Source organism: Tiliqua scincoides, chromosome 5 (genome assembly GCF_035046505.1).
Source record: "Tiliqua scincoides isolate rTilSci1 chromosome 5, rTilSci1.hap2, whole genome shotgun sequence".
NCBI lineage: Eukaryota > Metazoa > Chordata > Lepidosauria > Squamata > Scincidae > Tiliqua > Tiliqua scincoides.
Window position 1 is genome coordinate 97,856,362 of NC_089825.1, and position 69,834 is coordinate 97,926,195.

General features: G+C 46.8%; 1 protein-coding gene and 1 pseudogene across 1 annotated transcript; one reads left to right on the top strand and one right to left on the bottom strand.

Moving 5' to 3' along the window:
* Window positions 1-21,310: 21,310 nt before the first annotated feature.
* LOC136652499 (vomeronasal type-2 receptor 26-like) lies at window positions 21,311-32,885 on the top strand (annotated as a pseudogene).
* A 7,224-nt stretch (window positions 32,886-40,109) lies between these two features.
* Window positions 40,110-42,003, bottom strand: LOC136652500 (vomeronasal type-2 receptor 26-like). Its single transcript, XM_066629441.1, has 3 exons — window positions 41,938-42,003; window positions 41,381-41,507; window positions 40,110-41,014 (listed from the first exon to the last, which is right to left on the bottom strand). Exons 1-3 carry the CDS (start codon window positions 42,001-42,003, stop codon window positions 40,110-40,112), a joined length of 1,098 nt encoding a protein of 365 aa, XP_066485538.1.
* Between the last annotated feature and the right edge of the window lie 27,831 nt (window positions 42,004-69,834).

Sequence of the window (69,834 nt, forward strand, 5' to 3'; positions counted from 1 at the left end):
CTGCATTGAATATTTTACAACAAATTCTTTGCAGTTAAATTATGAAAAGTCTAAAATTGTGGTATTTGGGAATTATTGGAAACCACAATCTTGGCTTTTCGGTGGAAAATTAAAACAGCAGGTCAAAGAATTCCAGTATCTTGGTCTTCAATTTCATTACAAGCATTCCTGGTCCTCTCATCGATCAATTGCAATTAATTCATCTAAACCAGTGGTTCAAGCCATAACTCGCTTTTCTTCTCCTGGGGCAACCGGTTTGTACCAGCTGCTTTATACCACAAATTTTATATGGCATCCCAGTATGGATGCCAGCATTAAATAACACAATTGAAAGGGTCCAATCCAAATTTCTTTACAAAATTCTAGGCTTACCGCATTGCGTTCCCTATGCGGCACTCTGCCTGGAATCAGGTCAACACAGGCTGGAGTTACATGCATGGTCCAGTTTTTTAAAATACTGGGCCAAAGTCTTTTTTAGGGCTGATCACGACTTGCTGCTAAAGGGGCTGTTGACTGATTCAACGTTATCCCCTTGCCTAGTACTTTTCTATAAAAAAAACTCAACAGATGGGCCTTGAGGTCGATCTACAAGGAGCTCCTTCACCTGAGGTTATCATCAGACTTGTGAAAACCAGACTATTTGATATAGAAAGGCAAGAGATTCTAGGCGCAGCACAGAAAAAATGTTCCCCTCTGAATTTTCAACTTAAAATCACAAGTGGTCAACAACCAAATTATCTGTCCCTCCTAATACACCCCCTGGAGAGAAGGGCTTTTACCTTGGCACACTGTAATGTGACCCCCTCTAATGACCTGCATGGCAGATTTAGAAACGCATCCAGGGAAGAGCGTTTATGTTGCTGCAATTTAGGCGAAGTAGAATCATCCACCCACATTATGTTGCACTGTCCCAGATATCAAGTACTAAGGCAGCAATTTCTCTCTCCCTCGCTCCATTCCAAAACAGGGCATTCTGAGAAAGATATAATTCAATTCCTTCTAGCAGGTGATGTAGAACATACAACCCTCTCAGTCGCACAGTTCGTAAAATTTGAGTATCCTGAGTCGAGCCAAGCTTTCTGTACCAAGTAATCACTGAATAGGTTACATTCTGGCAAGATCCGCAGAGTAACTGATTGTTTCTGTCTTTTAAATAATTCATGTTTGCTTGTAAAATGTAATGTACGTTGTATCTGTCTGTACACATAGGTGTGCACTGACACATATATTTGTGTACAATTTAGGTTTATACTCTCTACGATTTCTGTACAGAGTTCTCACCTATCAAATGTTTATGCCAAATAAAGGTTTTGTTGACTGTTTGTTGACTGACAAACCCTGGATAATACTGATCTGTGATTCTAAGGCCGCAGTCTTATTCAGTGTTTCTCAAACTGTTGGTCAGGACCCATTCGGTGAGTCGCAAACCAATTTTGGATGGATCCCTATTCATTTCAATGTGCATTTTATTTTTAATATATGAGACTTTATGCTACCATGGTATGTATGTTGTGGAAATGTTTCAGATCTGTACTTTTAACAGGCTACTATGTATATGCTTTTAACAGTGATAGTCAATGGGTCTTACTCGAGGTAAGTGTGGATAGATTTACAGCTTCTTGGATGTTTGGGGAAAATAGAACAGTTAAAATTCATTTGGATATTAACTTTAGGTATATGTACTAATGGTTTGTTTCAGCATTCCTACAAGACTTGTACAATACCAACTGTGACTGTAAGGCTGCAATCCTATATACACTTTCCTGGCAACAAGTCCAATTCAACATAGTGAGACTTATTTCTGAGTAGTCAGGTATATGATTGTGCTGCAGGGGTAAAATCCTTTGGTCACCCTGCACTGCTACGACTCACATTCCAGCATTGCAGGACACTCTCTGGCTGCCACAAATGGAGACTCAAGTAAGTTGTTGGCAGGGTTGGGTATTGGGCAGAGAGGAGGAGTAATAGGGCACTTCAGGGGAGGAACAGGGGTCGGTCAGGGAGGGGAGGGGTTGATCTGGTGGGAGTCATGCATGTCAAATCCTATCCCCTAGTTTACAAGCTTCCCCACCCTCTGGCTCTCCTTGGGCTTATACCAGTTATAGAACTGGCATAGGTACAAGGAGACCCCTAGGCTGTCAGGGGGCCTATACTGAGGTCAGGGGAAAGTATGCTCCTTTACATCTCAAAGGCCTCTCAATCCTGCCCCCACCACAGCATGCAGTGCATGCCTCCAGGAGTGCTCTAATGTTCAGGAATGTTCCCAAGCAAATGAAGAGGTCACCATGCTGAAGGATTTTAGCCCTACCTGCTGAAATCTGCTATTCCACACAATGGCCTCATCATGGATGGTAAGCTCTTGACTTGGAGGCATCTTTCCAGCTTGGATCTTAAGGAAGGATTGATTGGGGAAAGTGACCCAGCTGATGACATCAAGTCCAGAAGACAGTTCCTGATTGGCAAACCAGACTTCATGGCCAGCACCATTGTTAAAGTGGACATTCTTCAAAAAAGAGTGCATCTAGATTGGACAAAAATAGAAAACAGCTGATAGCTTCAATGTATATTGTGCACTGTATTAACAATCCCCTGGTCAGAAAAGGCACCTGTAATACTGAGATGTACAAGTTAAAATAACTTTTTCATTTATTAAAAACTATTAGAATACGCTTGGCAGATCTTCCTCATCTTCCTCTCCTCTCAGCTCACCATCTTATCCAACATTTCCACATCTATGGGCTCAATCCAAACTTTGCAGCACTGATGCATCTATGCCAATGGGGCCTGCTCTGCATCCTGCAGTGTGAGGGTAGTCACAGAGGCCTTGTCAAGGTAAGGGAACAATTGTTCCTTTACTTGGGGCTATGGTGCAGCTCATTGGTGCTGGAAACTTGCCTGCTTACACCTGAGGAGCCTTTCCTTGCATCTGCTTTCTCGGGTGTAAAGAGAGCCTCCTCAGGTGTAAGCAGGCGGGACAGCTGTGGCACTTTTCCAAGGGCTACAAAGGGGCGGTTATGTCTCACCTTGACAGCATAAGTTCCTATTATATTCCGCTTTTCTTACATTTTGGAACTTAAGGCTTCAACCCTATTCGGTTTCCTAGGAGTCAACCCCATTGAACCCAATGGACTTACATCTGAGTAGACATGCATAGGATTGGGCTATAAAGCAATGTGCATGGGATATCCAAGAGGTCTGTCATCAAAGTCCTGCAAGCTTCAGATCTGCTTAACTTTAGCAATATGCCCCCCCCCATGTGCCTGGGAACATGATTTCACCCACACCACCCACTCAATCCACAGCAAGTTTACATAGAAGTGATTTCCACTGTGCTCCAATTATCTTCCTAGTAAGTGTGCTTGGGATTGCATCATACATAACCTTTTCAATACAGCGAGGAATATACCTGCCAGGGTTCAATGTTCAAAGGTTTGCCTGTATTCAGCATTGTTTTTGGCCTGGACGTATATATGGCATTTAAAGCATGTGCTACAGCATAGAGACCATTGTAAATACGGTAGCTCACATCACTCATCTCCATCTCAAATACAGTCTGAGGCAGACTCTCCAGTTTCTCCTCTCCGGTACAGTGTTTCTGGCCACACCAGAATGCAGATTTGTAGAAAAGGCAGAGAAAACGTGTGAGTGACTTATCAGGCTTTAGAGTCTGAAGGAAGTCCTGGAATCCTGGCACGGCCTTCATGGAGGTTGTGAAAGACAAAGTCCCATGGAATGTTTTTGCACAGAAGCCATAAGTGCCAGCAGTGCTGACGAAATCCCACTGAGGTGACGTGATCCAAACCTTCCCTATAAGACATCTTTTTATACATTCAGCTACGTATAAAATAACTGCCAATGGTTCCAGAGTCTTAGAGTCCCCGTCAACAATAACAACGTTGGCTGTCGTGGTTAAAAGTATGGAGAATATCCTGAATATATTTTGCTTGAATGTATTATGAGTGGGATCTGAATTAAGATCCTTGATGTCAGTTTTTTCTAAGAAGGCAACACAAATGCTGTTCCGGGCCAGCAATGGTGTCAGCCTCTGCAGAAAGCCTTCTCCACTATCATTCTCTGAAACAATGAGGCCAATCCATGTCCATTGGAAATGCAGCAGTAGCTGGACTATGCCAGTGTGCAGAGTACCTTCCCTTATTGCCATCCAGTATAGAGAAGGGAAATTATTGTTTGTGACTGGTTTCTCATACGTACCATAAGTAATCTAATGGGGGAAAACATGGCTCAGAACAGCTTAGAAAATTAACCACCGTTTTCCAAACCAAAGTATTTATTACAATCCAGAATTTTGCTTATCAATGAAATGCTAAGTATACTGGACAATGTATCTTTGTATACATTCCCATCAATAAATTATAGTAAGTCTACAATTGTATGCACACTTTCCTGGGAGGAAGCCCCGTAGACAGTGGCTTAGCTAAGGGGGTACAGGGGGTAGCAGTTGCACTGGGCATCAAGTTTTAGCAGGACAACAAGCTGAGCTTGACACTAGTGACCACAATTGTGAAAATATTGGTATGTATGAATAATATCATCATGTTATATATCATTGGAAAGGTAATTTAATGCTGAGTGCAATGAAAAAAATGGCATTGGAATATCTGTATTCTATCAAAAGTTGTGGCCAATTAACCAGAAAATAAAAACAACTTTGACCCCAGGTAGCAAACAGATGCCTTAGCTATGCCACTGAGGCAGCAGAGCAAGTGGGTGGTGAGCTGCTGGAGGAGGAGGTGTGTTCTTCCCAGTTTTCACTTTTTTTAAAGCCCGGGTGTGACGTCACTTCCGGTTCTCACATCACTTCCGGGGCAACATTTTGAGCTTAGCAGCGGGCTACACATTCATTACCTATGCCACTGCCCATAGAACACAATGAGACTTACTTCTGAGTAGTCATGCATAGGGTTGTGCTCCAAATGAGTTACAACACATTTCCTTTCACCTTGTCCACAAGCCATCACTTAATGTCCTGAAATAGGTAACTTATTTGATTCAGACTAAACTATTGTTTTGCCAAGCTTCAAGTTTCTATTTTTTAAAAGATTAAAATCACCTCTATGGTTTGTATCCCCGGAATATGAGACATGACTAAGCAGTATTGAAATCAGTGCGATAGGATTGGCGTGCTTAAGCTTAAGAAAAGTATATATAACTGGCTGCATTTATGACACATTTTCTTGGGATACAAACCTGGGTGCTATACACTGAAAAGCATGTTTGGGGCAGGAGGTGTGGCTCAGTGGTAGAGCTGCTGCCTTGTATGCCTGAAGATCTGGGAACACCAGTTTGAAACAACCAGAAGTATCTGGGAGCTGTCGTCATGCTGATAAGAGTGGATGATCAGTGGCAGGGAGGAGTTGCTGTCAAGTCGCATGGGAGGCGAAGCAGCCAGAGGGAGGCCAGACTGGGAAGGAATTCAGCTGTAAGGAGGCTTTGTATGAAAGATCAGAACTATTCTATTATAAAGGTTCCTGCAGGGTTTGGAAAACCTTGCTATGCAAACCACCTTGAATTAAAGTCTGAGGAGAAATCTGATGCCCAAGAAAGGCGGTATATAAATACCAACATTAGTATTGTCTGGTGACCAAATAGTATTGTCAGGCTTCGCGTGGGTGCGAGGTGGTTGTCGTCCTTGGAGCTCGGTTCCCTGCCTCCCAGGCCTTCCCAGCAAGGGAGAGGAGGCCTAACGAAGGGCTCCTCCTCCTCCCGAGGCTTTTGCTGCCAGTGTAGGGTCCCTCTCCTGGCCTCTCCAGGTAAGTCATGGTGGGAGGGGGGCAGCGACCCCGACTATTACTATTATTATTATTATTATTATTATTATTATTATTATTATTATTATTATTATTATTATTATTATTATGAGCTGGAGGTCTCTCTGCCCACATCTGGGTTGCTGATCAGTCATGTTATGTCCTCCTATACAACTGAGATTTCAAGAACCTCCTCAAATGGTTATTTCTTCTGAATAAACAATTTAATTATTACACTGCATTGCCCCTTTGCAATACTTTTCAAGCTACAAAAAGGCATTCACTGATAAAGTCCCAAATAATATAAGAAGTGAAGAGCGGTTTTATGCCACCCATTCATGCATCTGAATGTACCTACCTGTGGAAACTTGTAGTGGCTAAGAATGTTGGCCATTTGGATGACATACTCTACCGTGAATCCCCCAATGACAGACAAGACATTACCTTTCTTACCACACATGTAATTGGGTACATTCCTTTGTTGTTTGAAGAGTAGATCCAGGATGGACTTATATGTGGCCATTCCTTCAAAAAAGTTGTCATAGATTTTAAAGCCCAAGGTCACATTGGGCAAAAGGTTGGGATTCCTGTTGATCTCATGAATGGCAAAAAGGAAGGCCAGGACATGCTGATAATGTTTGCACCCTATTCTGAAATGAGATTGACATTGAGGCAGAGATAAGGTCTAGCACATTGTCATGTGCACCACATATACATTTACAGTAGTACCACCCACAATGGCATTTCCTTGAGCACTGTTTTGCTACAGTGTTCTTCATCCTGGGCATAACTGACAGCTATTGTAAATCAGAGCAGTGTATTCTGGCCAGTCATTCTCAGGTTCTTGTTCCATCAAGAACAATGTCTTTTTTAGTGCTGGTTTGCACAGCACTCAATTTTAGGGGACAATGACACCCACACTATTGGATATACGCTTGTACAGTGAAAAACTCATCCCAAGTACAATGAGAAAAGGAAACAAAACTAAAGAGGTGTAAGGAAGAGGGGTGCAGGAATGGAATTATTCATCTGAGCAGAACAAAAATAATTGTGTAAGGGAACATTTCTTCCTTTGTCCTGAAGTAAGTCTTAGCTGCTGCAATGGATCTACTGTGCCTGTGATTTTGCTGGTGCAAGTCCAAGTGAATATGTGTAGGTAGTTTGTGGCCAGAAAGGGAGATAGGATATAAACGGAGGTGCTTTCAAAGATATCTGCTCTCTTCCTGACCATGGCATTGCCCCAACCCCACCCTGTTCTTCCCAACAAGCTACACCTGTTGAAATTCCACCCCAGTGCAGTTGTTTGACCTCTAGTCTTCATATTTCAAATAGCATGATGGGTACCAAACAAAAAATAACTTACGAGAAATTGCCTTTCTTCATTGCTGGTAGTGTCTGAAAATTAATTGCAGTGTGTACAGGATGTAAAAGAGAGAGAACCCCACCAATGACAGCATCTCCTAGCCCACATAACTTCCTTCAAATTCATCCCCATAGCTTCCTTCAAATTCACTTTTACTGGGCACATTCTCCCAACAGACAAGAGAATGGAGAAGCAGCAGCAAGAAGTGCAAAAACAACCACTGGGCTGCAAATGCATGTCTAAGCCAGCTGCAGCAGAACTTCTGCATCTTGAACTACAGTTCCAGCTACAATGATATCACTGTGGCTGGCATCCTGATGGAACCTCACAGGAACCTCACTCAGGAAGTGGGGTGCAGGAATGGAGTTGTTCATCTGACCAGAACAAAAATGATTACATAAGGGAACATTTCTTCCTCTGTCCTGAAGTAAGTCTTAGCTGCTGCAATGGTTCTACTCAGACCTGTGCCAATGATTTTGCTGGTGCAGGTCCAAGTGGATATATGCACTTAGTGTGTGGCCAGGAAAGGGGCTAGGATATAAATAGAGCTGCTTTCAATGCTCTCTGCTCCCTTCTTGGCCATGGCACAGCCCCATCCCCAAACTGTTCTTCCCAACAAGCTGCACCTGTTGAAATGCCACCCTAGTGTAGTCTTTTGTTCCCTAGTCTTCATGTTTTAAATAGAGTGATGGCTAACAAACACATAATAACTTACGAGAAATTGCCGACCTCCATTGCTGGTAGTCTCTGAAAATTGATTGCAGTGTGTATAGTACAAATAAGAGAGAGGACCCCACCAATGACAGCATCTCCTAGCCTAGTATCCCCATAGCTTCCTTCAATTTCACATTTACTGGGCACATCCTCCCAACAGACAAGAGAAGGGAGAAGCAGCAGCATCAAGAGCAAAAACAACCACAGGGCTGCAAAAGCAGGTCTAACCCAATTGCATCTGAACTTCTGCATCCTGAACTACAGTTCCAGCTACAATGATATCTCTATGGCAGCTGCCTTGATAGAACCTCACTCAGGAGTCACATGGAAGCAGCATGTGTGGTCACAGAGTTTCCTCCTGAAATGTTTGGCTGGTGTGGTGAGCTAAAGAAGAGATGCCTGATCAATCTTTGTTCCACCATTGAGTATTTACACAGTTCAGAATAAATCCATCTCCTTTAGAAATATGGATGTATTTCTTACCGACTACCCAAGGAAGGAAATTACAGTACTCGATAATTACAGAGTACCTAAACACCTCCCTGATTGTCCTTGTGAAATGAATAACATACATGTTTACGAAGATCAAACAGTATGTAATTTTGGGAAGGGCAGTCTGAACTGGGATCATGGTGAGATGTGAGATGTGTGTTGCCTTTGCTGCGATTCCAGTTCTGATTTCACCCCTCATTACAGAACAGCTACGCTATGGTAAATAAAACTGATAAGGGAATGCTACGCAGGTGAGCCCAATCATATTATACTACAAATAAAACATGGCCTGTTGGTATTTTTTTCCAATTGCAGTGGGAACAACATTTAATAAACAGAACAATGGTGGATGGGGGGGGGGGCTTTGGGACTTTAGGGCTTATAGTTACACTTCCAATCATACCCATGTGTGAACATTTAAAAGGAAAGAAAGCTCCCAATAGCTGTCAATGCAAACACTCTTCAGTTTAAAATAGTGCAGCAGTTCCCAAACTGTGATTCTGAAACCCACCAGTGGGGCATGACCCAATTTTTGATTGGTTGCAAAACTGACAGGGCAGATTGTGCATCTAGGGTTAAACAAGCTGCTAATTGGGAGGGGGGCACTGCTGCCCAACCACCATGATCGACACACAGCTTAGTGTTTATGAATCAGACAGCAGCCTCTAGGACCTGTAAAAAGTTTGCAAACCACTGGAATATTGTGTAGTGGTGAGATCAGGAGTAGAACCACAGCAAAGTCCTAAAGAACTGCGGCCACATCCCCAAAGATCTGCTCCATTTGCCAGGCCCTCCAACTTCTCTTTCACATAGAACAGTGCTTCCCAACCTTCAAGAGACCACAGACCACTGAGGCCAAAGTTGGAATTGTCAGGGTCCACATGCAACCCCTCCACCCCAGGACACTAAAAATTCATTTAAATTTCTAATACAGGCGGCCTGTATTATCCACAGGGATTCAGTTCTTGGAACCCCCACAGGTAATGAAATGGCGTTTCCCCCCCAAACTCCCAGAGGCTCTTCTGAAGCCTGCAGAGGACGTGTACATCTGCCCTCAGCCTCTGCAGGCTTCCATATGAAACCTGAACTCGTTTAAAGGGGTCTTCTGGTTTTCAACAAAAACCAAAAATCACTTTAAATGATTCTGGGCTTCATTTTGAAGCTCGCAGAGGCCATGGGCAGATGCATATATCCTCTATGAGCTTCGGAAGAGCCTCCAGAGGCAAGAGGAACACAGCTTCCTTCACTTCCGGAGGCTCCAGGTTCACCGGCACCAGAGGTTTGGAATAAGAAAAGATTTGTAATTAGAAATGCCCTTGGCACCAATTTGGCGCCAGCAGCTGATTAACCCCCTGCCCGCCTCGTGCTTCCAGGCGGAGGCTTCTGCCACGATTGGTTATCGCGGCTGGGGGAGGCGGGGCCAGAGTGCCTGCCTAGAGCCCAAGCTCCGGCTGGGCTCAGTGCGCTCCAGGCCGGCAACGAGGGCAGGCGAGTCCTCGGTGGGAGCGAACTGGGCTGGCTCACGGCCCCACCAAGCAGCTAGGCGTGCCTCTTGGCGAGGCGAGGGAGAGCAGGAGAAGGCAGGCATGAGGCTGCAGAGCTTTCAGCCCCAGCTGACAGGCTGCAGCGGCGCGTTCCAGGTGGCCTGAGCGGCGATGCTGAGGTGGTCCCGCTGCGCAGGGCATCGTCGTGTGAGGCGTGCGAGCATGGAGGAAGCCTTGTTGGTCCTCCACCCACCTGAGGGTCCAGAAGATCGAAGCAGGCTGCGTGGGAGTGTCTGGGAGCGGGGCTTGTGCCTCCTCCCCTGCTTTCTGTGCTTTCGGGCACTTGTATCCTCCAGTGAATTCTAGCACACGGGGTGGGGGTACATTCCTCTTTCAGGCTCACTATGGGTAAGAGAAGCCAGAAGAGGGGCGGGAAAGCCCCCAAGAGACCTGCACCCCCTCCTTCCCCTCCAGTTTCTTCTTCGGAAGGGGAGGAGGATTACAACGAGCTGATGGCATTGTTGGTGCGCTTTGAGGCTAGAGAGAAGGAGAAAGCCCTTCGTGGTGCAGGGAAAGGTGATGGGGTGGGGTATCTGGTACGGTCACCCCAATACGTAGGTCTACTAGGAAAGGGCGCGGTACCCGTCTCAGTGAGCTTTTGTCTTCTAGGAAGCATGTGAGGGGCCAAGGGGTTGTTCCAGAACCCTCCGCCGAAAGGGACCACACACCCGAAGTAGAGCACAGGTGCCACGCAGGTAGCACAGAAGGGCGCACAGCTGGCACTGAGCACTTCAGGAGAGACGGCACTAGATGCAGGTGGCAGTTTAGGAGCGGTATGTGATGAGCGGGAGGGTTTTGCAGTTCCCTCCACCGCCCTTGGGGCACAGTGGTGGCCCTGGTCTCAGTGGGGGGGGGCGCCCAACCCATATTTCCCAGGGGGTTAGTACCAGCAGGGAGCCTAGGGTGGGCTGGCACAGGCTGCAGTGGTGCCGGTTGGTGTGGCCACTCCCCCACGCCCTGTCTGGGCCCCTGGGGTGCCAGGCTTGGCAGCTTTCCCCCCCTTGAGGAACTTGATGGCCCCTTTGGCCACCCCTGGGGTGCCATTGGGAGGTTGTGTGGAGCAGGTTGCGCGTCCCCAGGTCTCCTATGGGGACGTGGCTCTCCCCTTGGGTGGTCACTTGGCTCTAGCAGTTAAAGAAAAGATCTGGAGGGGTGAATATGTGGACATGTTCAGCCTTCTGCAGATCGAGCCAGAACCCATCCCGAAGTTGGGTGAGCCAGTTCAGGACCAAGAGATGGTGAGGAAGTGGAAGATTGACAAGAACTGGGCTAATTGGTTGAACGGTTTTGTCATCCGTGCTGCTGTATCCCAACCGTGCAGAAGTATCCCAACCGAGGCCCTGCTCTGTTCAAGTATTTGGACATTGTGCACAGGGCGTTCAGGGACTATATGGGCACGGCCTGGATGGCTTATGTCCACCATTTTAGGTTGCGCTCCACGCATGATCCGGCGTGTTCCACAATGGGAATTGTGGACACATTTGGTCATCCCTTCCAGGTTGGCGTGGGGTGACAGCTCTAACAGCAACCATCTTATTGCCAGGAAGAAATCTGAACCCAGCAAGGCACCCAACAGTGCCGTGTGGGTTCAAAACCGGCGAATGTGTTTTGAATTCAATGCCTCAGGAAAGTGCGGAAGGAACAACTGTACTTTCCTGAATGCATGCGGTTTGTGCGGGGCTGAGCACCTGGTGTCCTCCTGCCCTAAGCTGGGTGGCCCCAGGCAGGGCGCTGGACAGCAGGCAGGGAATAGCTGCAGGGTTGGCATGCCCTCTTTCCCTCCCCCCAATAGCAAGGGGGCCAGCACCGATTAAGTTGCCCCAGGTATGTTTATGGTTGGGCTCTTACCCCGACAAAGTTGCTGCGGCGTGTTTGGTGGAGGGTTTTTCTTGGGGTTTTTAAATTCCAGCGGCAAGGCCCGTTGAGCCCGTGCTGGAGAAGAATTTGCATTCAGTTAAAGAGTTGGAGCATGTTGTTAGGAAAAAGATTGCTAAAGAGGTAGAAGAAGGCAGGGTGGTTGGACCTATTCTGACCCCGCCTATTCGTAACCTGTGGGTTTCTCCTTTGGGGGTAGTTCCTAAGAAATCCCCAGGGGAATTCCTGCTAATTCATCATCTCTCCTTCCCGGAGGGCAGCTCTGTTAACAATGGGATCCCCAGTGATCTGTCTTCTGTTAGGTGCACTATTGTGGCTGTAGTCATGCGGAATGGGTGCGCTAATGGCAAAGGCAGACATAGAGTCCGCATTCCACCTGCTTCCTGTCCATCCGGATGATTTCTGCCACCCGGGCTTTCGTTTCGAAGGCGCCTATTATGTTGACAGAGTGTTGCTATGGGATGTGCTATTTCGTGTGCCCATTTCGAGTGTTTCAGTACCTTCTTGGAATGGGCTGTTCAGTTTCAGACAGAGCAGGTCATTTCCGCTCACTATCTCGATGGTTTTCTTTTCATGGGACCAGCTGGTACTGGAAAATGCGAAATGCTGTTCTCGACTTGTATTGCTCTGTGTGAGCATCTGGGATTCCCCCTGGCACACGACAAGACCGAGAGTCCTGCCACTCAGTTGACGTTCCTTGGCATCAACATGGACACTTTTAACCAGTGTAGTAGGCTCCCAGAAGCCAAGCTGCAGCAACTGGCTGGTTTGCTTAAGGAGGCCCTGGCTGCCAAGAAAATGACACCAAGGGAGCTTCAGGTGCTAGTTGGGCACCTCAACTTTGCCTGCTGGGTCATGGTACCAGGGTGGGCCTTTTTGAGGTGCATGTGTGACTTGATGGCAGGACTGCGCAGGCCTTCTCACTGCATACGGGTCACTGCGGGGCGACGTTGCCATGTGGCTCCGGTTTCTCAAACAATTTAATGGGGTTTCGTTTTGGAGAACATGGAGGTTGGTGGAGGCCGAGCTGTAGGTGCAATTTGAGCAGCAGGGGGTCATGGGTTCGGAGTCTATTTTAGGGGTAGCTGGTGTGCTGCCTGCTGGCGAGGTGACTGGGTGCAGGAGGGCATCACAAGGGATTTGACCTTTCTCAAGTTTTTTCCCATCCTGGTGGCAGTGCACTTATGGGCCCCCGAGTTTGCCAATTCTTCCGTTCGCTTCTGGTGTGACAACCAGGCGGTGGTTAGAAAGGCAGCTAGCTTGCCTGTATGGCACGCTAGCAATGATTGCCAGGCTTGAACCCCTATCAGCCGGCAGCAGGGCTTTGCTGCCAGCTGATTGGCTGGCTGGCCTGAGGGGGCGGGACAACTGAGCTTGATCTAGCGCGCAGGCACTAGACCTGGCTCAGTTCCGTTCCTGGAAGCGATCAGGTAGGACGCTTCTTCAGGAGCGGAGGAAGAGGCTGCTCCGCAACGGGGCTTGGTGCGCGGTTGCCGCACTGGCTAACTCCCGTCAACACAGCAGTGGGCAGCCTCTCCTGCGGGGGGTGGCTTTCGCTACGCACTCTGTGGCTGCGATCCGGGGGCGACGGTCTTGTGCGCTTTGCGGGCATCGGCGAGGGTTGCTCCCCCTGTTGGGTGCTCTGCCCGCTGGGCATCGGGGGCGACAGGCTCATGCACCCGCGCGCGGCGGTGGGGGTTGCCCCTTCGGCTCTTTGGGGTATGGCATATTCGCGCGCCCCATGAGTGACAGCCGTTGGGTCCCCCCGGGGGTCTGCTTGGTATGGCTGATGCCCGTGTTGGGCAGCTTGCCCGCGGCCCTGCCCAGGGGAACCGGATGGGGCTGCATTACGGCGCTCAGTGGGGGGGTGCCTCGTGGCTGCGCACCATTTTGGGGCTCTTGCCTCATGGTCTTTCCAATTCAATGCCACAGGGAAATGCAGTAGGCAGGGATGCTTGTATGCCCATGGCTGCAGCATGAGTGAGGCATTTCCCACCCAGTCACGAAATGCCCACGTCTCAGTGGTCCGAGGCAGGGTTTTTGCCCCTTACAGGGCAAAAGGTCTGGCGGCGGCCCCGCAACTGGTGTTAGCGAGGGGTCCATCCCCAATTAAGATTTCCTCCTTGGTTTACTGGCTGCAATTTTATACTGATCATTCTGCAGCCAGACTGTTGCTGGAGGGTTTCCAGTTTGGGATTTAGGATTCGGGTCCTGCCACCGTGTTAGTCCCACATTCTCTGGTCAGTTGCTGATGACAGAGTGGAGGTTGTGAGTGGTAAAATAGCTTAGGTGGTTGAGGCTGGTAGAATAGTTGGACCGTTTGCTGTTCCTCCGTTGAGGAATCTGCTGGTGTCCCCTCTGGGTTTGGGGCCTAAAAAGCCCCGGGCCAGTTCAGGCTGATTCACCACCTGTCCTTTCCAGAGGGTTCCTCTGTAAATGACGGGATACTGCCCCAACTCAGTACGACACACTTCTTTAGACGGGGCTGTTGCCCGCCTCAGGAGGTGTGGCCCTGGGGCTTTGATGGCGAAGGCAGATATTTAACCTGCCTTTAGACTACTTCCAGTGCACCCCTAGGATTGCAATCCATTGCCCACTACCTTCATCTCCTTTTGTGGGGCCATCTGGGTATGATGATGGAAGGGATCACTAGGGACCTAACAATTTTGGAGCTCTTCCCGATTGCCGGGGTGACTATCGGGCCATGATCCACATAATAAACATGCAGACCTCCGCCCGGGTTATGAATTTGGTTAGAGTCTTTGCCAAGCAGTGCCTTGCTATCAACACTGTTTTCTCAGCCCGACATCTACCTGGGATTGAAAATAGCATAATGATGCCCTCTGTCGAGTTCAGAAGGAGTGCGTTCGGTAGCTAGCCCCCTAGGCCAGTTAGGATCCCAAGCCCGAGGACCTAGAAGCCATCTGGGCATCGCTGGCTTCATCTACCCATGGCCAGCTACTTGAGTAAGATCTGACCATTTGCGCCCCACACTCTTATGCAGTCCATTTTGGACTGCATAACGGGGACATCTGGTGGATCTGTGTTCATCTATCTGGCTGCCATTTCTTTTCAGTCACAGGCCCGGGGATTTCAGGATCTCACCAAGGAGTTTAGGGTGTGGAAAATGGTGGCTGGTTTTGGAGGGTGATGACCTGCAGGCCCAGGCAGGTGCCTACCTATTACACCCACCATTTTGCGCGGGCTGAGCATGGAGTTTAGTGCCATATGTTTCTCAGCCTTTGAGTTCCTGCTGTTTCGGGCAGTGACGCTGACAAAGTTCTATGGGGCTTTTTGCCCGGGGTTTGGTCACAGTTTGACCCCACTGACAGAGTCCTTCAGTGGGGTGACTGTGTTTTAAGGCCCAGAATGTCCATGAATTTTTGGGCTTCATGCCGCTCTAGTGCCTTTCACTATTATGATCGGCTGTGAGGGCTCCATGTGCAGCGCCATGTTGGCGGGTTGTGTAGGTGCCATGAAGGCTCCATGTGCAGTGCCAGGTGGGCGTGTGCAGCGCCATGTTGGTGTGATGTGTAGGCACTGGTAGGGCCGGACCAGGTCACTAACCGTGACTGGCCATTTGGGGCATTAGCACAAGGTTAGAGGAGTCATTCCTCTTTACTATTGTATTATTTTGGGCCTGTTGGTGAGCTTACCTCATGATGTGCTTCTTTTTCCAACAGGTCCGTGAGGGAGGTGCCCAGCCAGGGTCTTGACCTGCGGACACTCCATAGTTTGAGTGGGGTATGTGTTGGGGTAAATTTTTCCTGGCCTTTTTGGAATTCATTGGTCTCAATCCCCTGCCGCAGGTAATTGTGGTCTGCTTGGGCGAGAATGACTTGGGTCAGAGGACGTCCATGTCCTTGAGGCTCCAGGCCCGCAGGGACTTTACTTTGTTGGATAGTCAGTTCCCCAGGATCGCTATGGTGTCCAATCTAAGTCAGCAAGGACAGGGGTGAACCAGAACCGCTCTCAAGATGCTTGACCGGCTCAGGGTGGCAGGCTGGCTAGCCCCTGGTCTGAACTTGGGGGGCCTTGCAGTGGTGACCTGAAGGCATAGCAGTTAGGCTGGCTTACCCTCTTCAGGCGACGGTGAAAGGCGGGCTTAATAACAATTGAGCTACGCCTGGAGTTGGGTGGACACCCTATGAGATTGGGGGGCATAGACGGCTAGGGCCGTTTCCCCCACTTAGAACCCCACACTTGGGATGGGTATTGTTTACCCTATTTTGCCTTGTTGCTCTTGTTGTAATTCAATAAAGTGGCCCATTTTAATTCCATACCTGTTGTCGGCTGTATTTATTGGGGAATGCATGGTAATCATCAACAAGCAAACGTCTAAATCGCCCAGGGTTATGCGCTTGGTGAGAGCTTTCGTTCTCCAGTGCCGATCAGTTAATTTCCTCTTTTCTGCACGGCACATGGCCGGGGTTCAGAACAGCATTGCTGATGCTCTCTCTCATTTTCAGGAGCAGCGTTTCAGGCAGCCGGCTCCGGACGCTCGTCGTGACCCAGAACCCATGCCCCTATGGCTATGGGAACTTGCGTCAGCACCGACCAAAACATGAACTGGGTTTCCCTAGCAGTCACTACCAGGGACAGTTATAGGAAGAAGGTTTTGGTTTTTCGCAGGCAGCAGTGTCTGGTGGATGCATGGCCTCTGCTTTATTTGCAATTAGGAAGGCAAAAATAAGGAAGGCCAAGTGGCAAAAATTTGCAACTCAAAGCAGCCAGGCACTAAGGAGCAGTACCTAAGCTCCACCCAAGGCAAAGGGAAGGGTCAGAGAGAGAAACAAAAGAGAAACAAAAGATAAGTTTCAGAGTCTACGTGAAAGTATGAATCTGCTGGACTTGGGCATCTGGAGTTGAGAAGGGGTGTTGGAGTTGGTACAACTCCGTCTGCTTCCACAGGTGGCAGGATACTGTCCATTGAAAGGGTTAAGCCATAGCCCAGTGACCCTACCTGTCCCCTTTGGATGACCTATGTGGGGGCATGGCCCAGACACAATAAGTATCCCTTCTTCTCCGAGCACACCCTCTCTTCCTCACGACCACTGACCAGACAAGATTGCTGCTCCCAGCAAGGCTCTGCTGGTGATGCCATCTTGACCACATGGCACGCAGGACAAGACAGCTTCAGGGCCTTGTTATCTCTTAAGTTAGTGTACCTCTGATCTCAATCAGATGCTGTAACCTTACTTCCAATGAATCGTGAGTAAATGAATCTCTAAGCTGCTACTCTTGTAGCTATTCCTTCATCTTTCATGTCCTGTTGTTCTGTTTGTTTCCCATGTAAATACTTGCTCTGTTATTTAATGGTCTTCCTGGTCACCTGGTGGTGGCAACAGCTCCCTACAGTTGCCATTTTTATTTCCCATTTTGCCTGAGATGCCATCTAATGTACATGACTTGAAAGCCTGGGATGTGCATCAGGCAATGCATCTCACTCGAGGGCGTCTCTTCTTCAGGAGTGCTGCGTCCACTGAGTGTCCTAAAGAGCACTTCCCTTAAAGCCTACAGGAGCGACCCTAGAAAGGGACACTTCCAGATCTCTGTCTAATGAAGGGGAGAAATCCAAAATTCAGTCTAACCTCATGAAACTACTTCTTGTGCATGTAAGGCAAATTCATCTCCTTCTCTGTCTCCGGAGCTCAAAGCAGAGGGGAAGTACTCACTGAGTAAAATGGGAAGCTGACCTTCTGCAAGAGGATGTACCCTGCCCCCCAATATTCCTAGACCTTAAATGAAAAATTTTAGAATGGATAACGAGGAATGGTTTTAATTTGAGTGCAGATTAGAGTGGGGCAGATAATTTTTAAAGTTGGCAAAAATGATCCAGATCTAATTTTTTTTACTGGTAGCAGTTCAGAGATGAGCCTTTTCCAATCTCCTGTTTTTAGAAGTGTATTACCCTGGCATCAAACAGAAAAGGGGGCAGAAGTTAAGAGTTTTAGTGGACGTAGAGCCCAATGCTGAACTCTGCACACCAGTTGACCTCTGGCACGCATTGTCATCAATGTGCTGTAAGGCACATTTGCAGAGCTTAGTGCTGGCCCAGCACTGGAGTTAGCCCAGCATGAGCCGGCGCTGGGCTAGTGCAGGTGAAAACCCAGTGCTCAGACGCTCGGCGCTTGCCCAAACCACCAGGCAGCGGAGAGGTAGGTGGGGGTGTGGAGGAGGCAGAGTGGAGCTGTTCAAGGGTGGGGGGAGACAGGGGTGTGCAATAGGTGGGGAGGAGGTATGCTGGGGGGAAGGAGCAGGGTGGGAGGAGAGCAGGACCAGTAGAGTTCAGCTCCACCAGATCCAGCTCCATGTTGGGCTGCGCAGCCAGAGCTGCTGCAGAATTGAGTAGCCTCATTCTGGGGCTACTGTCCTTACCTGGGGGAATGTCCCCTTCCCCCGAGGAGCTGCTAGAAGCTGTCCAGTTGCGCTCTGGATGCTGCAGCAGCCATTTTTGACACATGGCAGCCCCGTGCTCTGGGCAACTCAGAATTGGGCTGAAAGTCACTGTAATTTGGCCCATTCATAAATCCCCCCCAAATGAAGTAAGAATGAGAACTTTGGCATTTTTTAAGCCCAAGGACTTGCCTTCATGAGTCAATGCAATTGAAACCTTTCAGTGGAATATTAACCCCAGTAATTACCTGTTGATGTTCATGGTGTCAAAATGCACCTGTAGGCCATTCCCATTGTCAGCAAGGTCCATCTGCTTCACACATTAGCACAGTGATTTTCATCCTTTTACATCTCGAGGCACACTGGCAAGGCACTAAAATGGTCAAGGCACACCATCGGTTTTTTGAAAATTGACAAGGCAAACTGTGCTGTCAATGGGGGCTCACATCCCCCAATGGTCCTATTGATAAATGACCCTCTCCCACACCTGGGGACCGTTCACGGCACACCGGTGTGCCACGGCACAGTGGTTGAAAATGGCTGCATTAGCATTTTGCACCCTAACTTTTGCAGATCTAGTTTAATTACTCTAGCCCAGTGATATCAAACTCATTTAATTCAGCTGACCCAATGGCATTCAGGGCGCCTGCTGAGGACCAGAAGCAATGCCATTAAGCAGGAAGTTATATTAAGCATGTGATAACCAAAAATAAGCAGTTTTTTTCTCAATTAGCTTCAGATGACAAAAGAGAAAGTACTCTAATTCTGATATTTTCAAGATATGGGAGAGTCCAATTATCACACAGGCCACCCTTTCAGCAGCTCTGCTTTTGCAGCTCAGTAGCTGAGAGGTGCTCTGCAAAGTAATGCGTCAGCAGCAGTGCAGCTAAAAGGATGGCCTGCATTATAGCTGGGCTCTCCCAGTCCCTTAGCAGCACCTATCTTCTCCCTTTCTCACCCTTCTTAGTCTGCCACTTCCCCCATACCATTCTGCACCTTCTGAGGCTATCTTCCATCTCTCCCTTCCAGCACCATGGCAGAAGTGGTAGTGCTGAAAAGCTGGTGCTGGGAGAGTCCGAATATCCTACAGACCGCTCTTGCAGCAGTGACATTTCAGCAGAAGTGGCAATGCTGAAAGGGTAACCTGTATGATAATTGGGCTCTCCCAGCACCAGCCTTTCAAGTTTCTGCAGACCACAGATCTTATGTTTGACATCCCTGCTCTAGCTGATATATAATAAGAGGCTAAAGAATCTTTTGTCCTCTGATCCAGGGGTCCCCAAACGTTTTGGCCAGAGGGCCACATCAAATATCTAATGCAGTGTTGAGGGCCAGAAAAAATTTAAATATAAAATTTAAATACATATATTAGAGATGGAACTTAGATGAATAAATAAATTAATGAATGGGCTCATTCATTCAACCTCTTGGGCCCTCAGAACACCCTCCAGACACAACTAGAGCACAGCTCCAGTCGTGTTTGGTTGAGTAGGCCAAAGCCTTTCACAGGACAAGAGGCTGGCCGCGGGCTGGATAGAGGCTCACTGCAGGCCACTTCTGGCCCCCAGGCTGGGGTTTGGAGACCCCTGCTCTAATCCAATCACAGGCGATTCCAATTTCAATGAGCCAGGCAAGCCCTGATGCTTAAAAAGTTGCTAATTGTTCTCAACAAGTGCATGTGTGTGTGTGGGGGGGGGGGGGGGAAGGTTTGTTTTTTTAAAGAATCCTGCCTCTGCTAATAATGGATGATTCAAAGTCTAATTAGCCATACCATCATCACAGCTCAGCCAGCTCTCTGCAAATTCAGAGAAAAGAGCCTAGAAAAAAAATTCTTAACATGTGGTGTTTGCTACTGTTTAAACTGCTTGCCACAGTCAAAGAAAAGCACAGCTCTGTGCATTTGTGATTTTACAGAAGTTTTCTTTGTGTGTGTGGGTATTTCTGCTGCCTGGCAACGCCATGGGATTTCCATGCGGAGGGAAGCTGAGATACTGCAATTATTCCGTTCCTACTCAGAGCAAGCTCCATTGCCAACAAATAACAATAAGCTGATAGGCCTCAAATTGGCTGGGGAATTGGGGTCACCTTTTTTAAAGATTGGGACAATGGTCACAGTTAGCCAGTCTTGAGGGATAAGTCCCACTCTGTTAATTTCAGAGAAGAGAGGGGCTGAGAGTTGTGCCCACCAGTCGGGATTGCTATACGACAATTTGGAGGGTATTGCATCTGATCCAGGGGCCTTCCCACTTTTTAGATGTTCAGTTAGCTGCCTGACCTCTCTACCTCCACCGGGGACCAGATGGGGAGCTCAGGATCTAAGAAATCTGCACAGTTTTCCTGGGGAAGATGTCTGTCCAGGAAAATCCTCTCAAAGTGTTGTACCCAGACAGAAAAGGGGATTTGGACTGAGTCGCCCCCTTCAAATCTTTGTGAGCCTGTTAAAATAGTCCAGAAAGCCCTACAAGCTCCTTTGAGTTCAATGGGATAACTATAAGGTAGGTCTGTTTGCGGCTTGGGGTGATTCTAAATTCTACAGAGTTCTCTCATAGAGTGGATATCTCTGTTTCTTTCAGATGTGAATCAGTGTGATGAGTGTCCTAAAGATCAGCATCCAAACCAGCATCAAAATCAATGCATCCCTAAAGGCATCACTTTTCTAGCCTATGATGAACCTTTGGGCATGGGTTTGGCTACCGCTGCACTTTCATTTTCTCTGCTCACAGCTTTGGTGCTTGGAATCTTTATTAAATATCAAGACTGTTGGCCCCATCGTCCGGGCCAACAATTGGGATCTGACCTACCTTCTCCTGATCTCCCTCGTGCTCTGTTTCCTTTGCTCCTTCATGTTCATTGGACGACCTGGCAGGATGACCTGCCTCCTTCGACAAGTCATTTTTGCCAATGCCTTTTCTCTTGCTCTTTCTTGTGTATTTGCTAAAACCATCACTGTGGTTCTGGCATTCATGGCCACACATCCGGGGAGCAAGATGAGGAAATGGGTGGGAAAGAGCCTGTCCAAATGGGTGATCCTTTTTTGCTCTCTCATTCAACTTGGAATATGTGGCAGTTGGCTAGTGGCATCTCCTCCTTTCCCATATCTTGATATGTTCTCCCTACCTGGGCAGATCATAGTGGAATGTAACGAGTGCTCAGGCGCCATGTTTTGCAATGTCTTGGGTTACATGGTTTTTCAGGCCATTGCCAGCTTCACTGTGGCCTTCTTAGCCAGGAAGCTGCCTGACACTTTTAATGAGGCCAAGTTCATCTCCTTCAGCATGTTGGTCTTCTGCAGTGTCTGGGGGTCCTTTGTCCCAACCTACCTGAGCACCAAGGGGAAGTACATCGTGGCCATGGAAATCTTCTCCATTTTGGCCTCCACTGCTGGGTTGCTGGGTTGTAATTTTGCCCCTAAAATATACATTATTCTGCTGAGGCCAGATGTGAATACCAAGAAACTCTTCTTGAAGAAAAGGAATTCTGTCAACTAGCCATGCATACTTTCTAAATATGTAAATTTTTCCTGTGTATTATCTACAAAGATCACAGTCCTATGTGTCCAATGAATGATATATACAATCCTGCATATATACATAACCCCAGTGATGTTGCTAGGTGGGTGCGGACGGTGCGGACCGCACCGGGTGGCGCGCACAGGGGGGTGACGTGCACTGGGGGTGTCATGCTAAAATTGCAGTGGTTAGGAGTAACCCCATCATATTATATACCATTGGGTGCAGAATTTCTAGTGGAATGAAATACAAAAAACCAGAGTGAAATAGCTCCTTTCTATCAAAAGTTATGGCCAATAAACCGGAGGACAAAAAATGCATGGATCCCTATGGAAAGTGATAGTAAGCCGTATCGTACGTTTACTCATGAGTAGGTGAACTTGCCTTAGTCCTTCAGAGAGGGCAGGCTGACAGGAATCCAAGGACACCAGAATGGTCCTGATCCAATGAATGCAGCCCCCCAAAACACCTCAGAAGTAAGTCCCTCCCTCCAAGCAAATGAATGTATTGAGCCCTATGGAAAGCGAAACTAAGCCTCACAGTCACATTTACTCATGAGTAAGCAAACATGCCTTGGCTGGTGTAGAAATCAGGTGAAGGAGAGTGCAAGGCTACCAGAATGGTCCTGATCCTATGCACCTGGAGCTCAACAAGTGCTCCAGAATGCAGCCCCCCCCCACTAAAAAGGATCAAAAGAGGCTTCAGCTGATAAGGTGAACCTTTTTGAGACTTGCAAAGCCAGGTGGATCCTGACAGTGATCTGGTTTAAACAGAAGTTTTTTAATTGAACTGGGCGCTGAGTAGGGCTGAAAACCTTACTGGTTTTGGAGGGGGGTGTTATTGCAGGCAGGCTACAGAGGAAATTTACTTTGTGGACCAGGGCTGGATTCTGCTTATTTAATTATTTGTTTAATTATTAATACTTATTTATTTTAATTTGCCTGATGATGTCACTTCCACCATGACATCGCTTCGGGTGGGTCTTGGACAGATTGCCATCCTAAAAAGTGGGTCCCAGTGCTAAAAGTTTGAGAACTGCTGCAATAAGGTGTTAGTAATTTGACACCCAGGGGGGGAGTGACACCGCTAGTGACCAAAATCACTGAAATCACAGTTTGGAGGAATAATACCATCATGTTGTATATCAATCAATGCGTAGTTTCATGCAGAATGTGTTTTATCTTTGTTCTGTCAAAAGGTATAGCCAAAAAACCAGTGGGGGCAGAGTGATGATACATCACCACGCCTGCCACCTGGGGTGTTGCCCCGCCCACTGCATGGGGGGTGACACGCTGGCATCCTGCACCGGGTGATGCGAATCCTAGTGACACCACTGCATAACCCCACTATTATTGTGGTAAGCAAGGTGTGCATCTGAAGTGAAGCTCTGTAGGATAAAGTAGATGATCATGTACAATTACTGAAATTTCAATAAAAAGTGAAGCTACCCATTGAAATGTGTTCTTTACACATTTTGCTGCCTCCACTGAGACTTGGGATTAAACCCTTGGCAGTGTTGCATAGATCAGAGGTTCCCACGTTGCGTTCAGGTTTAGGTTCTGCCCGGCACACAAAAGAAAAGACACTAGAGTCTGTGAAAAGAAAAATAAGAAAACAAACTTTGTCATGATAAAGGATGCCAGTAGGTGCACACCAAGAAGCATCATACCAGGTCAGTTCTTGTTACAATTTTATACACAAATGGGGTACACATCACACATTTTCTATGTGATCTATGCTCTGCTAGAATTAGGCTCATCATTCATATATAGCTTGTTATTTTATTCACTATTACGGTTGATTTAGGAAGTTTTTGTATTGCTTTCATTCAGGACAAGTTTACACTTTTTACTTTGTTTCCCACTCTTGAAAAACTTTCCACTACTAGAAAAACTTGCTTTCCCTGTCTTGGTTTTTGACAACACTCCTCAAACATTTTTTTTTTCTGTTTTTCTGGCTTCCCACCCTCCCCCCACCCAGGAACGCCTCCCTCCCACCTTCTCCCTGCCTACCCGAGAGCCTTATTTCGGCCCAGCCATGCCGACACAAGGCTCTCTCCCTCTGTCGGCGTGAAGGCTAATGCTAGCATCCACAGGCTATATCAATCAATATACTCTGAATCTGTAATCTCTTATGGCACATTTGCGACCTCCTGGGCCGACATAAGGGACTTGCGCCAGCCCATGTGCAGCTCAGGATTGCACTTCACATTGCATTTTTGCCCCTACTTTCTACATAAGGTCACAAGTGAGCACCAAGGACCTGTTCTTTAAGAAGGAGAAATATAGTAACACATAAGAACCCCAACCTATGCTATGTTAGAGCACTGCAGTGGGTTGTGGGAAAGGGGAAACTAGGAATAAGGAGGGATGGCAAAGTTTATGAGGAAAGTCATGAATGGTTAATAGGGATCTGGGTCAATGAAGACAGGCCTATGTGGAATATTATTATTGTTCTAATTCTAGGAAGAACTCAAAAGGGTAAATGTGTGAGATCACATGAGAAGTACACACAATTTTCTAATGCTTAGCTGCACCATAAATAGCAGAAACGCATGTTCCAAGATGACAAAGGCCTCTTTGATCTCACCTGTTGACCCATCAGAGTTGAGTGTGCCTCTGGGAACTCTATACATAAACATTGGCTCTGGATACTCAACCATACAGACAACCTAACGTGGAGCCTGTGAGTTTGGAATGATCATTATCTATAATTATATTGTGATTGAGTGTTCTCTGCAAGGAAGCCCCAGGAGATGTTCAGAAGTAACTTTCAAATTCATAAACAACAGAAAAGGTGGGGGGGGGGGGAAGACAAAGAAAGCAATGGATTGGAGACTTTGTCAAACTTGCATAAGTCACAAAGCCTGCTATAAAAGAAGATGTTTTTGCTACTGAGAGCTGTGCAAATTCAGAAGACAGCTGAGCTCCTTCACAGTGAAGAGGAACAGTATCTCAGATCCAACACCAGGGCAAGAATAAGCACACTTACAATATTCAGCATTTAAAAAGTGCATTGAATGTTGTTAGCGATCTATGAAGATTCCAAATTTGAAAGGCAAAGAGATGGTCTCCTCAAAGATCCTGCTCCTCTTCCTCCTCCTTCTGTTCCTGCTTCAGTCTGTGAGCAAGCCCTTGGAAGGACTCTGCAGAGCAACAACTCCGAGATATGGATTTGATTATTTCAGACCAGGAAACCATGTGGTTGGTGGAATTCTGTCCATGAATGTGGGTCTGTTACAAATGGAGTCCTTCAAGACTGTCCCTCTGAATGTCAATAATGTAGTGATCTAGTAAGTGTGTGTGTGGTTTAAATCCAGTACAGTATAATGGGCACTATTTAGCAAGGTTTGTGCAGGTTGGCCTTTAAGTTTCCGTACAGACAGAGGGCTTCTGTTTATTACACCTAACAAAAATCTTTCCTCACCACAGTATCCTTCAAATCGTCAGATTCTATTCTTTTTTAAAAAAGGTCTGACTTGATTTTGATAAGGTTGCAAGTTCTTTGAAAGTCTGGTATGTTTGTTAAATTGACAAAACCTCTTTACCGTTGAAATTCTAAAATCAACTCAGATTTTCTGGGGGTTTCTTTAAAAAAAAATTGGTCTGATTCTGGTAAGGGTAATTTGTTCAAGGTCTAACTTATTTCATAATAAAATGCAGTTGTAATATTCATAAGCAAGTTGTACTTTAATCAGATCAATACAGAGGAACTTCAGGACTGTGAACTCTGACATTTATTGCTGTGAAAAGGAGCCTACTGCAAACCATGAATGAAATGATTAATCAGCATTAGGGATACTTCTCAATTATTCTGCTGTCAGTGCTTTTGAATGGGGCACACAATGTTTTATAGTTGCTCATCTACAACAGTATGCAACCATGATTTCCAGTGTTTTTGTCAGGATTACCAAGTCGCAGTTGCGGTTAAATCAATTCTCTTCAAATCAAACTCTGTGCAGAAACAGTAGCACCATGAAGCATAATGTCTTTGAGGGCTCCCCATAACCTTGCACTGTCTGTAGTTCTCTGAAATCTGATAATCCCTACTAAACTAAACAATGATATCCGAAGACTTTTTTTAAAAGCAGCCCCGGACACCTTGCAAATCTGAATGGGACTACAGGGCTGATCTTACTGCACAGATCTTACTCCAAACACCTCTGGATGGTAGAAGTCAGTAATTTTTGTCATGCTAACTGTAGAATTGGTTATTATAATTTTTGTTTTACATTTTTAGGAGGCTTGGAACATGGTGCTAACCCCATGGAAAGGCTAAAGTGCTCTAAAAGGCTGGAGTGCAATGAATGAAAATGAACGCATACAAAATTTAAAAAATAATCATAAAAACTCACTTTTTTTTGGTAGTTTTATGGGAAAGAACAACCAGCATTCCTTGGCCTTCATTTTTGCCATTGATGAGATCAACAAGAATCCAAACCTGTTACCCAATGCCACTCTTGGCTTCCGAATCTATGATGACCTCTGCCAAAAGATAATATATGATATCACCCTTTCCCTGCTATCTGAACGCACTAAAAACGTCCCTAATTTCCGGTGTGGAGAAAAATATAAGATGGCTGCAGTTGTTGGAGGTCTGCAGTCAGACACTTCCTTCCGAATGGCCACGGTCTTAGGACTATACAAGATCCCACAGGTAGGGGGTGGTACAAGGGAATTGGGGATCTCATTTACACATTTGCTATGCAGACAACAAACTCTCTCTATTGTACCACACTTGGAGACCAATCCTATCCCCCGCCAGCCCAGATCATGCAGCTGGAGTGGAACAAGACAGCCCAGGAGGAGTCAGTAAATTTTCTTTTTACGTTTTCCTTTGTAGCCTGCCCAGTCTCTAGTGGGACTCCTTAGATCTAAGCCAGCTCTTTTGCTGACATAAGCCTGAGGAAACTCCTCAGGGGAGGTCCAGGCTAGGAAAGGAGGATAAGAGCATAGGCAAATGCCACCATGATCTTCCCTCTCATGCTCCCCAAATGCCCCTGGCACAGCTCGATCCCAACCCAGATCCCTACCTGTACTGTCCCTGATCATCCCCCAAACAGTCACCACTGCAAAATGATCAGTAATGAATGATACTGCCTGAGCCAGTGGTGCCTTCCACATTAGAAAATTTTTTCCATTGCCCCAGAGTGAGTCCCAGCAGCCGCCATGGGTCAATTGGGACCTGCAGCTATTCTTTCTGGTTCTCCTACTCCAAACCAATATTGAAAATTATGAGCTAAGCAAAGAGATCAGAAGAGAACACGGCAGATGACATTTCCTTTCACATCTCCATATGATTCTTCATGCTTCTCTCTTCAGAGAAGAAATGAGAAATGACCCTCCACTCTAAGTGCTTTCACATAGTGAGTGATTAGGTGCCCAAACTGCCATTTAGCCTGGCTTTTGAAAAATCTCCCTCTTCTTACTCCTTAGCTCAGTTATGGACCTCTTCATGCAGTACTGAAGGACAGAACTCAGTTCCCTACTTTATACCAAATGGTTCCAAATGAAGCCTCTAAATATGAAGAGATTGTGCATTTGATCAAATATTTCGGGTGGACTTGGATTGGCCTCATTTTTTCAGATGATGACAGTGGGGAAGATTTTGGGGAAAGGTTGACAACCATGTTCAGTAAGAATGGGATTTGTATAGCCTTTGCAGAAAGGGTGCCATTTGTTACTATAGATATGGAAAACAAGAAAAGCATATTCGCTACACAAAACATTCTGGTCGCTCTTAATGCAACAAAAGCCAATGTGATTGTTACATATGGGAACACACTCTATATGCTACGTCTAAAACTGCTGCTAAATACATATGAACCACCGGCAACCAAATCCATGGAGAAGGTTTGGATCACAGCAGGCCACTGGGATTTTACCTCAATACCTTATCAAAATGCTTCATATATCAGACACTTCCATGGTTCTTTATCCATAGCAGTCCACAAAAATGAGGTGCCAGGATTTTCCACCTTTCTCCAGACATTTAACACTTACAACCACCAAAATTATATTTTTCTCCAACAATTCTGGTCTTTGGCATTTGGGTGCTTAACATCAATCCCAAATCCCTTGGAGTCTAGGCTGAATCTCAAGAACTGTACAGGGGTAGAAAAGTTGGAGAATCTTCTGGGGACACAGTTTGAAATGAGGATGTCTGCTGAGAGCTACAGTATCTACAATGCAGTCTCTGCCTTGGCACATGCTTTACATGCTAGGTACTCATCCAGGCACATGACAAGGGTGCAAGGACTCAAATTGGGGCTTCAGATGACACAGCCCTGGGAGGTAATGTAAGACCTTTTTCTTTCAGTACTGTCATAAGGGGATGGTTACTGCATGAAGCAGAACATGAAACAAAACATGCTAGTTCTTTTTTGTAGGTTTCATCCCCATTCCTTCTCAAACACCAGGGGGTCCCCTCATCTTATCTATCAGGATTGCTTTTCCATCCCCCCATTTTTGGATAGGCTTCCAGACCAGTCCCATCTAAATTCCTCCCCCTGCCAATGCAACTGCACCATGTACTGCATCTGAGACTATTCACACAGTTTCACATGCTAGGGTTCCAACATTCCAAATCCAGGAAACAGAGATGGGGCAGGTACTATAACAGCTTCAGCAGGGATCATGACTCGATCACAGAATGTGCAGTTTGATAACATCAGAAATGCCATTGTGAGAAAAGTCTACCTAAACGATATTCAGAAACTTCCAATGCCTATAGTAATGCCATTCAAAGAGAGAGAGAGAGAGAGAGAGAGAGTTTACAATTTTTTCAGTGGAAATCCCTACATCCCTGCAAACCTGTGAACTGTTTTGTCAGTCTTGAGCTTTTCTCTTTCTCTACAGCTCCATTCGTTTTTGAGAATACTCCGGTTCAACAACAGTGCTGGGGACGAGGTCTTCTTCAACGAACACATGGAACTCTCCAATGGATATGACATTGTGAACTGGGTGGTTTTCCCAAATAAATCATTCGTCCAAAGAAGAGTTGGAACGATGGGTTCACAGGCTTCCTCAGGTCAAAAATTTACGATTAAAGAAGGTGACATTACATGGCCCAGCAAATACAATCAGGTTGGCTTTCCAGATGTTCAAGTTTAGGACTTGGCTGTTTCCTTTCTAACTCCTTTTGCAATTAAACCTACAAATATATATCTTACTTATTTAGAGCAGTTATGATAACCTCCATAATTCTGACACATAGCAGGTGACCGTGTTTGCCTCCTGATCCAATAATGCATTGCCAGAATGCTCTGATGGGTTCAATAAACCAAGAACAACAAAGATCTCCAACATAATTAGCTAACATAATTCAAACCCCTGAACATCATGCAGGAATATTTTGGGGTTTGCTGAGATGCAGACTGTCTTCTTGCTATCTTGAGGCTGTGCTCAACAAGTCTCAGTGACATTAATTGGGATTTGCTCTCATCATTCCACCTACTCTGGCGTTGGAGCAAATCCTCTCTTCAGCAGAGGTCCTGAGTGTCCTTTGGTGCTGAACAGTACAAGACTCTCCAAGGGTTTCTGGCCTAGGCCTATCCCGCTGAATCAAAGAAGTTTTCAAAGAGAAACATATTTGTCTATTAACTGATACCAAAGGGTCCTGATTGTTCACTTAACTCATGTCCCTCATTGTTTATGGCCAGCTGAACAACAATGAACTTTAAATTGTCTCTCCTTTAGCTAGGCAGGTGTAGCCTCCCTCCCCCACAACCCTGGAAAAAATACTAGAACCCAGTAGGTGATTCACTACCCCTATGATTTCCTGAGAATGGATACTGCTTTCAAGTAAAGAATGTCAGCGTTGGGTGATCCTGGAATTCTGATACCCACGGAAATTCTCCTGCTGTGCACTATTGGTGATGCACTATTGTGAGAGTATGTATGCATCCCAATTGAATCCCTCATTATGATTCAGCCTAGAAGTTTGTCATCTTCATCTTGCCTTTCCTCAGCTGGTAGCAAGACTACACCTCCACCCATTTGCAGGGAAAGAATATTGAAATGTAATTCCAATAGTAATTGAGTCAGTTTCAGGAATTCACGGGATATCTTTCAGATTTCTCAAAGGAAAAAAAAAGAAAAAAGATAAACTAAGGAACATACCTTGATGCGAAAATTCTAGGTTCTGCTAGGAAGCCAGTATCTGTGAAGTATCATATCCCTAAATCCATAATAATATATTAATTATGGATTTAACATAGTCATAGTATATGGAATGGTCATGTTATTAACACTGTGATTGGATGGAGGGTTGTTTCCAAAGGGAAAGCCAGTAAATATTTGACTTTATTGTATTTCACATTCATTACTGTGCAAAGGTTAGAATAAAATAAAATATGAATAAAATTACAGGTAGCAAAAAAAAAGAATCAATACATTAGGGCGCAATCCCAACCCATTTTCCAGCACTGAGGTAAGGGAAATGCAGGTCCGAGGTAAGGGAACAAATTCTCCCTTACTTTGAGGAGACCTCCATGAGTGCCACCCAACTGCAGGATGTAGCACATGCCCCATTGGCGCAGCGATGCCAGTGCTGGAAAGTTGGTTAGGACTGGGACCTAAATCACAGTCATTTAAATCTCCTACTCTGTTATCTCTGGGTAGACGTTGCCCCATTCTATCTGCACTGAGAGATGCCAGCCTGGCTATCACAAAAAGGTTCGTGAAAGGGACCCGTCTTGCTGCTATGATTGTTTTTGGTGCCCAGAGGGGACCATTTCTAACCAAACAGGTATGTGATTCCACAGATGCTATCCAAGCGTTCTCAAAGATGGACTATGTAGGGAAAAATAAAAATGTTTCCCTTTTCTGTTTCACATGAGGTACATATTACGCTTTCTGCATTTGTTTTCATTAATTTACAGCCCATTCCTAACCTCCAGAACCATGTCAGCCCTGCCACCCTGGCAGTCCTTCTGCCGGTGGCTGCAGCATAGATGCTTGTGCAGCAGGGGGAAAGCCGCAGACCATTAGCAGGGTGGTACAGACTGGCTGTTGACAGGATTGTGACAGAAGGGTAGATATTGGGGTAGGATGCAGTGAGTCGTAGTGGACACACACCCAACACTTTCCCTATGCAACAGTTTCCTATTTATGCCACCAACAAGGCTGGCACAGATCTGAGAAGTCCCACCAGTGATCATGTGGTGGGCAACAACTGCTAAGTATTTTACCTTCCCGCCAGTCTTGCTTGGCCTCCCCCACCCCAGGATGGTGCATTGGGTGCCGCCGCCAGCGTGCCAGCAGCCCTTCATCCAGTGCAAGATCCCTAGATAGGGTGGGCCATAAGCCTCCATACATTTAGTTGTTTTTCCATTTCTCTCCGTTCTTTTCATGACTCCCTATTTGTCATTTTGTGTTCTTTTCTCTCTGCAAAACTGCCTTGTGATTGCCATTTTTAATATCCCACTATATCCTGGATGACATGCTTTCCCAGGGTACTGTTGGAGGAAGATATCAGCTCTTCCAAAACCACGATGGCTCTCAGTGTATCTGGGTATCTTAAAAAAAATATCAAATGGCAGCCAGCATGGCAGCTGCAACAAATAACACCTTCGGTTCCAGAGAAGATAACACTTCTCTAACTTCTCTTACCCCTGGGGGCTGGGGATAAGAATAGGCCCTCAGTTTGGCTGTACTTGTCGTAAGAGGCGACTAAACAGCCACCGGGTAGATGGGACTCGTCAGCCTGGGAAGGCAGCTCATCTGAGAGAAGGAAAACTCTGATCCCAAACCTCCACTGCCTTGTGGCTACATCCAGTTATGGAAAAGGCTTCAGGAGTCAACCTCCAGGCAAAATCCGGAGTCGGAGTCCCTGAGGCAGTTCATGGCTGAACACAGTCACGTTCTGGCAACTCCTGCGACGCCGCTGGAACCAACTGTATTGGCCTCTGCCTTTCCATTGGACCATTTCAGCGACGTGGAGAGGGGGGATGGGTAACAGCCTATCCTCCATACTTACTTTACCCAGGCTTCGCGCACTGGAGAGGACACTCTGTTCCAGAACCACCATTCAGAGCGTGACACCATAGTCTTCTGAGACTGAAGGATGCCAACAACAACACTTATCTCTCTGCACAGCCTTGCTTGGTGCCAGCAGATTGTGTCTTTGCCACCAGCAACTGTGCTGGCAGCCTCATTCCGCATGCCTGCAATGTGCCAGCACTTTTGCATGGATTCTGCAACCTCTACCAGCAGAACATAAGCTCCTCCAGTGAGCATTTTTAATAGGATTAGTCTGCTAGAGGGTTAGATGTTCCACACTCTTTCAGTGCACTGAACATTTCTCCTTCTTCCAGATATGGATCAGTGTGAAGAATGCCCAGAGGACCAGCATCCAAACCAGCATCAAACTCAATGCACCCCAAAAGACATCACTTTTCTAGCCTAAAATGAAACTTTGGGCATAAGTTTGGTTTCCACCACAGTTTCTTTTTCTCTGCTCACTGCTTTGGTGCTTGGAATCTTTATGAAATATCAAGACACTCCCATCGTCAGGGCCAACAATCAGGATCTGACCTACCTTCTCCTGATCTCCCTCTTGCTCTGTTTCCTTTGCTCCTTCATGTTCGTCGGACGACCCGGCAGGATGACCTGCCTCCTCCGACAAGCTGCTTTTGGAAATGCCTTTTCTCTTGCACTGTCTTGTGCTTTGGCCAAAACCATCACTGTGGTTCTGGCATTCATGGCCACCAACCCAAGGAGCAAGATGAGGAAATGGGTGGGGAAAAGACTCGCATTATGTTATCTTTTTTTGCTCCCTAATTCAACTTGGAATATGTACCAGCTGGCTCAGTACTTCTCCTCCTTTCCCAGATCTTGATATGTTCTCACTACCTGGGCAGATCATAGTGGAATATAATGAGGGTTCAGGTGCTATGTTTTACCTTGTCCTGGGCTACATGGGCTTTCAGGCCAGTGTCAGCTTCACTGTTGCTTTCCTGGCCAGGAAACTGCCTGACTCTTTCAATGAGGCCAAGTTTATCACCTTCAGCATGTTGGTCTTTTGCAGTGTCTGGGTCTCCTTTGTTCCAACCTATCTGAGCACCAAGGGCAAGTACATGGTGGCTGTGGAGATTTTCTCCATTTTGGCCTCCACTGCTGGGTTACTAGGTTGCATTTCCCCCCCTAAATTGTTCATTATTTTATTGTGGCCCGAAATGAACACAAAAAATGTTGTTTTGAAGAAGAAAAATTCTACATGCTAAAGATGATATTTTGTAACTATGTATATGTCTTCCTTGTTCTGAATTGCAAGGAAGGGAGTCAAGGATTGATAGTGTGAGCCATATTTCATTTCCTCATTATCACTGTGGCAAGCAAGCTGTACAACTGAAGAGAAGCAATGTAGAACAAATTATATGATAACTACCCAGCTAGAATGTGATTTGGGAGCCTTCCAAGGATCCAGAATTTTATGCACCATAGAGACCTTAGCTTGACACAATGCAGACAGGAATTGTTGCTTCACATTCGAGTAACAGGTTGCTGATCAAAATCTCCCCCCGATTAAGGGTTTTTTGACCTACTGCTGCTGTGTAGCCGGAGGGATAGATATGTATTATTTATTTATTTTTCACATATTTATACTGCCCTTCCTCCAAGGAGCTCATGGTGGAATATTTCCTTCTTTCTTTCGTCCTCATGATGTAGATGCCCTCTGAGGTAGATGAAGCTGAGAGGTAGTGACTGGCTCAAGGTCACCAAGGAAGCTTCATGGCTGAGCAGGGATTTGAACCTGGATCTTCCAGCTCTTTTTCATTCATTCATTCATTCATTCATTCATTCATTCTTTCTTTCTTTCTTTCTTTCTTTCTTTCTTTCTTTCTTTCTTTCTTTCTTTCTTTCTTTCTTTCTTTCTTTCTTTCTAATTAACACACAGACATACAAACATATAACATACATTTAGGAGTGCTAAATACCATATACCATTACTAATTAATCATACTATATCTCCTAATCTACTTACTCATCTATTTCTACCTCTTATTGATTTAGCCATTTATTTATATAATATACAATAAATTTTCCCTAATGCCCTATACTATATTTTCTAAATATTCACTTTCTACCAAGCATAAACTAACTTCAATTGCTCATTAATATTAAAACAAAATAATCTAATTACCAAAATTATCACCTCAGCTATATCAACTCCAATCTAATTCTCCAATCTAATTACACTTTTTTCTTTGACATAATAAGCACATATAAAACAATTCTTCCACATGTTTACATTTCCAGCTATATTTTTTTAAACATTTTCCCATATTTTTTAATACATTCTAATTCATATTTATCAATTTCATACGTATTCTTTTTTTTTTTCTTCAAATAAATTTGGGCTAATAAATATTAGCTGAATAAATTCTCCAATTTTCTTTAACCCTCAAATTACCCTTCAGGGTTCTTTTTCTTTCTTACTTTCCATTTTTTCTCCCATAATATCTTTAATAATTTATCTCTATAACAGAATCTGATAGATCCACGCTTTCTTATATAGGGTGTGTTCATTCTTCCACTTAACTGGGATATATTTTCTCCTTCTTGTTCCAACAAATCTGTGCACTCCTGTTACTCTGTCCATCGTATCCTTATTGATCTTCATCAGCACCTCTTCTTCATCCTGTTGATCATCCTGTTGATTTTCCTCCTTGTCCGCTTTTTCACTCCCTTGTTTATCTTCTGCTTGTTTCTTCACATCTTCCAATTGTTCCTTGCACATATCTATCTGTTGGGAAAGAGTCTCCAGACTGGCTTCAATCTGCGAGGACCAACTCAGCTGTTGTCGCTCCATAACAAGCAATCTCTCCATATTAATCAAGATTTTCTGTATCCACATTTCTGGAACAGAATCCATTTTGCAATTTCGCTCTAGTCCACTAGATGTCCACAATGTATTATTCTCCTTACTTCCACCGCGTCATTACTACTCTGCCATCCGCATTCCTTCCATACCTCTTGCAGATAACAGTCCAGTTGACAGAGAGAGAAACTAAAGGAAAGAAAACAGTCTCACCGTCTCTGGTGCAGAGAAAACAAAGCTCTTTCAAATCTAATGAGAATTATATTTATATCCAATTATGTCCAAGAATAATTCTGCATTTTAGTTCACACCCAAGTTATACTGTTGGCAACATTCAGCCTCGAAAGACTTTGGTATCGCGCTCTAAATGGTGGTTCTGGAACAGCATTCTGCATTTGGAGCGAGGTATTATCCGTTTCTAAAGTCACCCCCGGGGACAGGGCCTTGCGATGGGGCGATTGTCAGTTGGGTGTTAATCGTGTTTCTGTTTTTAAGGTGTTCTAAGACCGACCAGCAAGGTAAGGGCCAGTGGGACCACCTGAAAAGAGCTGCCGATGTGGATATCTGCCCGGTTCAGGCGGTTGTGGACTACGTGGCCACGTGGCGCCCTGGGGGGACGGGCCATTTTTTCAGCATCAGAATTCCTCCCCCCTGACAGTGTATCAGTTCAGGGTGGTTTTTAATACCACTTTGCAGAGGCTTGGAATGGCAGCCAGGCAGTTTGGCCTGCATTCCTTTAGAATCGCTGCCGCATTAACGGCAGCCAGGTTGGGCTTCTGTGCCGGAGCTATCCAGAGGATCGGGCAATGGCACTTGGGCGCCTTTAAATATTACATTCGCTGAGGCCCACCGGTTGCAGGGCCTGAGTTTGTCAGGCTCTCCCAGTGGTTGGGGAGGCGTGTTGACTGACATCGCCAGCCTTGGTGTTAATGTGGAGGGATGGAGGGAGGGGGTTGGAGTCCCTGGTTGTGTTGCCTAATGGCATCTTCTTGCGTTCCAGTGTTAGTGGCTTATGTTACTTTTCCTGTTGCAGGTCTTTGTTGGTCGACTCCCGTGAGGGTCCTGATCTGCGGTCACTGAATTAGCTTTTGGACCCGGAAGAGGGCGTTGGCCGGCAGCTTCGGCTACCAGTTGGAACTGGGAGGGCTGGCCAGTGTCACCTGGGCTGCCAGAAGGGGCATGTGCCGGGGTCAGTTCATGCCATTGCTGCTTAATTATCTGGCACGGCATCCCCCTCCCCAGGTAATCGTGGTGCACTTATAGGAAAACGACCTGGGCCAGAGGACTTTGATGTCGTTGAGGCTCCAGGCCCTTAGGGACCATAGGTTGGGAACCAGTGCCTTATATAAAAATAAAAAAGAAGGCAAAACAGCCATCCCATACTATGAATTAAGGCTGCAATCCTAACCACACTTTCCTGAAAGTCAGCCCCATTGAACACAATAGGACTTACTTCTGAGTAGACCTGGTTAGGATTCTGCCCTTAGTGTTGTATATTATATACTCTTGCACTGTCTCGAATACAGGTCACTGACTTGGAAATGAGTCCCCACACATGCAGACATGAGTCTGTCTCTGTCTGGGTGTGCTGGCTTACTTTTTTGAGGCATGAAAGACATTATGGGGCCATCCTTCAGACAGGGCCAGCAGCAGGGAAATTCCAGCCAGGAGACAGGGAAGGGTTAATGTTTGGGTTTTGCACTGAGAAGGGGGGAGGTGGGAGCATCTCTGAAGGAACTGAGAATCATTGTATGGTTGTTTCCCTAACAAGTGTGGGAAGAAGGTGTTGGCCAAGGGTAGTGGTGGTTCTTAGTCATCTAGAAAAAATGGCATGGCTTCAGCAGGCTCAGTGAATGACTGGCCACAGTGGAATTACTTCTGAGTCAAGCTGCAGAGGAGTGGGTCATACTGGTAAACCTGCCAGCTGCTGCATGTGACCCTCCTGCCTCTCACCGCTTCTGTCCCCACTCTCACACAGTTTGTTCCACCCCCTCCCACCTTGTTTACAGATGGGATGGGGATCCCAGGGGAGTATCAAATGAGAACTCCAACATACACACACACACACACACACACCCTGGCAGCAGCTGAAGTTTTTGCCGAAAAACTTGGGACTGGAATCTTTTAAAGACCCCACAATGCTCTCAGCAACTCAGAAACTCTGCTTGTTAGCAGCTGTGTAGCTAGTGAGGAGCATGGGGGTGGTCCACCCCAAGTACCAGCCTTGGGGGGATGACACCACATATGACCTGTGAGGGGTGTCCCAAAAAGGGGGTCTCTTAGGGTCAACCGGCAGGGTGCCGAGGGTCAGCTGGATGGTCTCTTGGGACCCCTGGGTGGGGTGTCCACCTCCCTGGGATTACCTGCAGGGGAAGCCTCAGACCAAGCCAGGGGGAGGGGGTTCACAACACCCTTGTCTTCCTCCCTGGAGGCAGGCCCTTGGTCTTCAGGCAGGAGCTCTTGCCTTCCCTCTCCAGAACTGCCTGTCATCACAGGCTTCTCTGATTTTATCCTCCCCAGTCACACCCTCGGCTCCTCCCCTTCCTCCCTCTCTAGGCTTAAAGGGGCCCTGACCCTAGCCAGCTGCCCTCCTCTTTGGTGGTTAATGGTAACCCTGCTCTGCTCAATGCTCTGGTCAGGTGAGCTCTGGGGGGCAATCTCTCCCACCCAGCTGAGTCTTGCCTGGTCAGCTGGAGAGGCAGTGGTGGCTCTGTGGCTAGGCAGTTCAGCCCCTGGCCTGCAGCCAGATAAGGCAGGGGTCGGACAAGGGACAAACCCAACATTGCTAACATTGCAGAGGTTAGGAATAACCCCATCATGCTACATATCGGTGGATGCCAAATTTCTAGCTGAATGCAATGGGGAAAAAAACAAGGTAAGGTATCTCCTTTCCATCAAATGTTATGGCCAAAAGACAGGAAACCCAAAAATGCATGGAGCCATATTGCACGTTTACTCGTGAGTAGGTGAACTTGCCTTAGTCCTTTCGAAAGGGCAGACTGAGAGGAAGCCAAAGACACCAGAATGGTTGCTATGCAATGAAAGCAGCCCCCCAAAAACACCTAAGAAGGAAGTCCCTCCCTGCAAGCAGACAAATGTATTGAGCTCTAGGCAGAGCGAATGTAAGCCACATGTCATGTTTACTCACAAGTAAGCAACGGTGCCTTGGCTGCTGGTCAAGTCAGGCAAAGGGGAATGCAAGGCTAGCTACATGGTCCCAATCCAATGAAAGCGGAGCTCAACAAATGCTCCAGAAGGCAGCCCCCCCTCCAAAAGAATAGAACAGTGGCTTGAGTGGTAAGGTCAATTTTTCTTTGTTTTTAGACTTGTAAAGCCAGGTGGGTCCTGATAGTGATATGCTTGAAATATAAAAACTTACACTGAACTGGGCACTGGGAAGGGCTGGAAATCTCACTATTGGGGGGAGGGGATGTTATAGCAGACAGGCTACAGAGAATATTCACTTGGTGAAACAGGGCTGGCTTCCCCTTATTTAATTATTTGTTTTTCTTTAATTTTATTTTCAATTATTTATTTTATTTTGCTTGATGATGTCCCTTCCAGTCATGACATCACTTCTGGTGGGTCCTGGACTCATTGCCATTCTAAAAAGTGGGTCTCAGTGGTAAAAGTTTGAGAACCACTGCCTTAACTCAAAACAGGTCAATGAGACATCCTCGGGGGAGTGGCGGGTGGGTGACACCCTAGTGACCAAAATTCTAGTAATCATGACTTTGAGGAATAATACCATCATGTTATACACCATTTGATGCAGAACTTCATGCGTTGCTTGTGGGAAAATATTCACTGCATTTATTTTCTGGCCATTATTATTATTCATTTCATGTCATGACCATTATTGTCTCTCAGTCTCACCTACCTCACAGGGTTGTGAGGACAAAATAAGGGGAGGAACCATGCACACCACCCTGATCTGCTTAGAGGAAAAGTGGTATAAAAATGTGAAGGAAGGAAGGAATGAATGAATGAATGAATGAATGATGTTTTATGGGGTGACAACAATTGATGGGCCCTGGGTGTCAAATGACCTGCTTGTTAGGGCTCCTTTTTGTGTCAGGTTAAAGGGGGTGCAGACTCATAACTTGACTCAAGTCAAGCTGTGCTTGACTTGCCCATCTCTGCATATGAACACCTTATTGATTGCCTGCTGAGTCACAATAACACCTCATAGGCTCTTGGAACAATTAGTCTCATTGATCAGTTTTGAGTTTAGTAAAACCACTTTTTGCTACATAAGGCAGTTGTGTTCTCTTTTTCAGATTAATTGGCCATAATGTATGAAAAAATACAGATAATTCAACATGGTTAGTTTCATTACGTTCTTAATGAAATTATTATTCCATTAATATATAACATTGTGCTTTTATTCATAAAAGCACATTTTCCCAAAACTTTCCAAAATGTTGACCATTAGTGGTGCCATGCCTCTGAGGGTGTCATCTGGTCTGGTACACACCTTCCACACACACACCCCTGTGATGCCATTGAAGGTGTATCGAGATCTTTCTCTTTCTGACCTAGCGAACCCACCAGTGCAGCAGAGTTGGGTGCCTATTCTGATCTGATGCACCAGCCTAGAGCTCATTATGACTAAGTGGCCGAGAACTAGATGATGAAAGTTGAAAGAAAAGGACCAATTCTAAGTAACATGACTGAGAAGCAGTGCTTCATAATGCTCAGAAGAAACTGGGTTATTGCATCATGACCAGAAATATCCATGACTGGGAAAAAAGTAGATACTGCATACAAATTTCCAATAGTCAAGTAGGCTATAAAGGTCCCTACTTGGAAAAAGTGTTCCTCTTGTGAAGGAAGGACTTCTTGGAGGACGATTCTTCTCTTAGAGCAGGGGTATCCAAACTTTTTGACAGGAGGGCCACATAATCTCTCTGACATATGCATTGGGGGCCAGGAAAAAAAGAATTCCTTTACATTTAAAATTTGAATAAAGGTTTTACATAAATGAATATATTGGAGATGGAACTTACATGAATAAATGAAGCTTTCGTGATAAATCAAGGCCTATAAAAGACATTGCACAAAGCAAGGCTGGCCTTTGCTGCTGCTTCACAGATGTAAAACAGCAAGTAGCAGAGGAAGCCCTTGGCCTGCAACTCACGCAAGAGGTCAAACAGTAGACCCTTCCACTGAGAGTAGTCACATTGGACCAGCACAGGCTCCAACAAGTCTCTGGAGGGCCAGAGGCTCATTGGAGACTGAGGACTCTCCGTGGACTGGATTGGGGGTCCCCGAGGGACAGAAATGGCCTCCAGGCTGGGGTTTGGGCAACCCTGTTTTAGAGGATGGAAACCATTGGGTTCTTTTGGTCACCTGTGCTGCCTTAACATCATGCCTTTAATATGAACTTGGTATTTCCTTGTTTCATCATTTTGACTTCTGGGTTGTATCTTGCATTATTAACATTATCCATGGATAGCTGCCCAGGAGATGCAATTATTGCTTCTGAAATGATTTCTCACCCCACCTTGTGTATTCTAAAGAATCAGGATGATTAAAAATGTGATATGCTGTGATCCAGTACTCATACTGTATGGAAACAAAAAAGGGAAAAACTTGCAAAACAACTATCATCTTAGAATCTGACTTAATTACTTCTTTTCTCTGTTAGCAGCTGCTTGGAGTTGAGATCTGGTTTTAGAACAATTACATAGCATTTAGGGAGAAAAATGCAAGTCAGGAGGCCAGTGTTGGAGGCCAAGATGGCAAAGACTTCCACGGCCACCATGTCTTTCCCCTTGGTGCTCAGGTAAGCAGGAATGAAGGAGATCCACACACTAAAGAAGACCAGCATGCTGAAGGTGATGAATTTGGCTTCATTGAAAATATCTGGCAGTTTTCGGGCAAGGAAAGCGACTGTAAAGCTGGTGAGGGCCAGAAAACCAACATAGCCCAGGACAGAATAGAGCATGATGATCGACCCTTCATTACACTCCACTATGATGTGCTCAGTCTGGGAGTGCATGTCAACATCTGGAAACGGAGGAGAGGTGGACAGCCATACAGTGCAGATCCCCACTTGAATGAGGGAACAGGAAAGAACAATGGAGTGGGCCACCTTTTTCCCCAGCCATTTCCTCATCCTGTTCCCTGGCTGGGTGGCCATGAAGGCCAGGACTACAGTGGCGGTTTTTGCCAAAACACAAGAAACAGCCACAGAGAAAATGATGCCAAAAGCCGATTGTCGGAGAAGGCAGAACACCTTGCTAGGTTTGCCAAGGAAGAGAAGGGAGGAAAGGTAGCAAAGCAGGATGGAGCTGAGAAGAATGCAGGTGAGGTTTTGATTGTTGGCTTTGACAATGGGAGTGTTCCAGTTCTTTAAAAAGATCAGTATCACCATAACTGTTATTGCTGTAAAGGAAAAAGCAATAGAAACCAAACCAATTCCTAAGGGTTCCTCGTACTTTAGGAAGACTGTCTGTTTGGGGATACATTGATCTTGGTTCTTGTTTGGGTACTGATCTTCTGGGCATTTGATGCAATGAGCTGCATCTGAAAAGGACAAAGAGAGTGTCAGTAGCTCTATGAATCCTGAAGAATGATGGAAGGTTGAAAGCAAACGTTGGACAAGAATTCCTCATTTTCCTGGTGAACAATGCTTAGTATCAGGGGAATGACAAAATGCAGCAAGTGACAGACAGCAGTGGCGTAAAGTGCACTGAACTGTATAATGGACTGCCTCTGAAGTCTTTCAAGCATCCTCCCTTGTTCAAGATGTAACCAGTTTCCCTTTATGAATCTGTGCATCATGATTTAAGTGTTTGGAGAAGAACAGACCATACCTAGGCATATGTTATGGTGTTAGGGTGGACAAATATTTGCAAATATTTCCTGGAAATTCAGGGCACTGTCAATCACCTGTCTGGTTAGATATCATGTCATCTGGACACGGAGTACAATCGTAGCAACAGATTGCTTTCCCTTCTCGAACCGTCTTGCTGTGTCCGACATGGCAGCTCTCAACACAGGTTGAACCAGGCAGATTCTAAGAAGAAAGAATGGGCAGAAACGGTGAAGCAAACATTGGATGCCCATCACCACGACCATCCTTCTCTTTCAGTGCACTTCAGCTGATCAAGAACAGGAGACCAACTTGATCCTGACCAGCAACAGAGAACTCCCCTGTTGCCAGCGACCTGCTGTGGACTCCTGTGGTATTTGACTTCAGGGAGAGTTGGTAGAGAGATTTGTTTTTCCTACTGGGCTTCAAACCAGTTCAGAGCACAGTCCAAAAGAAGTAGGAAATACACCAGGATTTGGTTTTAATCCCAAAGTGCCTTTCTGCTAGCAGAGAACTCAGCGTGTTTTTATTTCATCAAAGAATTGGCAATTGCACTGGCATTCCTGGACCCTGTGCTGCTTGGGACCAGGATCACAGAATATTGCCCCCGCCCCCACCGGTTGCGACCCCTTACCATCACATCCAGGTCGCACGTGGTCTCCTCTGGCCCTCTGCAGGTCTTATAAGGGCTTTTAAACATAACGGCTTTCAAAAGCCTTCCAGAGGTTTCAGAAGGCCTCTGGAGAGCAGGAGGAGGCCATATACAACTTCCCCGGCCCCCAGAAGGTCTCTGAAGGGCAGCTGAAAGTGGTGAAAGTGGTGGTTGGGAGGCATGGATGGAGGCATGGAGGCTGGCAGGGGGGCAGAGGTGTGGAACCCTGGGACGTCTGTCCCCCTTTACCCTCCATGGTACACGAGTGCCCAGTAGCAATTAGATTCTGAATGGGGTCGCATCTAAGAATCAAAAGAATGGGACATAAGAGGAAGCTGTCTTTTAATACTCAACACTATGGACATCCTCCTTTTTTCTGTGAGTTTCATCTTGTTAAAAGGTTGGGCCCAGCTTTGAGTGAGGCCCAACTCAAACCTCAGCTATCTATTTGATATTTTTCTCAGTATAGGTATATTTATTTACCATCTTTTCCTCAATATAGATATTTGAATAATCAGCATGAGAGGCTATGTGCCTTGCAAATATGTTTAAAATGATTTTATTCTGTGTCTGTAGAGGACAGGAATGACCCAGTACAAGTTTAGGTTAAAGTGGATGAGGATATTTACTTTAGGCAGGTGTACTAATGGTGTAGTCGTAACAATCCTACAAATCCTGGATGGGTGGGCATAATTCTGACATCTTTCATCAACTTTGGGACTTACCTACTGACATTATATTGCCAGAGACCTATCTCTTCGAAAGGCAATCGAAGGATAGAACAATTAATGCTGCGGGGCTGCTTCTAGCCAAATTTTGTATTACTTATGGCCTCACTTGGCTAAACGGCTTAGATGCATTGGGAGATAATGGAGAATTCACTTACATCTCATCTAGAGGTGCAAGTGTCATTGATTATATCTTGGTTCCTCCTCAACTCCTTCCCCAGATAGCAAACTTTTGTGTTGGATACCCTCAGTCTAGTGACCATCTTCCTCTGCTGTGTGATTTAGACTATCTCCCAAATCATTATCATAACACTAACACCCAGGTGGAAGAAGGTTACCCAAACATAACAAAAAGAATTAAATGGGACCCAGACTCTAAGGACTCATTTCCCTCAGTTGTCCACTCTGGATCATCCAGGGATTGTCCACTTTTTGGGGGATTTAATATCTACTCTCTTGAAAGTATTAGGTAAGATCCCCTCATCCCGAAGAGCTGAGGGTGGGCGAGATTACTCTAAGATTGATCAGATCTGCTTATCTTTGAAAACTGCTGTTCGCAGCACTTACAAAAAATTTAGAGACACTAACAGTAAAACACTTCTACACCAATATTTCAAGCTGACTGTCCACCTGAAGGAAGCTGTCAGAGTCTCGATCCATCGTACTGCAGAAGCAAGATGGTCACTGCTAATCAGTGCTGTTAGATCAAAAAATGCTAAGAGTTTTTGGCAAATTATATCAGGCAGTTTTCATAAAGTGTCAATTGGTACTACCACAATCCCTGCCAAATTGTGGGAATCGCACTTTAAATCAATTTTCTTTGATGAATCCAAATCAACCTCTGCTATTCAGGCATCCTTCCCGCCAGACCTCCCAGACTGGCCTGCTGTCTCAGAGGATGAGATCATTTCAATTATTAACCAGCTAAAACAGGGTAAAGCAGCTGACCCAGAAGCAATTCCCTCAGATATCTATAAAGCAGCGCCAGACTGGTGGGCACCAATCATCGCGGAACTATTCACAAGAATCAATAAATTTGGAGTAATTCCAGAATCCTGGACCAGATCAATCTTGGTCCCTATTTTCAAAAAAGGAAATAAGAACCTTCCCTCTAGCTACAGGCCAATAAGCCTTTTGGATGTCGCAGGGAAAATGTACGCATCCCACTTATTGGAAAAACTTTCTTCCTGGATATCTGAGTATAACATCATAGGACCAGAGCAAGCAGGTTTTAGACCAAACAAGTCCACAGTCAGCCACTGTGTGATATTGTCCCACTGTGATATTTTCAAACAGGTGATTCAAAAGAAATCGCGACTCTATGTGGCATTCCTGGATTTAAAGTCTGCCTTTGACTCTATTGATAGGGATAGACTCTGGGAAAAACTTGAGAAGACGGGACTTGACAAAAGACTATTAGAATTAATTCGTGTCCTCCACCTAAACACTTCCTGTCAAGTGAAATTATCCCCACAGGGTGACCTTTCAGCTCCAATCCCAATCAACAAGGGGGTCAAGCAGGGTTGTGTGCTGGCACCCACTTTGTTCATCCTTTTCATCAATGATTTGGCCCCCTTCTTAAAAAAGCTTGACTCGCATTGCCCCAAACTGGGATCGGTGGATGTCCCTTTACTTTATATGCTGACGACATGGCTCTGATCTCACGTACAAAAATAGGCTTACAGAGACTGGTCAAAGCCTGCATTGAATATTTTACAACAAATTCTTTGCAGTTAAATTATGAAAAGTCTAAAATTGTGGTATTTGGGAATTATTGGAAACCACAATCTTGGCTTTTCGGTGGAAAATTAAAACAGCAGGTCAAAGAATTCCAGTATCTTGGTCTTCAATTTCATTACAAGCATTCCTGGTCCTCTCATCGATCAATTGCAATTAATTCATCTAAACCAGTGGTTCAAGCCATAACTCGCTTTTCTTCTCCTGGGGCAACCGGTTTGTACCAGCTGCTTTATACCACAAATTTTATATGGCATCCCAGTATGGATGCCAGCATTAAATAACACAATTGAAAGGGTCCAATCCAAATTTCTTTACAAAATTCTAGGCTTACCGCATTGCGTTCCCTATGCGGCACTCTGCCTGGAATCAGGTCAACACAGGCTGGAGTTACATGCATGGTCCAGTTTTTTAAAATACTGGGCCAAAGTCTTTTTTAGGGCTGATCACGACTTGCTGCTAAAGGGGCTGTTGACTGATTCAACGTTATCCCCTTGCCTAGTACTTTTCTATAAAAAAAACTCAACAGATGGGCCTTGAGGTCGATCTACAAGGAGCTCCTTCACCTGAGGTTATCATCAGACTTGTGAAAACCAGACTATTTGATATAGAAAGGCAAGAGATTCTAGGCGCAGCACAGAAAAAATGTTCCCCTCTGAATTTTCAACTTAAAATCACAAGTGGTCAACAACCAAATTATCTGTCCCTCCTAATACACCCCCTGGAGAGAAGGGCTTTTACCTTGGCACACTGTAATGTGACCCCCTCTAATGACCTGCATGGCAGATTTAGAAACGCATCCAGGGAAGAGCGTTTATGTTGCTGCAATTTAGGCGAAGTAGAATCATCCACCCACATTATGTTGCACTGTCCCAGATATCAAGTACTAAGGCAGCAATTTCTCTCTCCCTCGCTCCATTCCAAAACAGGGCATTCTGAGAAAGATATAATTCAATTCCTTCTAGCAGGTGATGTAGAACATACAACCCTCTCAGTCGCACAGTTCGTAAAATTTGAGTATCCTGAGTCGAGCCAAGCTTTCTGTACCAAGTAATCACTGAATAGGTTACATTCTGGCAAGATCCGCAGAGTAACTGATTGTTTCTGTCTTTTAAATAATTCATGTTTGCTTGTAAAATGTAATGTACGTTGTATCTGTCTGTACACATAGGTGTGCACTGACACATATATTTGTGTACAATTTAGGTTTATACTCTCTACGATTTCTGTACAGAGTTCTCACCTATCAAATGTTTATGCCAAATAAAGGTTTTGTTGACTGTTTGTTGACTGACAAACCCTGGATAATACTGATCTGTGATTCTAAGGCCGCAGTCTTATTCAGTGTTTCTCAAACTGTTGGTCAGGACCCATTCGGTGAGTCGCAAACCAATTTTGGATGGATCCCTATTCATTTCAATGTGCATTTTATTTTTAATATATGAGACTTTATGCTACCATGGTATGTATGTTGTGGAAATGTTTCAGATCTGTACTTTTAACAGGCTACTATGTATATGCTTTTAACAGTGATAGTCAATGGGTCTTACTCGAGGTAAGTGTGGATAGATTTACAGCTTCTTGGATGTTTGGGGAAAATAGAACAGTTAAAATTCATTTGGATATTAACTTTAGGTATATGTACTAATGGTTTGTTTCAGCATTCCTACAAGACTTGTACAATACCAACTGTGACTGTAAGGCTGCAATCCTATATACACTTTCCTGGCAACAAGTCCAATTCAACATAGTGAGACTTATTTCTGAGTAGTCAGGTATATGATTGTGCTGCAGGGGTAAAATCCTTTGGTCACCCTGCACTGCTACGACTCACATTCCAGCATTGCAGGACACTCTCTGGCTGCCACAAATGGAGACTCAAGTAAGTTGTTGGCAGGGTTGGGTATTGGGCAGAGAGGAGGAGTAATAGGGCACTTCAGGGGAGGAACAGGGGTCGGTCAGGGAGGGGAGGGGTTGATCTGGTGGGAGTCATGCATGTCAAATCCTATCCCCTAGTTTACAAGCTTCCCCACCCTCTGGCTCTCCTTGGGCTTATACCAGTTATAGAACTGGCATAGGTACAAGGAGACCCCTAGGCTGTCAGGGGGCCTATACTGAGGTCAGGGGAAAGTATGCTCCTTTACATCTCAAAGGCCTCTCAATCCTGCCCCCACCACAGCATGCAGTGCATGCCTCCAGGAGTGCTCTAATGTTCAGGAATGTTCCCAAGCAAATGAAGAGGTCACCATGCTGAAGGATTTTAGCCCTACCTGCTGAAATCTGCTATTCCACACAATGGCCTCATCATGGATGGTAAGCTCTTGACTTGGAGGCATCTTTCCAGCTTGGATCTTAAGGAAGGATTGATTGGGGAAAGTGACCCAGCTGATGACATCAAGTCCAGAAGACAGTTCCTGATTGGCAAACCAGACTTCATGGCCAGCACCATTGTTAAAGTGGACATTCTTCAAAAAAGAGTGCATCTAGATTGGACAAAAATAGAAAACAGCTGATAGCTTCAATGTATATTGTGCACTGTATTAACAATCCCCTGGTCAGAAAAGGCACCTGTAATCCTGAGATGTACAAGTTAAAATAACTTTTTCATTTATTAAAAACTATTAGAATACGCTTGGCAGTTCTTCCTCATCTTCCTCTCCTCTCAGCTCACCATCTTATCCAACATTTCCACATCTATGGGCTCAATCCAAACTTTGCAGCACTGATGCATCTATGCCAATGGGGCCTGCTCTGCATCCTGCAGTGTGAGGGTAGTCACAGAGGCCTTGTCAAGGTAAGGGAACAATTGTTCCTTTACTTGGGGCTATGGTGCAGCTCATTGGTGCTGGAAACTTGCCTGCTTACACCTGAGGAGCCTTTCCTTGCATCTGCTTTCTCGGGTGTAAAGAGAGCCTCCTCAGGTGTAAGCAGGCGGGACAGCTGTGGCACTTTTCCAAGGGCTACAAAGGGGCGGTTATGTCTCACCTTGACAGCATAAGTTCCTATTATATTCCGCTTTTCTTACATTTTGGAACTTAAGGCTTCAACCCTATTCGGTTTCCTAGGAGTCAACCCCATTGAACCCAATGGACTTACATCTGAGTAGACATGCATAGGATTGGGCTATAAAGCAATGTGCATGGGATATCCAAGAGGTCTGTCATCAAAGTCCTGCAAGCTTCAGATCTGCTTAACTTTAGCAATATGCCCCCCCCCCCATGTGCCTGGGAACATGATTTCACCCACACCACCCACTCAATCCACAGCAAGTTTACATAGAAGTGATTTCCACTGTGCTCCAATTATCTTCCTAGTAAGTGTGCTTGGGATTGCATCATACATAACCTTTTCAATACAGCGAGGAATATACCTGCCAGGGTTCAATGTTCAAAGGTTTGCCTGTATTCAGCATTGTTTTTGGCCTGGACGTATATATGGCATTTAAAGCATGTGCTACAGCATAGAGACCATTGTAAATACGGTAGCTCACATCACTCATCTCCATCTCAAATACAGTCTGAGGCAGACTCTCCAGTTTCTCCTCTCCGGTACAGTGTTTCTGGTGACACCAGAATGCAGATTTGTAGAAAAGGCAGAGAAAACGTGTGAGTGACTTATCAGGCTTTAGAGTCTGAAGGAAGTCCTGGAATCCTGGCACGGCCTTCATGGAGGTTGTGAAAGACAAAGTCCCATGGAATGTTTTTGCACAGAAGCCATAAGTGCCAGCAGTGCTGACGAAATCCCACTGAGGTGACGTGATCCAAACCTTCCCTATAAGACATCTTTTTATACATTCAGCTACGTATAAAATAACTGCCAATGGTTCCAGAGTCTTAGAGTCCCCATCAACAATAACAACGTTGGCTGTCGTGGTTAAAAGTATGGAGAATATCCTGAATATATTTTGCTTGAATGTATTATGAGTGGGATCTGAATTAAGATCCTTGATGTCAGTTTTTTCTAAGAAGGCAACACAAATGCTGTTCCGGGCCAGCAATGGTGTCAGCCTCTGCAGAAAGCCTTCTCCACTATCATTCTCTGAAACAATGAGGCCAATCCATGTCCATTGGAAATGCAGCAGTAGCTGGACTATGCCAGTGTGCAGAGTACCTTCCCTTATTGCCATCCAGTATAGAGAAGGGAAATTATTGTTTGTGACTGGTTTCTCATACGTACCATAAGTAATCTAATGGGGGAAAACATGGCTCAGAACAGCTTAGAAAATTAACCACCGTTTTCCAAACCAAAGTATTTATTACAATCCAGAATTTTGCTTATCAATGAAATGCTAAGTATACTGGACAATGTATCTTTGTATACATTCCCATCAATAAATTATAGTAAGTCTACAATTGTATGCACACTTTCCTGGGAGGAAGCCCCGTAGACAGTGGCTTAGCTAAGGGGGTACAGGGGGTAGCAGTTGCACTGGGCATCAAGTTTTAGCAGGACAACAAGCTGAGCTTGACACTAGTGACCACAATTGTGAAAATATTGGTATGTATGAATAATATCATCATGTTATATATCATTGGAAAGGTAATTTAATGCTGAGTGCAATGAAAAAAATGGCATTGGAATATCTGTATTCTATCAAAAGTTGTGGCCAATTAACCAGAAAATAAAAACAACTTTGACCCCAGGTAGCAAACAGATGCCTTAGCTATGCCACTGAGGCAGCAGAGCAAGTGGGTGGTGAGCTGCTGGAGGAGGAGGTGTGTTCTTCCCAGTTTTCACTTTTTTTAAAGCCCGGGTGTGACGTCACTTCCGGTTCTCACATCACTTCCGGGGCAACATTTTGAGCTTAGCAGCGGGCTACACATTCATTACCTATGCCACTGCCCATAGAACACAATGAGACTTACTTCTGAGTAGTCATGCATAGGGTTGTGCTCCAAATGAGTTACAACACATTTCCTTTCACCTTGTCCACAAGCCATCACTTAATGTCCTGAAATAGGTAACTTATTTGATTCAGACTAAACTATTGTTTTGCCAAGCTTCAAGTTTCTATTTTTTAAAAGATTAAAATCACCTCTATGGTTTGTATCCCCGGAATATGAGACATGACTAAGCAGTATTGAAATCAGTGCGATAGGATTGGCGTGCTTAAGCTTAAGAAAAGTATATATAACTGGCTGCATTTATGACACATTTTCTTGGGATACAAACCTGGGTGCTATACACTGAAAAGCATGTTTGGGGCAGGAGGTGTGGCTCAGTGGTAGAGCTGCTGCCTTGTATGCCTGAAGATCTGGGAACACCAGTTTGAAACAACCAGAAGTATCTGGGAGCTGTCGTCATGCTGATAAGCGTGGATGATCAGTGGCAGGGAGGAGTTGCTGTCAAGTCGCATGGGAGGCAAAGCAGCCAGAGGGAGGCCAGACTGGGAAGGAATTCAGCTGTAAGGAGGCTTTGTATGAAAGATCAGAACTATTCTATTATAAAGGTTCCTGCAGGGTTTGGAAAACCTTGCTATGCAAACCACCTTGAATTAAAGTCTGAGGAGAAATCTGATGCCCAAGAAAGGCGGTATATAAATACCAACATTAGTATTGTCTGGTGACCAAATAGTATTGTCAGGCTTCGCGTGGGTGCGAGGTGGTTGTCGTCCTTGGAGCTCGGTTCCCTGCCTCCCAGGCCTTCCCAGCAAGGGAGAGGAGGCCTAACGAAGGGCTCCTCCTCCTCCCGAGGCTTTTGCTGCCAGTGTAGGGTCCCTCTCCTGGCCTCTCCAGGTAAGTCATGGTGGGAGGGGGGCAGCGACCCCGACTATTACTATTACTATTATTATTATTATTATTATTATTATTATTATTATTATTATTATTATTATTATTATTATGAGCTGGAGGTCTCTCTGCCCACATCTGGGTTGCTGATCAGTCATGTTATGTCCTCCTATACAACTGAGATTTCAAGAACCTCCTCAAATGGTTATTTCTTCTGAATAAACAATTTAATTATTACACTGCATTGCCCCTTTGCAATACTTTTCAAGCTACAAAAAGGCATTCACTGATAAAGTCCCAAATAATATAAGAAGTGAAGAGCGGTTTTATGCCACCCATTCATGCATCTGAATGTACCTACCTGTGGAAACTTGTAGTGGCTAAGAATGTTGGCCATTTGGATGACATACTCTACCGTGAATCCCCCAATGACAGACAAGACATTACCTTTCTTACCACACATGTAATTGGGTACATTCCTTTGTTGTTTGAAGAGTAGATCCAGGATGGACTTATATGTGGCCATTCCTTCAAAAAAGTTGTCATAGATTTTAAAGCCCAAGGTCACATTGGGCAAAAGGTTGGGATTCCTGTTGATCTCATGAATGGCAAAAAGGAAGGCCAGGACATGCTGATAATGTTTGTACCCTATTCTGAAATGAGATTGACATTGAGGCAGAGATAAGGTCTAGCACATTGTCATGTGCACCACATATACATTTACAGTAGTACCACCCACAATGGCATTTCCTTGAGCACTGTTTTGCTACAGTGTTCTTCATCCTGGGCATAACTGACAGCTATTGTAAATCAGAGCAGTGTATTCTGGCCAGTCATTCTCAGGTTCTTGTTCCATCAAGAACAATGTCTTTTTTAGTGCTGGTTTGCACAGCACTCAATTTTAGGGGACAATGACACCCACACTATTGGATATACGCTTGTACAGTGAAAAACTCATCCCAAGTACAATGAGAAAAGGAAACAAAACTAAAGAGGTGTAAGGAAGAGGGGTGCAGGAATGGAATTATTCATCTGAGCAGAACAAAAATAATTGTGTAAGGGAACATTTCTTCCTTTGTCCTGAAGTAAGTCTTAGCTGCTGCAATGGATCTACTGTGCCTGTGATTTTGCTGGTGCAAGTCCAAGTGAATATGTGTAGGTAGTTTGTGGCCAGAAAGGGAGATAGGATATAAACGGAGGTGCTTTCAAAGATATCTGCTCTCTTCCTGACCATGGCATTGCCCCAACCCCACCCTGTTCTTCCCAACAAGCTACACCTGTTGAAATTCCACCCCAGTGCAGTTGTTTGACCTCTAGTCTTCATATTTCAAATAGCATGATGGGTACCAAACAAAAAATAACTTACGAGAAATTGCCTTTCTTCATTGCTGGTAGTGTCTGAAAATTAATTGCAGTGTGTACAGGATGTAAAAGAGAGAGAACCCCACCAATGACAGCATCTCCTAGCCCACATAACTTCCTTCAAATTCATCCCCATAGCTTCCTTCAAATTCACTTTTACTGGGCACATTCTCCCAACAGACAAGAGAATGGAGAAGCAGCAGCAAGAAGTGCAAAAACAACCACTGGGCTGCAAATGCATGTCTAAGCCAGCTGCAGCAGAACTTCTGCATCTTGAACTACAGTTCCAGCTACAATGATATCACTGTGGCTGGCATCCTGATGGAACCTCACAGGAACCTCACTCAGGAAGTGGGGTGCAGGAATGGAGTTGTTCATCTGACCAGAACAAAAATGATTACATAAGGGAACATTTCTTCCTCTGTCCTGAAGTAAGTCTTAGCTGCTGCAATGGTTCTACTCAGACCTGTGCCAATGATTTTGCTGGTGCAGGTCCAAGTGGATATATGCACTTAGTGTGTGGCCAGGAAAGGGGCTAGGATATAAATAGAGCTGCTTTCAATGCTCTCTGCTCCCTTCTTGGCCATGGCACAGCCCCATCCCCAAACTGTTCTTCCCAACAAGCTGCACCTGTTGAAATGCCACCCTAGTGTAGTCTTTTGTTCCCTAGTCTTCATGTTTTAAATAGAGTGATGGCTAACAAACACATAATAACTTACGAGAAATTGCCGACCTCCATTGCTGGTAGTCTCTGAAAATTGATTGCAGTGTGTATAGTACAAATAAGAGAGAGGACCCCACCAATGACAGCATCTCCTAGCCTAGTATCCCCATAGCTTCCTTCAATTTCACATTTACTGGGCACATCCTCCCAACAGACAAGAGAAGGGAGAAGCAGCAGCATCAAGAGCAAAAACAACCACAGGGCTGCAAAAGCAGGTCTAACCCAATTGCATCTGAACTTCTGCATCCTGAACTACAGTTCCAGCTACAATGATATCTCTATGGCAGCTGCCTTGATAGAACCTCACTCAGGAGTCACATGGAAGCAGCATGTGTGGTCACAGAGTTTCCTCCTGAAATGTTTGGCTGGTGTGGCGAGCTAAAGAAGAGATGCCTGATCAATCTTTGTTCCACCATTGAGTATTTACACAGTTCAGAATAAATCCATCTCCTTTAGAAATATGGATGTATTTCTTACCGACTACCCAAGGAAGGAAATTACAGTACTCGATAATTACAGAGTACCTAAACACCTCCCTGATTGTCCTTGTGAAATGAATAACATACATATTTACGAAGATCAAACAGTATGTAATTTTGGGAAGGGCAGTCTGAACTGGGATCATGGTGAGATGTGTGTTGCCTTTGCTGTGATTCCAGTTCAGATTTCACCCCTCATTACAGAACAGCTACGCTATGGTCAATAAAACTGATAAGGGAATGCTACGCAGGTGGGCCCAATCATATTATACTACATATAAAACATGGCCTGTTGGTATTTTTTTTCCAATTGCAGTGGGAACAACATTTAATAAACAGAACAATGGTGGATGGTGGGGGGCTTTAGGACTTTAGGGCTTATAGTTACACGTCCAATCATGCCCATGTGTGAACATTTAAACGGAAAGAAAGCTCCCAATAGCTGTCAATGCAAACACTCTTCAGCTTAAAATAGTGCAGCAGTTCCCAAACTGTGATTCTGAAACCCACCAGCGGGGCATGACCCAATTTTTGATTGGTTGCAAAATTGACAGGGCAGATTGTGCATCTAGGGTTAAAAAAAGTTGCTAATTGGGGGGGGCACTGCTGCCCAACCACCATGATCGACACACAGCTTAGTGTTTATGAATCAAACAGCAGCCTCTCGGACCTATAAAAAGTTTGCAAACCACTGGAATATTGTGTAGTGGTGAGATCAGGAGTAGAACCACAGCAAAGTCCTAAAGAACTGCGGCCACATCCTCAAAGATCTGCTCCATTTGCCAGGCCCTCCAACTTCTCTTTCACATATAACAGTGCTTCCCAACCTTCAAGAGACCACAGACCACTGAGGCAAAAGTTGGAATTGTCAGGGTCCACATGCAACCCCTCCACCCCAGGACACTAAAAATACATTTAAATTTCTAATACAGGCGGCCTGTATTATCCACAGGGATTCAGTTCTTGGAACCCCCACAGGTAATGAAATGGTGTTTCCCCCCCAAACTCCCAGAGGCTCTTCTGAAGCCTGCAGAGGACGTGTACATCTGCCCTCAGCCTCTGCAGGCTTCCATATGAAACTTGAACTCGTTTAAAGGGGTCTTCTGGTTTTCAACAAAAACCAAAAATCACTTTAAATGATTCTGGGCTTCATTTTGAAGCTCGCAGAGGCCATGGGCAGATGCATATATCCTCTATGAGCTTCGGAAGAGCTTCCAGAGGCAAGAGGAACACAGCTTCCTTCACTTCCGGAGGCTCCAGGTTCACCGGCACCAGAGGTTCGGAATAAGAAAAGATTTGTAATTAGAAATGCCCTTGGCACCAATTTGGCGTCAGCGGCTGATTACCCCCCTGCCCGCCTCGTGCTTCCAGGCGGAGGCTTCTGCCACGATTGGTTATCGCGGCTGGGGGAGGCGGGGCCAGAGTGCCTGCCTAGAGCCCAAGCTCCGGCTGGGCTCAGTGCGCTCCAGGCCGGCAACAAGGGCAGGCGAGTCCTCGGTGGGAGCGAACTGGGCTGGCTCACGGCCCCACCAAGTAGCTAGGCGCGCCTCTTGGCGAGGTGAGGGCGAGCAGGAGAAGGCAGGCATGAGGCTGCAGAGCTTTCAGCCCCGGCCGATGGGCTGCAGCGGCGCGTTCCGGGTGGCCTGAGCGGCGATGCTGAGGTGGTCCCGCTGCGCAGGGCATCGTCGTGTGAGGCATGCGAGCATGGAGGAAGCCTTGTTGGTCCTCCATCCACCTGAGGGTCCAGAAGATCGAAGCAGGCTGCGTGGGAGTGTCTGGGGGCGGGGCTTGTACCTCCTCCCCTGCTTTCTGTGCTTTCGGGCACTTGTATCCTCCAGTGAATTCTAGCACACGGGGTGGGGGTACATTCCTCTTTCAGGCTCACTATGGGTAAGAGAAGCCAGAAGAGGGGCGGGAAAGCCCCCAAGAGACCTGCACCCCCTCCTTCCCCTCCAGTTTCTTCTTCGGAAGGGGAGGAGGATTACAACGAGCTGATGGCATTGTTGGCGCGCTTTGAGGTTAGAGAGAAGGAGAAAGCCCTTCGTGGTGCAGGGAAAGGTGATGGGGTGGGGTATCTGGTACGGTCACCCCAATACGTAGGTCTACTAGGAAAGGGCGCGGTACCCGTCTCAGTGAGCTTTTGTCTTCTAGGAAGCATGTGAGGGGCCAAGGGGTTGTTCCAGAACCCTCTGCCGAAAGGGACCACACACCCGAAGTAGAGCACAGGTGCCACGCAGGTAGCACAGAAGGGCGCACAGCTGGCACTGAGCACTTCAGGTGAGACGGCACTAGATGCAGGTGGCAGTTTAGGAGCGGTATGTGATGAGCGGGAGGGTTTTGCAGTTCCCTCCACTGCCCTTGGGGCGCAGTGGTGGCCCTGGTCTCAGTGGGGGGGCGCCCAACCCATATTTCCCGGGGGGTTAGTACCAGCAGGGAGCCTAGGGTGAGCTGGCACAGGCTGCAGTGGTGCCGGTTGGTGTGGCCACTTCCCCACGCCCTGTCTGGGCCCCTGGGGTGCCAGGCTTGGCAGCTTTTCCCCCCTTGAGGAACTTGATGGCCCCTTTGGCCACCCGTGGGGTGCCATTGGGAGGTTGTGTGGAGCAGGTTGCGCATCCCCAGGTCTCCTATGGGGACATGGCTCTCCCCTTGGGTGGTCACTTGGCTCTAGCAGTTAAAGAAAAGATCTGGAGGGGTGAATATGTGGACATGTTCAGCCTTCTGCAGATCGAGCCAGAACCCATCCCGAAGTTGGGTGAGCCAGTTCAGGACCAAGAGATGGTGAGGAAGTGGAAGATTGACAAGAACTGGGCTAATTGGTTGAACGGTTTTGTCATCCGTGCTGCTGTATCCCAACCGTGCAGATGTATCCCAACCGAGGCCCTGCTCTGTTCAAGTATTTGGACATTGTGCACAGGGTGTTCAGGGACTATACGGGCATGGCCTGGATGGCTTATGTCCACCATTTTAGGTTGCGCTCCACGCATGATCCGGCATTGGATTGGCATGTTCCACAATGGGAATTGTGGACACATTTGGTCATCCCTTCCAGGTTGGCGTGGGGTGACCGCTCTAACAGCAACCATCTTATTGCCAGGAATACATCTGAACCCAGCAAGGCACCCAACAGTGCCGTGTGGGTTCAAAACCGGCGAATGTGTTTTGAATTCAATGCCTCAGGAAAGTGCGGAAGGAACAACTGTACTTTCCTGAATGCATGCGGTTTTTGCGGGGCTGAGCACCTGGTGTCCTCCTGCCCTAAGCTGGGTGGCCCCAGGCAGGGCGCTGGACAGCAGGCAGGGAATAGCTGCAGGGTTGGCATGCCCTCTTTCCCTCCCCCCAATAGCAAGGGGGCCAGCACCGATTAAGTTGCCCCAGGTATGTTTATGGTTGGGCTCTTACCCCGACAAAGTTGCTGCGGCGTGTTTGGTGGAGGGTTTTTCTTGGGGTTTTTAAATTCCAGCGGCAAGGCCCGTTGAGCCCGTGCTGGAGAAGAATTTGCATTCAGTTAAAGAGTTGGAGCATGTTGTTAGGAAAAAGATTGCTAAAGAGGTAGAAGAAGGCAGGGTGGTTGGACCTATTCCGACCCCGCCTATTCGTAACCTGTGGGTTTCTCCTTTGGGGGTAGTTCCTAAGAAATCCCTAGGGGAATTCCTGCTAATTCATCATCTCCCCTTCCCGGAGGGCAGCTCTGTTAACAATGGGATCCCCAGTGATCTGTCTTCTGTTAGGTGCACTATTGTGGCTGTAGTCATGCGGAATGGGCGCGCTAATGGCAAAGGCAGACATAGAGTTCGCATTCCACCTGCTTCCTGTCCATCCGGATGATTTCTGCCACCCGGGCTTTCGTTTCGAAGGCGCCTATTATGTTGACAGAGCGTTGCTATGGGATGTGCTATTTCGTGTGCCCATTTCAAGTGTTTCAGTACCTTCTTGGAGTGGGCTGTTCCGTTTCAGACAGAGCAGGTCATTTCCGCTCACTATCTCGATGGTTTTCTTTTCGTGGGACCAGCTGGTACTGGAAAATGCGAAATGCTGTTCTCGACTTGTATTGCTCTGTGTGAGCATCTGGGATTCCCCCTGGCGCACGACAAGACCGAGGGTCCTGCCACTCGATTGACGTTCCTTGGCATCAACATGGACACTGTTAACCAGTGTAGTAGACTCCCAGAAGCCAAGCTGCAGCGACTGGCTGGTTTGCTTAGGCAGACCTTGGCTGCCAAGAAAATGACACCGAGGGAGCTTCAGGTGCTAGTTGGGCACCTCAACTTTGCCTGCTGGGTCATGGCACCGGGGCGGGCCTTTTTGAGGTGCATGTGTGACTTGATGGCAGGACTGCGCAGGCCTTCTCACTGCATACGGGTCACTGTGGGGCGACGTTGCCATGTGGCTCCAGTTTCTCAAACAATTTAATGGGGTTTCGTTTTGGAGAACATGGAGGTTGGTGGAGGCCGAGCTGTAGATGCAATCTGAGCAGCAGGGGGTCATGGGTTCAGAGACTATTTTAGGGGTAGCTGGTGTGCTGCCTGCTGGCGAGGTGACTGGGTGCAGGAGGGCATCACAAGGGATTTGACCTTTCTCAAGTTTTTTCCCATCCTGGTGGCAGTGCACTTATGGGCCCCCGAGTTTGCCAATTTTTCCGTTCGTTTCTGGTGTGACAACCAGGCGGTGGTTAGAAAGGCAGCTAGCTTGCCTGTATGGCATGCTAGCAATGATTGCCAGGCTTGACCCCCTATCAGCCGGCAGCAGGGCTTTGCTTCCAGCTGATTGGTTGGCTGGCCTGAGGGGGCGGGACAACTGAGCTTGATCTAGCACGCAGGCGCTAGACCTGGCTCAGTTCCGTTCCTGGAAGCGATCAGGTAGGACACTTCTTCAGGAGTGGAGGAAGAGGCTGCTCCGCGACGGGGCTTGGTGCGCGGTTGCCGCACAGGCTAACTCCCGTCAACACAGCAGTGGGCAGCCTCTCCTGCAGGGGGTGGCTTTCGCTACGCACTTTGTGGCTGCGATCCGGGGGCGACGGTCTCGTGCGCTTTGCGGGCATCGGCGAGGGTTGCTCCCCCTGTTGGGTGCTCTGCCCGCTGGGCATCGGGGGCGACGGGCTCATGCACCTGCGCGTGGCGGTGGGGGTTGCCCCTTCGGCTCTTTGGGGTATGACATGTTCGCGCGCCCCATGAGTGACAGCCATTGGGTCCCCCCGGGGGTCCGCTTGGTGTGGCTGACGCCCGTGTTGGGCAGTTTGCCCGCGGCCCCTGCCCAGGGGAACCGGATGGGGCTGCATTACAGCGCTCAGTGGGGGGGTGCCTCGTGGCTGCGCACCATTTTGGGGCTCTTGCCTCGTGGTCTTTCCAATTCAATGCCACAGGGAAATGCAGTAGGCAGGGATGCTTGTATGCCCATGGCTGCAGCATGAGTGGGGCATTTCACGAAATGCCCACGTCTCAGTGGTCCGAGGCAGGGTTTTTGCCCCTTACAGGGCAAAAGGTCTGACGGTGGCCCCGCAACTGGTGTTAGCGAGGGGTCCATCCCCAATTAAGATTTCCTCCTTGGTTTACTGGCTGCAATTTTATACTGATCGTTCTGCAGCCAGACTGTTGCTGGAGGGTTTCCAGTTTGGGATTTAGGATTCGGGTCCCGCCACCGTGTTAGTCCCACGTTCTCTGGTCAGTTGCTGATGACAGAGTGGAGGTTGTGAGCGGTAAAATAGCTTAGGTGGTTGAGGCTGGTAGAATAGTTGGACCGTTTGCTGTTCCTCCGTTGAGGAATCTGCTGGTGTCCCCTCTGGGTTTGGGGCCTAAAAAGCCCCGGGCCAGTTCAGGCTGATTCACCACCTGACCTTTCCAGAGGGTTCCTCTGTAAATGACGGGATACTGCCCCAACTCAGTACGACACACTTCTTTAGACGGGGCTGTTGCCCGCCTCAGGAGGTGTGGCCCTGGGGCTTTGATGGCGAAGGCAGATATTTAATCTGCCTTTAGACTACTTCCAGTGCACCCCTAGGATTGCAATCCATTGCCCACTACCTTCATCTCCTTTTGTGGGGCCATCTGGGTATGATGATGGAAGGGATCACTAGGGACCTAACAATTTTGGAGCTCTTCCCGATTGCCGTGGCGACTATCGGGCCATGATCCACATAATAAACATGCAGACCTCCGCCCGGGTTATGAATTTGGTTAGAGTCTTTGCCAAGCAGTGCCTTGCTATCAACACTGTTTTCTCAGCCAGACATCTACCTGGGATTGAAAATAGCATAGCTGATGCCCTCTCTCAAGTTCAGAAGGAGCGCATTAGGTAGCTAGCCCCCGAAGCCAGTTAGGATCCCGAGCCCGAGGACCTAGAAGCCATCTGGGCATCGCTGGATTCATCTACCCATGGCCAGCTACTTGAGTAAGATCTGACCATTTGTGCCCCACACTCTTATGCAGTCCATTTTGGACTGCATAACGGGGACATCCGGTGGATCTGTGTTCATCTATCTGGCTGCCATTTCTTTTCAGTCACAGGCCCAGGGATTTCAGGATCTCACCAAGGAGTTTAGGGTGTGGAAAATGGTGGCTGGTTTTGGAGGGTGATGACCTGCAGGCCCAGGCAGGTGCCTACCTATTACACCCACCATTTTGCATGGACTGAGCATGGAGTTTAGTGCCATATGTTTCTCAGCCTTTGAGTCCCTGCTGTTTCGGGCAGTGACGCTGATAATGTTCTATGGGGCTTTTTGCCCAGGGTTTGGTCACAGTTTGACCCCACTGACAGAGTCCTTCAGTGGGGTGACTGTGTTTTAAGGCCCAGAATGTCCATGATTTTTTGGGCTTCATGCCGCTCTGGTGCCTTTCACTATTATGATCGGCCGTGAGGGCTCCATGTGCAGCGCCATGTTGGCGGGTTGTGTAGGTGCCATGAAGGCTCCATGTGCAGTGCCAGGTGGGCATGTGCAGCGCCATGTTGGTGTGATGAGTAGGCGCTGGTAGGGCCGGACCAGGTCACTAACCGTGACTGGCCATTTGGGGTATTAGCACAAGGTTAGAGGAGTCATTCCTCTTTACTATTGTATTATTTTGGGCCTGTTGGTGAGCTTACCTCATGATGTGCTTCTTTTTCCAACAGGTCCATGAGGGAGGTGCCCAGCCAGGGTCTTGACCTGCGGACACTCCATAGTTTGAGTGGGGTATGTGTTGGGGTCAATTTTTCCTGGCCTTTTTGGAATTCATTGGTCTCAATCCCCTGCCGCAGGTAATTGTGTTCTACTTGGGTGAGAATGACTTGGGTCAGAGGACGTCCATGTCCTTGAGGCTCCAGGCCCGCAGGGACTTTACTTTGTTGGATAGTCAGTTCCCCAGGATCGCTATCCTGTGGTCTGACATGCTGCCTAGGAGGGTCTGGTGGTGGGCGTGTTGCGTTAAAAGTGTCGACGCAGCATGCAAGAGTCCATGCTTACCTGGGCAGGGTCGTCACGGAGCTCGGGGGAGCGGTTATCCATCATCCCGCAATTCGTTTTGGGGATGCTGCTCTTTACCATGGCGATGGAGTACATCTTTCCCCTATGGGGTATGGGCTCTTTTTATCAAATTTGCAACAGGGCTTGAAACTCTTTTTGGGTGCAGGGAATGCCAAGCGCGAGGCTGACCTCCCCTTGTGGTGGTAGAAGTGCGGGGTGTGTAGGCAGAAGACCTTCTTGGTGTCCAATCTAAGTCAGCAAGGACAGGGGTGAACCAGAACCGCTCTCAAGATGCTTGACCGGCTCGGGGAGGCAGGCTGGCTAGCCCCTTGTCTGAACTTGGGGGCCTTGCAGGGGTAACCTGAAGGCATAGCAGATTGGCTGGCTTACCCTCTTTGGGCGATGGTGAAAGGCAGGCTTAATAACAATTAAGCTACGCCTGGAGTCGGGTGGATGCCCTATGAGATTAGGGGACGTAGACGGCTAGGGCTGTTTCCCCCACTTAGAACCCCGCACTTGGGATGGGTATTGTTTACCCTATTTTGCCTTGTTGCTCTTGTTGTAAATCAATAAAGTGGCCCATTTTAATTCCATACCTGTTGTCGGCTGTATTTATTGGGGAATGCATGCTAAAGGCAGCTAGCGTGCCTGTAAGGCATGGTAGCAATGATTGCCAGGCTTGACCCCCTATCAGCCGGCAGCAGAGCTTTGCTGCCAGCTGATTGGCTGGCTGGCCTGAGGGGGCGGGACAACTGAGCTTGATCTAGCATGCAGGTGCTAGACCTGGCTCAGTTCCCTTCCTGGAAGCGACCCCCGCCCACCCATCCTGTAGCTAGTCTGGGATTAGCTGGTTGCTCTCCGGAGGACCGGGTAGGAATTTTTTGAGCATCATCTGATTGGCACCAGGATGGTGTTCGTTTTCGCCTACCTCAGACTGGCTATGGAGTGTGTTTGACTGGCTATGGAGCGTGGCTATGGGTCTGCAAGATATCGCTTTAACGTCCTGGTCACTGGCGGTAGAAGTGCAGGGTGGGTAGGCAGAAGACCTTCTTGGTGTCCAATCTAAGTCAGCAAGGGCAGGGGTGAACCAGAACCACTCTCAAGATGCTTGACCGGCTCAGGGTGGCAGGCTGGCTAGCCCCTGGTCTGAACTTGGGGGCCTTGCAGTGGTGACCTAAAGGCATAGCAGTTAGGCTGGCTTACCCTCTTCAGGCAACGGTGAAAGGCGGGCTTAATAACAATTGAGCTACACCTGGAGTGTAGAACCCCGCACTTGGGATGGGTATTGTTTACCCTATTTTGCCTTGTTGCTCTTGTTGTAATTCAATAAAGTGGCCCATTTTAATTCCATACCTGTTGTCGGCTGTATTTATTGGGGAATGCATGGTAATCATCAACAAGCAAACGTCTAAATCGCCCAGGGTTATGCGCTTGGTGAGAGCTTTTGTTCTCCAGTGCCGATCAGTTAATTTCCTCTTTTCTGCATGGCACATGGCCGGGGTTCAAAACAGCATTGCCGACACGCTCTCTCGTTTTCAGGAGGAGCGTTTCAGGCAGCCGGCTCCGGACGCTCGTAGGGACCCAGAACCCATGCCCCTATGGCTATGGGAACTTGCGTCAGCACCGACCAAAACATGAACTGGGTTTCCCTAGCAGTCACTACCAGGGACAGTTATAGGAAGAAGGTTTTGGTTTTTCGCAGGCAGCAGTGTCTGGTGGATGCATGGCCTCTGCTTTATTTGCAATAAGGAAGGCAAAAATAAGGAAGGCCAAGTGGCAAAAATTTGCAACTCAAAGCAGCCAGGCACTAAGGAGGCCTTTTCTCTTGCTCTTTCTTGTGTATTTGCTAAAACCATCACTGTGGTTCTGGCATTCATGGCCACACATCCAGGGAGCAAGATGAGGAAATGGGTGGGAAAGAGCCTGTCCAAATGGGTGATCCTTTTTTGCTCTCTCATTCAACTTGGAATATGTGGCAGTTGGCTAGTGGCATCTCCTCCTTTCCCATATCTTGATATGTTCTCCCTACCTGGGCAGATCATAGTGGAATGTAACAAGTGCTCAGGCGCCATGTTTTGCAATGTCTTGGGTTACATGGTTTTTCAGGCCATTGCCAGCTTCACTGTGGCCTTCTTAGCCAGGAAGCTGCCTGACACTTTTAATGAGGCCAAGTTCATCTCCTTCAGCATGTTGGTCTTCTGCAGTGTCTGGGGGTCCTTTGTCCCAACCTACCTGAGCACCAAGGGGAAGTACATGGTGGCCATGGAAATCTTCTCCATTTTGGCCTCCACTGCTGGGTTGCTGGGTTGTAATTTTGCCCCTAAAATATACATTATTCTGCTGAGGCCAGATGTGAATACCAAGAAACTCTTCTTGAAGAAAAGGAATTCTGTCAACTAGCCATGCATACTTTCTAAATATGTAAATTTTTCCTGTGTATTATCTACAAAGATCACAGTCCTATGTGTCCAATGAGTGATATATACAATCCTGCATATATACATAACCCCAGTGATGTTGCTAGGTGGGTGCGGACGGTGCGGACCGCATCGGGTGGCGCGCACAGGGGGGTGACGTGCACTGGGGGTGTCATGCTAAAATTGCGGTGGTTAGGAGTAACCCCATCATATTATATACCATTGGGTGCAGAATTTCTAGTGGAATGAAATACAAAAAACCAGAGTGAAATAGCTCCTTTCTATCAAAAGTTATGGCCAATAAACCGGAGAACAAAAAATGCATGGATCCCTATGGAAAGAGATAGTAAGCCGTATCGTATGTTTACTCATGAGTAGGTGAACTTGACTTAGTCCTTCAGAGAGGGCAGGCTGACAGGAATCCAAGGACACCAGAATGGTCCTGATCCAATGAATGCAGCCCCCCAAAACACCTCAGAAGTAAGTCCCTCCCTCCAAGCAGATGAATGTATTGAGCCCTATGGAAAGCGAAACTAAGCCTCACGGTCACATTTACTCATGAGTAAGCAAACATGCCTTGGCTGGTGTAGAAATCAGGTGAAGGAGAGTGCAAGGCTACCAGAATGGTCCTGATCCTATGCACCTGGAGCTCAACAAGTGCTCCAGAATGCAGCCCCCCCCCCCACTAAAAAGGATCTAAAGAGGCTTCAGCTGATAAGGTGAACCTTTTTGAGACTTGCAAAGCCAGGTGGATCCTGACAGTGATCTGGTTTAAACAGAAGTTTTTTAATTGAACTGGGCGCTGAGTAGGGCTGAAAACCTTACTGGTTTTGGAGGGGGGTGTTATTGCAGGCAGGCTACAGAGGAAATTTACTTTGTGGACCAGGGCTGGATTCTGCTTATTTAATTATTTGTTTAATTATTTATACTTATTTATTTTAATTTGCCTGATGATGTCACTTCCACCAAGACATCGCTTCGAGTGGGTCTTGGACAGATTGCCATCCTAAAAAGTGGGTCCCAGTGCTAAAAGTTTGAGAACTGCTGCAAGAAGGTGTTAGTAATTTGACACCCAGGGGGGGAGTGACACCGCTAGTGACCAAAATCACTGAAATCACAGTTTGGAGGAATAATACCATCATGTTGTATATCAATCAATGCGTAGTTTCATGCAGAATGTGTTCTATCTTTGTTCTGTCAAAAGGTACAGCCAAAAAACCAGTGGGGGCAGAGTGATGATACATCACCATGCCCGCCACCTGGGGTGTTGCCCCGCCCACTGCATGGGGGGTGACATGCTGGCATCCTGCACCGGGTGATGCGAATCCTAGTGACACCACTGCATAACCCCACTATTACTGTGGTAAGCAAGGTGTGCATCTGAAGTGAAGCTCCGTAGGATAAAGTAGATGATCATGTACAATTACTGAAATTTCAATAAAAAGTGAAGCTACCCATTGAAATGTGTTCTTTACACATTTTGCTGCCTCCACCGAGACTTGGGATCAAACCCTTGGCAGTGTTGCATAGATCAGAGGTTCCCACGTTGCGTTCAGGTTTAGGTTCTGCCCGGCACACAAAAGAAAAGACACTAGAGTCAGTGAAAAGAAAAATAAGAAAACAAACTTTATCATGATAAAGGATGCCAGTAGGTGCACACCAAGAAGCATCACACCAGGTCAGTTCTTGTTACAATTTTTATACACAAATGGGGTACACATCACACATTTTCTATGTGATCTATGCTCTGCTAGAATTAGGCTCATCATTCATCTATAGCTTGTTATTTTATTCACTATTACGGTTGATTTAGGAAGTTTTTGTATTGCTTTCATTCAGGACAAGTTTACATAAGAACATAAGAACATAAGAACAGCCCCACTGGATCAGGCCATAGGCCCATCTAGTCCAGCTTCCTGTATCTCACAGCGGCCCACCAAATGCCCCAGGGAGCACACCAGATAACAAGAGACCTCGTCCTGGTGCTCTCCCCTACATCTGGCATTCTGACTTAACCCATTCCTAAAATCAGGAGGTTGCGCATACACATCATGGCTTGTACCCCATAATGGATTTTTCCTCCAGAAACTCGTCCAATCCCCTTTTAAAGGCGTCTAGGCTAGACGCCAGCACCACATCCTGTGGCAAGGAGTTCCACAGACTGACCACGCGCTGAGTAAAGAAATATTTTCTTTTGTCTGTCCTAACCCGCCCAACACTCAATTTTAGTGGATGTCCCCTGGTTCTGGTATTATGTGAGAGTGTAAAGAGCATCTCCCTATCCACTCTGTCCATCCCCTGCATAATTTTATATGTCTCAATCATGTCCCCCCTCAAGCGTCTTTTTTCTAGGCTGAAGAGGCCCAAATGCTGTAGCCTTTCCTCATAAGGAAGGTGCCCCAGCCCCGTAATCAGCTTAGTCGCTCTCTTTTGCACCTTTTCCATTTCCACTATGTCTTTTTTGAGATGCGGCGACCAGAACTGGAAACAATACTCCAGGTGTGGCCTTACCATCGATTTGTACAACGGCATTATAATATTAGCCGTTTTGTTCTCAATACCCTTCCTAATGATCCCAAGCATAGAATTGGCCTTCTTCACTGCCGCCGCACATTGGGTCGACACTTTCATCGACCTGTCCACCACCACCCCAAGATCTCTCTCCTGATCTGTCACAGACAGCTCAGAACCCATCAGCCTATATCTAAAGTTTTGATTTTTTGCCCCAATGTGCATGACTTTACACTTACTGACATTGAAGCGCATCTGCCATTTTGCTGCCCATTCTGCCAGTCTGGAGAGATCCTTCTGGAGCTCCTCACAATCACTTCTGGTCTTTACCACTCGGAAAAGTTTGGTGTCGTCTGCAAACTTAGCCACTTCACTGCTCAACCCTGTCTCCAGGTCATTTATGAAGAGGTTGAAAAGCACCGGTCCCAGGACAGATCCTTGGGGCACACCGCTTTTCACCTCTCTCCATTGTGAAAATTGCCCATTGACACCCACTCGCTGCTTCCTGGCCTCCAACCAGTTCTCAATCCACGAGAGGACCTGTCCTCTAATTCCCTGACTGTGGAGTTTTTTCAGTAGCCTTTGGTGAGGGACCGTGTCAAATGCCTTCTGAAAGTCCAGATATATAATGTCAATGGGTTCTCCCGCATCCACATGCCTGTTGACCTTTTCAAAGAATTCTATAAGGTTTGTGAGGCAAGACTTACCCTTACAGAAGCCATGCTGACTCTCCCTCAGCAAGGCCTGTTCGTCTATGTGTTTTGAGATCCTATCTTTGATGAGGCATTCCACCATCTTACCCGGTATGGATGTTAGGCTGACCGGCCTATAGTTTCCCGGGTCCCCCCTCTTTCCCTTTTTAAAAATAGGCGTGACATTTGCTATCCTCCAATCTTCTGGTACCGTGGCTGTTTTGAGGGACAAGTTGCATACCTTAGTCAAGAGATCTGCAACTTCATTCTTCAATTCCTTAATAACCCTTGGGTGTATGCCATCAGGGCCCGGTGACTTGTTGATCTTTAATTTATCAATGAGGTCTGAAACATCTTCTCTTTTAACCTCTGTCTGACTTAACTCCTCGGTTAGGAGGGGCCATTCGGGCAGCGGTATCTGCCCAAGGTCTTCTGCCGTGAAGACAGATGCAAAGAACTCATTTAATTTCTCTGCCATCTCTAAGTCTCCTTTTATCTCCCCTTTCCCTCCCTCACCATCCAGAGGGCCAACCGCTTCTCTGGCGGGTTTCCTGCTTCTAACATATTTGAAGAAGCTTTTATTATTCCCCTTAATGTTGCCGGCCATGCGTTCCTCATAGTCTCGCTTGGCCTCCCCTATCACCTTCTTACATTTCTTTTGCCACAGTTTATGTTCCTTTTTATTCTCTTCATTAGGGCAAGACTTCCATTTACGGAAGGAAGCTTCCTTGCCCTTCACAGCCTCTCTAACTTGGCTGGTTAGCCATGCGGGCACTCTCCTGGATTTAGTGGAACCCTTCTTTCTTTGCGGTATACACCTCTGCTGGGCCTCTATTACTGTTGTTTTAAGCAGCCTCCATGCACTCTGGAGAGACTGGACTCTTTTTACCCTCCCTTTCAACCTCCTTCTAACCAGCCTCCTCATTTGAGGGAAGTCCGCCCGTCGGAAGTCAAGGGTTTTTGTTAGAGATTTGCCCGGTATTCTTCCCCCAACGTGCACATCAAAACGGATCGCAGCATGATCACTGTTCCCCAATGGCTCAGTAACGTTTACATCTCTAACCAGGTCCTGCGTACCGCACAAAATTAAATCCAGAGTCACCTGTCCTCTGGTGGGCTCCGTGACTAGCTGATCCAAGCCACAGTCATTTAGCACGTCAAGAAATCCGGTTTCCTTATCGTGACCAGAACACAAATTGACCCAGTCAATATGAGGATAATTGAAGTCCCCCATGATTACAACCCTGTCCTTCCTTGTCACCTCCCTGATCTGTTTCCTCATTTCAAGGTCCCCATCAGATTTCTGGTCTGGAGGACGATAGCACGCCCCCAGTATTACATTGCTGCACAAGCCTGGTAATTTAACCCACAGAGATTCTACGGTGGAGTCGGACCCACCTTCAATCTCTACTTTGCTGGATTCTATCCCTTCCTTAACATAAAGGGCCACCCCACCTCCAACACGCCCCTGCCTGTCCCTCCTGTAGAGTTTATAGCCCGGGATTGCGGTATCCCACTGATTCTCCGCATTCCACCAGGTTTCCGTTATGCCCACTATGTCAATATTTTCCCTTGTCACCAGACATTCCAGTTCTCCCACCTTTGCTCGTAGACTTCGGGCATTCGCATAAAAGCATTTATACACGGAATGCCCCAGGATGGGCTGCTTATTCGCTCCTTTGTCCCCGCATCCTCTCATTGTGCCAAACCGTCTATCACATCCCTTCACCCTACCTTTCCCAATTTCTTCTCCTACCCTGCCTTTGTCTTGTTGTTCTCTAACCTCCCCATCCTCATCCCATAGGGATGAGGAGTCCCGAACCGGATGCCCCTCGGCTCCTGTCGGCCTTCCCCCAGGGATCAGTTTAAAAGCTGCTCTGCCACCTTTTTAATGTTATGCGCCAGCAGTCTGGTTCCATTCTGGTTCAAATGGAGCCCGTCCCTCTTGTACAGGCCCCGCTTGTCCCAAAACGTTCCCCAGTGCCTAACGAATCTAAACCCCTCCTCCCTACACCACTGTCTCATCCACGCATTGAGACCCCTGATCTCCGCCTGCCTAGCTGGCCCTGCGCGTGGAACAGGTAGCACTTCAGAGAACACTACCTTTGAGGTCCTGGCTTTCAGCTTCCTGCCTAAAAGCCTAAATTTGGCCTCCAGGACCTCCCAGCTACACTTACCCACGTCGTTGGTGCCGACATGCACCACAGCCGCTACCTCTCCCCCAGCACTGTCTACTAGTCTGTCTAGACGAGAAGTGATGTCCGCAACCTTCGCACCAGGCAGGCAAGTCACCATGCGGTCCTCACATCCGTCGCAAATCCCCCTCTCTATGTTTCTAATAATCGAATCCCCCACTACATGAAGCCCCCGACCCCCCTCCCGCCGAGGAGTATCCCGAGTGCGCTCGGATACGGGCCCATCCCCTGGAGAAGGGATCCCCCCTAGGGGATTGTTTCCCTCCTCTCCAGGATGACGTCCTCCAGTCCCGAGACTTCCCACCCGGGCAGCCGAGGAGCTGCACGCCTGAGGTTGGGACGAAGCCTGATCGTCCCCGGAAGTCTCCCCACGGTCCTCCTCTGGCTGCCTGCGCTTCTCCAGGTCGGCCACCAAGGCTTCAAGGGAGCGGACGCGTTCCCTGAGAGCCTGGAGCTCCTTGCACCGAGGACACACCCATGACTTATGCCCCAGAGGCATATAGTCATACATGTGGCACTCGATGCAGAACACTGGATAGCCCCCACCCTGCTGCTGGCTGTCTGACTGCATAGCTTTTTTGTTGTTGTTGTTGTTGTTTTATTTATGGGTCCTTTTAAAAACCGTACACTGGATAGCAGCCCTCTTCTCAAGGGAAGAGGAAGGGCAGTGTATGGGGCCCTGGCCTCCTCGCCCTGCTGCTGAACTCGCCCAGATGCTAAACTCTTGTGCCTTACCTGGCACTTAGTTCCCAGAGGCACTTGGTTCCCAGAGGCCACACGCGTCTGCAGAGAGCCTCACACGATGGCCCGCCTAGCTTTATACTCCTGGCTGGCTCCTCCCCCCTCCTTCCTTCCTGATTGAAAGGGGGCTGGCCTTCCCAGGTGAGTTTACTAAAGCTCAGGAAGGCAAATGGCTGCTGATGGGCGTGACCTACTCTGCAGGCTCCTGAATGGACTGCTTGGATTAGCCTAATGGGGCTCTTAATGGGTTGGGAATTGGCCCTTCCTAGGTCCTTTCCCTCCTAGTTCTGTTCTCTTAGGCTGGACTGTTTTTGTAACCTCAAGCTAGTTTTTATTTGGGTTTGTTTAGTTATTTATTGCTCTCTAGATCCTGTGTCCCAATTTACTGACCTGTTTAGGTTATGTTCTAACTTAGATTAGGTTTAACCTGGGTTAAGTATAGGTTTAATTTAAACAAGTAGAAAAACCTGCTTTCCACTTTATCCTCCTCCCTTCCTTCGATTAAGTGCTACCTTAGGTGCAGCTAACTTTCAACTTTGATTTAAATGCCTGACCCTTGGGCTCTTACTCACGAGTAGGACTCTGCTCTTACTCACGAGTAGGACTCTGCTCCTGCTCACGAGTAGCCCTATGTACCTCCCTTAGGTGCTAACTTTCAATTTTGATTTAAGGTTGCTTTAAAGGTAAGATTAAGGTTAGAAGACAGGGAGTTAGAAAGACAAAGCGTTAGAATGAGTACACTTACCTCCTCCTCCTGCTCCTCCTCCTCTCCTTCTCCAAAACTCAGAGGTCTCCTTGCCTTCTCCTCGCCCAGATGCTAAACTCTTGTGCCTTACCTGGAGTTTACACTTTTTACTTTGTTTCCCACTCTTGAAAAATTTTCCACTACTAGAAAAACTTGCTTTCCCTGTCTTGGTTTTTGACAACACTCCTCAAACATTTTTTTTTTCTGTTTTTCTGGCTTCCCGCCCTCCCCCCCACCCAGGAACGCCTCCCTCCCACCTTCTCCCTGCCTACCCGAGAGCCTTATTTCGGCCCAGCCATGCCGACACAAGGCTCTCTCCCTCTGTCGGCATGAAGGCTAATGCTAGCATCCACAGGCTATATCAATCAATATACTCTGAATCTGTAA

What these genes read in the sequence shown, in the direction of transcription:
- LOC136652500 (XM_066629441.1), bottom strand. Translation starts at nt 42,003, where the DNA reads ATGTTTAAAAGCCCTTATAAGACCTGCAGAGGGCCAGAGGAGACCACG. An exon ending in CGTGCGACCTGGATGTGATG is followed by an intron (nt 41,508 to 41,937) that starts GTAAGGGGTCGC and finishes CTTTCTTCTTAG; the next exon opens with AATCTGCCTGGTTCAACCTG. An exon ending in CATGATATCTAACCAGACAG is followed by an intron (nt 41,015 to 41,380) that starts GTGATTGACAGT and finishes TGTCCTTTTCAG; the next exon opens with ATGCAGCTCATTGCATCAAA.